The sequence below is a fragment of the Oncorhynchus nerka genome, linkage group LG11 (assembly GCF_034236695.1).
Source record: "Oncorhynchus nerka isolate Pitt River linkage group LG11, Oner_Uvic_2.0, whole genome shotgun sequence".
NCBI lineage: Eukaryota > Metazoa > Chordata > Actinopteri > Salmoniformes > Salmonidae > Oncorhynchus > Oncorhynchus nerka.
In genome coordinates, this window is record NC_088406.1 from 65974423 (window position 1) to 66044352 (window position 69930).

General features: G+C 44.0%; 2 protein-coding genes across 8 annotated transcripts; one reads left to right on the forward strand and one right to left on the reverse strand.

Annotated features, from left to right (window-relative positions):
• The first annotated feature begins 2845 nt into the window (after positions 1–2845).
• LOC115137364 (clathrin light chain A) lies at positions 2846–11342 on the forward strand. 3 transcript variants are annotated; one of them, XM_029673652.2, is made up of 7 exons: positions 2846–3152; positions 4232–4269; positions 4531–4648; positions 4965–5076; positions 6173–6226; positions 7586–7621; positions 9104–11342. In XM_029673652.2, exons 1-7 carry the CDS (start codon positions 2960–2962, stop codon positions 9273–9275), a joined length of 723 nt encoding a protein of 240 aa, XP_029529512.1. In that variant the 5' UTR covers positions 2846–2959; the 3' UTR covers positions 9276–11342. The 3 variants fall into 3 exon arrangements, with proteins under 3 accessions (XP_029529512.1, XP_029529513.1, XP_029529514.1); XM_029673653.2 differs by lacking the exon at positions 7586–7621 and having other exon boundaries at positions 2849–3152; XM_029673654.2 differs by lacking the exons at positions 6173–6226; positions 7586–7621 and having other exon boundaries at positions 2858–3152.
• Positions 11343–12933: 1591 nt separating this feature from the next.
• LOC115137365 (bifunctional UDP-N-acetylglucosamine 2-epimerase/N-acetylmannosamine kinase-like) lies at positions 12934–46490 on the reverse strand. Of its 5 annotated transcripts, none has more exons than XM_029673657.2 (13): positions 46106–46490; positions 33101–33312; positions 32279–32525; positions 31659–31866; positions 29411–29563; positions 28747–28959; positions 28301–28388; positions 26023–26236; positions 22922–23051; positions 22211–22432; positions 18680–18862; positions 18340–18459; positions 12934–14394 (listed from the first exon to the last, which is right to left on the reverse strand). In XM_029673657.2, the coding sequence occupies exons 2-13, from the start codon at positions 33292–33294 to the stop codon at positions 14159–14161; spliced, it is 2208 nt and encodes a 735-aa protein (XP_029529517.1). In that variant the 5' UTR covers positions 33295–33312; positions 46106–46490; the 3' UTR covers positions 12934–14158. The 5 variants fall into 5 exon arrangements, with proteins under 5 accessions (XP_029529517.1, XP_029529516.1, XP_029529515.1 ...); XM_029673656.2 differs by lacking the exon at positions 46106–46490 and adding an exon at positions 39368–39466; XM_029673655.2 differs by lacking the exon at positions 46106–46490 and adding an exon at positions 37792–37974.
• Positions 46491–69930: the final 23440 nt, after the last annotated feature.

A 69930-nucleotide genomic window follows, 5' to 3' on the forward strand; every position in this document is an offset into this window, starting at 1 on the left:
ACGACGACCTACCCCAGCCAAAGCCGGCTCGTTCGGCTCAGCTCACCAAAAAGAGCTGGCTCTTTTGGCTCCCAAACGGCTCTTTAAAAGAAAACTATGTTTTGTATTTTTTCAAGTAAAACAGTTTACGATAGTTTGACTACGATTGGTGTTAAAATAATTCTGAACAAATTATTAAATGAAATCATATTCTGCCTGAAAAATGCATTGGTTTGTTATGAAAAAGAATGCTATTAAACATTTGCATTTAAAGTCTAACTTTTTAATGTACACTGCTCAAAAAAATAAAGGGAACACTAAAATAACACATCCTAGATCTGAATGAATAAAATATTCTTATTAAATACTTTTTTCTTTACATAGTTGAATGTGCTGACATCAAAATCACACAAAAATTATCAATGGACATCAAATTTATCAACCCGTGGAGGTCTGGATTTGGAGTCACACTCAAAATTAAAGTGGAAAACCACACTACAGGCTGATCCAACTTTGATGTAATGTCCTTAAAACAAGTCAAAATGAGGCTCAGTAGTGTGTGTGGCCTCCACGTGCCTGTATGACCTCCCTACAACACCTGGGCATGCTCCTGATGAGGTGGCGGATGGTCTCCTGAGGGATCTCCTCCCAGACCTGGACTAAAGCATCCGCCAACTCCTGGACAGTCTGTGGTGCAACGTGGCGTTGGTGGATGGAGCGAGACATGATGTCCCAGATGTGCTCAATTGGATTCAGGTCTGGGGAATGGGCGGGCCAGTCCATAGCATCAATGCCTTCCTCTTGCAGGAACTGCTGACACACTCCAGCCACATGAGGTCTAGCATTGTCTTGCATTAGGAGGAACCCAGGGCCAACCGCACCAGCATATGGTCTCACAAGGGGTCTGAGGATCTCATCTCGGTACCTAATGGCAGTCAGGCTACCTCTGGCGAGCACATGGAAGGCTGTGCGGCCCCCCGAAGAAATGCCACCCCACACCATGACTGACCCACCGCCAAACCGGTCATGCTGGAGGATGTTGCAGGCAGTGGAACGTTCTCCACGGCGTCTCCAGACTCTGTCACATGTGCTCAGTGTGAACCTGCTTTCATCTGTGAAGAGCACAGGGCGCCAGTGGCGAATTTGCCAATCTTGGTGTTCTCTGGCAAATGCCAAACGTCCTGCTCGGTGTTGGGCTGTAAGCACAACCCCCACCTGTGGATGTCGGGCCCTCATACCACCCTCATGGAGTCTGTTTCTGACCGTTTGAGCAGACACATGCACATTTGTGGCCTGCTGGAGGTCATTTTGCAGGGCTCTGGCAGTGCTCCTCCTGCTCCTCATTGCACAAAGGTGGAGTTAGCGGTCCTGTTGCTGGGTTGTTGCCCTCCTATGGCCTCCTCCACATCTTCTGATGTACTGGCCTGTCTCCTGGTAGCGCCTCCAGGCTCTGGACACTAGCCTGACAGACATAGCAAACCTTCTTGCCACAGCTCGCATTGATGTTCCATCCTGGATGAGCTGCACTACCTGAGCCACTTGTGTGGGTTGTAGACTCTGTCTCATGCTACCACTAGAGTGAAAGCACCGTCAGCATTCAAAAGTGACCAAAACATCAGCCAGGAAGCATAGGCACTAAGAAGTGTCTGTGGTCACCCCCTATAGAACCACTCCTTTATTGGGGGTGTCTTGCTAATTGCCTATAATTTCCACCTGTTGTCTATTCCATTTGCACAACAGCATGTGAAATTTATTGTCAATCAGTGTTGCTTCCTAAGTGGCCAGTTTGATTTCACAGAAGTGTGATTGACTTGGAGTTACATTGTGTTGTTTAAGTGTTCCCTTTATTTTTTTGAGCAGTGTATATAAACAAAGTTCATATAAAACTAACCATTCAAAATGAATATAATCTGAACAGCATAATATAATATTTTACCATATCAAATGAAAAATAAATAATAATGTGCAAAACTGCAGCATCCCACTTAAAACATTAAACTGGTCCCTCTTTTCTGTCACAACTCTGTCACATGTCCTGTGGTTACATTTGCTTCTCTCTGGTGGCTGGCTGTGATTTGCTTCAGGCTCTAACTACCAGCCTATCGAATCCCCGAGCTGACAAGGTAAAAACCTGCCCCTGAGCAGGTAACTCACTGTTCCCCGGGCGCCGAAGACATGGATGTCAATTAAGGCAGCCCCACTTCTGAGCCTGGTCCCAGATCTGCCAACTCTATTCCTGTCTTTGTCAAGGCAAAAATCGTTGGCATGATAATGAGTGACAGAGTTGGCATAATGGTACAAACATACTGTCAGTAGTATATGATACCTGATGGTGTGGATCACTGTAACTAACTGAGAAATGCATTTGGAATGTAATACAGTATAGGCCGACAGTGGCCCATCACTGCTATAATAGAGACCAAATATCAAATATACCACTTGAGTGAAATTAGAAGTCTATCAAATTGCGTATAGATATCAGAGACATCCCATATCCCATTGACTCTAAATCTTCGATTAACCTCAGGAGAGTTGAAAATTATGATTAAAGACAAGCCAGTATTGTTCACAGTATAATTCACGTGTCTTTGCACTTAAAATATGTTTGTTTTTCTTTGAACCAATCGTTGCTTTACTCATTTTTTTAGTGCAGAAAATATGATGCACATACCCTGCATATAGATGGCTATAAATTAAATGACTAATATTCTAATTCCTAATTCTATTGTACCCTTGAGATTCAAGATTGGCAAACGCACGCTGTAGATCATGGGACCCTTACGTATCAGGTGTAATCATATTCCTTTTGTGGTTGGTGCACAGCACAGTCAATAACAATTCCTCGTTTCTGACTGGCCCTGCTAGCGTTTCCGCTTTTTCATTCTCTCCTCCCTTAACTCTCGAGTTCATCCACTGATCTATTCCCGGTTAGATACTGTAACGTTATCGAGAGGTAGTCACCATCATCAAATAGCTAGATATGGACGATTTTGACATGCTCAGCGCACCACAGGCTGCGGCCGGCAATGGGACGGACGAAGACCCCGCTGCCGCATTCTTGGCCCAGCAAGAAAGCGAGATCGCGGGGATTGAGAACGACGAAGGATTCAGCATCCTGGACAGCGGAGAGGTTCCAACGTCGCTAGACAACAATCTGACAGGCGACGCAAACGGTAACTGTGTTCCCTGAACTCTTAATGTATCAAGTTACAGTAACTAGCTCGTTCGTATAATTTTGTGGAGTCAAAGCCTAGCAAATTGGCAATTATTACCTAGCAATGTACTAGCCAGTTACACAGTTAGCTAGCTGAAGTTAGCCATCTTACTTAGGAAACTAGCCAGCCAACGAGATACCTTACCTAAGTTAGCTAACTTACATCGACTGTCTGCGGGGGACTTGAATGAAAGAGATCGTGAGAAAAACAAGTTACGTCAATTTAGCTGGCTGGATCCAATATTTTAGGCCATCTATTTTAAAATGTTAGGGAAACTATCTCGTAATGCGCAAGGTAACGCTAGTTACCCCATTTTGTAAACTCCCTAACGGCGCTAGTTAGTAGCTACATTACAGGTATATATGCTAGCTAATTTACGCGCAACTTTACTTATTGACATTGATGTTTTGTGAAGTGTCGTGAATCAACTAACAGAAAATATCGTGTCTTTGAATGACAGGTTAGCTAGTTGTAACGTCTATTTCCTGGCTAGCTTGCTAACGTAAGCCTGTCGTTGATTGATCCCACTGCACCAACATACTGGCCACTTACTGCAATTTGATATATGGCTCAATGACCATTGGACTTTCATACAAAACTGTTGCCTTCAGGAAGTGAGATTATTGAACGATTAGTTAGCTACATTGGTCTGAAACATTTCATGTTATGCAACTCTTTAAGGAAGGGATGTAGCTAGCTAGTTACAATGAATGAATCGCTGATCGTAAAGATAATGCCCAACCAAGCGTTTATGCACCAATGCACTAGACTAGAACAAACCTACGTGTAACGTTAGTATTTATCAAATTTACAATGACAAATAATCTGAATTTGATAATTGTGAAAGCTGGCTAATTTGTGATGGGTCGTGGTGGTTTTCAAAGAAAATGCAAGCATCCTATCTGTCTTATTCCTGAATGTAAGACGCATAGACAAGTCTGATGCACAGCCGCTCTGTCATGTTAATTGATGATGTAGGCCATTCCCTTGTCTTCGATGTGGCTTTGTTCATGATAAATGCTTAATTTATTTTGCAGATGCAGTGGATGGTGCTGTTAATGGGGACATTCATGAGGTAATATCTTAAGTTTTCCATTTTGTCATACAGCAGAGATTGTGATTATATTGACTCAAGGAAAACATTAGAATTACTTAATCATGCATGTTTGTTTGAACATAGCCGAATGAATAGTAAATGCCATGGTTGTGTCATTATTGACCATGGTTGTGTTCAGTATGCACAAAACGGGGGGGGCTGCTATCGACTTGTCCAATGAGAAACGTTTTAATTTTGCTACAGTGTGCCCGGTTGAACACCACCCATGTGTTTTGTTAGGAGAGCAACGGCCCGTCTGATGCATACTCAGCCATCTCCAGTGCCGACCGGCTGCAGGCTGAGCCAGAGAGCCTGCGTAAATGGAGGGAGGAGCAGAGAGAGAGGCTCGAGGTCCTAGGTAAGGATAGGCCCCTGGTATATCCTGGCTAGAGGACCATAGCAGCGTGCAGCATAACAATAGAATAGAAGGAATCCAAAGTGCTGAACGCCCCTTTAAAACACCACAACCATTGGAAAATGTATGTCCCTGACTTGCAATGCAAGAAAAACACTGAGCACATTTTGAAACGCCACTAAAATCTGGTTAACTCACCCCTGATGTTGAAATCGCCCCTGGTTTTAGAAGGCTTCTTTTTGTGATCTTACTTTTCAAGAGAATTGCCTGTATTGTGTGAATCATTAGACTTCCTTCTTCCTAATTTCCCCTTCCCCAGATGCTAACTCTCGTAAGCAGGAGTCTGAGTGGAAGGACAAAGCCAAGGTAGAGCTGGAGGAGTGGCACACTAGACAGGACGAGCAGCTGGAGAAGACTAAAGTGAACAACAGGTAAAAATGCATAGAAAGAGTCTAGTCATTGTATTTCAATGTAAAAACAGCCCCAGGTTGAGCCAGGACTAAAACCCACTGGACTCCAAGGGAACCTTTTGTTCACTGACTCACTTTTTCTCTACAGGAGCCGTGGAAAGGAAACCCTGTCCATTTTGAGTATAAATAACATGCTCTCCTGCTGAAATGCCCGTGCAGAATAGTTAGTTATTGTGCTGCAATGGTTGCTATTGGTCCCTCTATGTTCTCTACTACCTGTTACGTGTTTCAAGGTTCATATAGACCTAAACTAAGACGTAAGCTAGCTGTGTGCAGTCTATGGTAGAACAGTGGAAAGATCAGGACAGTATGTTCCCGGAATGAATAATAATCATGTATATTCATTCACAGGTTCATTTATTTCTGATAATGACCTGGAGCGGCAATCCCAAGTTATGCACGGTGTTGCTAAGAGGTGAAACGCTGTTGCAAAAATGACGAGACTCCAGAATTGACCCTTGAACTACAAGACATTTGAGCACAGAATATTCCGAAATATCTGGTTGAGATCAGGAATTATAATCTCAATTGGTGTTAATATCTATCGAAAGGTAACAGGACGGCCCCAGCAGCAAACAGAAATGTAGGATGTAAAAAAAAAAAAAGTGTATATATATTTCAGTTTGATAAGTCTTAGGATAAGGGTCTTGGAACTCCTTGCCGTTCTTCAAGTGATCTACAGTGTTCAAGACAGTGAGAACCTAGACTTTATACTAACTTGAGCGTCTGTAACCCAAGCCCTCCCTCTGCTCTGAATAATATATCAGCCAATGTTCCAGTCTCTGTCAAATGTCTAGCTACCTCTAACCTGCCTCTGTTATGTTGTTTTTTTTTGTCTTTGTAACTCGCGTCCCAAATGGCACCCTATTCCATATGTAGTCTCCCCGTGCTCTGGTCAAAAGTAGTGCACTAGGTAGGGAATAGGGTGCCATTTTGGGCACGTGTGTGTGAGCTCTGGGCTGGGTTTGTTCTGTCGTTTGTTCTCCTTTTTACCGATCTCTCTCTCTCTCTCTTTCCTGCTTGCTGCTTTCCTCTGGGACATCCCCTGTGTCTCCAGGGTGCTGGATGAGGATTTCTACAAACAACCCTTCTCTGACCTGATTGGTTATGTGTATGTTGCTAAACTAACATTGTTTCTTTTTTTCGCGTCAATTGCCTGCCTCATCTTCCATTTTAAAACACATTTTTACGTTCGGCTTCCCCCTTCCATTTTTTTTGTTGGTGTTGACGTTATTTTTTAAAGAAGTAGACTTATTTATCTTGAGTGTGCGTGACTGTTTTTACGAATATAAACCCACCCGGTGTCTAAAAAAAAAAAAAAAAAAATGTATGCAGTGAATATTTGTAGGCTGAATGTCATTGCATCAGCCTTAATGCTCCATTACCCAGTTTCCATATAAATTCTGTTCCCATAACTGTAGTGTAGTACATCGAGTGGCCATTTTGTTTTAGTTTGGTTTTGTTGAATTCCATCGTCCATGATCCATCTATATGTCCCTTCATTTTATCATGCCATTTGCAAATGTTCTGTATTCTTAGATCCCTGTATATCTATACCTGTACTATTCATATGTGCACATGGAGAACTAGAATTTGACGCTACGTAGGGAACATTGGTTAGGTGTGTCACTTGGGGATGTATTACTCTAAATGTATCGCTGAAAACCGTATAGCTGCTACCTCAGCTGCGTGTTGATGCCATGTGGTGGTAAGGCCCTGCAATAGACAAGCGTCCTGTCCAGGGAGGTGCACGCCACAGAAACAGGAGATGAGCTCCTGTTCCTATGAGCCTTTCCGGCTAGCACAATCCAAGGCTCGTAAAGAGGCGACTTAAGACAGAATCCAACAGTTGGAAGTCTGTTTTTCAGGAGCCTATATAGCCCGGTGCTGTCGGGCAGAGCCCTGGATGTAGACCGTCAACTGTTGTGGTGGTGTTGCTTTGTACGTCTGCATTTCTAAACTGAAGGCAACCTTGGATACCATCGCTGTTTTAAACATCTGTAAATGTGATCTGTTTAGACTCTTAGTGCCTACGAGCAAAGCCACTGTCTACAGTAGAATGACACGCTTACTGTTGTTGCCTACCTCGCCCTCTTAGTATTGCAGCCCTTGTATCTCTCTGCCACCTTTTTTAAATCATTTGATCGCTGAAGAGCAAACGTTCCCGTATATAATCCGGCGTCTCCGCCACAGCAAAGACCCACAGCTAGAGGCAGAGAGGGCATGTGTTGTTGCCTCACGCCAACCAACCCAATGGCACAGCAGATGAAGGCTGCAAGCTAAGCACACTTCTTAGAGCACCAACAACAAAAAGCCCCCCCCCCCCCTGAAAATGACAGTTAAAAAAATTTTCTCTCTGGGAAAATGCATGCTGGCTTCTGTCATCTGCATAAAGCTCATTAACTTTTCATTTCTATATATCTGACTTGTGATCTGTTTCTCCTTGTTTCTTTTCCTATGCACCTTTAAGCACACACATTAACCATCCTTGCTACCGCCTAGACCAGTTAAGTAAAAAAAAAAAAAAAAAAACTAAGACAATATCCTAGTAGGGAGAAGTAAATTAGCCTAGAAAAATGGCAAAACGATATTCAATAGTAGTGCACAATTAGACTAGACTGTCGTCAGGGCTCTCCAACCCTAATCTAGCGCACCTGATTTTGATCCTTCGCCGGTTCATAAGGTGAATCAGGTTAGGTACAACTGGGGTTGGAGTCAACCAACAGGAGGGTAGCTCTCCAGGAACAGGATTGGAGAGCCCTGCTGTAGACCAATACGAATCCACTGCCAATTACATGTATTTTAGAAGCTGGGTGTCCCTCCTCCTGTGATGCGTTGGTCCACTGGTCCTGTGCGTATCTGTAGTTTCGTTTGTGACAGTGAATTTTCATTGGCTTCTCATCCCCATTTTGCTTTGTGTATTTGTGTTCCAGTTTATAGAGGGGTTCTTTTCATTTGGTTAAGTCCTCCTTGGCAGTGGAAGTGGGTGGGATTTGGGTTTTGCTATGCCCTCTGGCTTACGTTTCAGAATGTCTTGTGATTGTGGCACGGTACCATTTTTAATTTATTTCATTTCAGGTGTTATGTATTGTACGCCTTCTAGTGGAATTAGATTCCCTTTTTTGGGTTTGGTTATTGGGAGTAAAGATAAGTTATCAGTGACGATCGTGACATGTATTTGCTGTATTGCAAATGACCTGCTTTCCAACCACAGCAAAAAATGCAAATGCATGGCAAAGTCTCAGGTTTGGGTTGTTAAAAAAAAACTAACTTTGCCACAAAGCGCTCTCATCAAGCACAAGTATAAAGGACATAAAGCGAGACATATTCCTAACGCTATACTTGGGATCTTGAGAGAATATTTGAACGTAACCAAAAGGCAAGTTAGGGGCGTCGTCCCGCCCAGTTCTGTGACGAACTGCATTTTTAACCAACCAAACTGCGTTTGTATAGCCGTTCCAAAACCCCTTGGTTAGACTGACAGGGAAAAGCAGGTGACTAACTAGCTGTATGACTGGGGTTATAGGGAGCATGCTATGTGCTCTTATCCAACTCTGTTCTCTTCATCTGTTTTTGATGTGGCCACCCGGAGAATGTTTCTTTTTGGATGTATTGTAATGTAGTTGGGCCTCCGCTGCTGTCTACTCGACACTTCCTCCTCAAGCAAAGGTTTAGATTCAGACCTCACTAAAACGGTGAAAAAGCCATGCTAAAATGGCACCATTTTGATAATGAATCCTTACATTTTTTATAAAATTAAAAAAAAAAAAATGTTATTGGCAACTCACTAAATTATGTCATACTGAAGGGATCTGAACTACCTGCATGTATTTCTATGGGGATTCCCCATGTCTATCCCTGAAGTGTTGCAGAGGAGGTGGTGTGTTAGCAGGAAGCAGTAAGGCCCTCTGTAAAGCTCTGCTGATCTCTGGGGCCCAGGCCTGCTCCCTCTCTAAAGCTCTGTTCCCCTCCTGTGTTGCCTTTGCAGAGCGGCCGAGGAGGCCATGCTGTCGGACATGGACGAGAACAACCCGGGCACCGAGTGGGAGCGCGTGGCGCGCCTCTGCGACTTCAACCCAAAGTCCAGCAAGCAGGCCAAAGACGTGTCCCGCATGCGCTCTGTCCTCATCTCCCTCAAGCAGGCCCCTCTGGTCCGCTAACCCCAACCCTCTTCTCTCTCTGTTAGACGTCTCAATTCAGTCCCTAACCCCTCCCCCTTGGCACTAACCATTCAGTGTTTGAATATCTGAAGGCTCTGAATACGTACTGTATAAGCAGTGTAGTGGTGGAGCTTCTTACAATCCACCATGTTGCTTTCACCTTACAGATCTGTTAACATTGAGGGGAAGGGAGTGAATTGAGACGGCTGTATCTCTACCCTTTGCTAACCCTCTCTGGACCCAGATTGCAACCAAACTCTCATAGGGAAATGTATCATCCCACCTACCTGACCTGGGGTCGTTCCCAGCCAACCCACCTACCTGACCTGGGGTCGTTCCCAGCCAACCCACCTACCTGGGGTAATTTCCCACTTACCCAACCCACCTACCTGACCTGAGGTCATTTCCCACCCAACCCACCTACCTGACCTGGGGTCATTTCCCTCCCAACCCACCTACCTGACCTGGGGTCATTTCCCTCCCAACCCACCTACCTGACCTGGGGTCATTTCCCTCCCAACCCACCTACCTGACCTGGGGTCATTTCCCTCCCAACCCACCTACCTGACCTGGGGTCATTTTCTTCCCTCCCAACCCACCTACCTGACCTGGGGTCATTTTCTTCCCTCCCAACCCACCTACCTGACCTGGGGTCATTTTCTTCCCTCCCAACCCACCTACCTGACCTGGGGTCATTTTCTTCCCTCCCAACCCACCTACCTGACCTGGGGTCATTTTCTTCCCTCCCAACCCACCTACCTGACCTGGGGTCATTTTCTTCCCTCCCAACCCACCTACCTGACCTGGGGTCATTTTCTTCCCTCCCAACCCACCTACCTGACCTGGGGTCATTTTCTTCCCTCCCAACCCACCTACCTGACCTGGGGTCATTTTCTTCCCTCCCAACCCACCTACCTGACCTGGGGTCATTTTCTTCCCTCCCAACCCACCTACCTGACCTGGGGTCATTTTCTTCCCTCCCAACCCACCTACCTGACCTGGGGTCATTTTCTTCCCTCCCAACCCACCTACCTGACCTGGGGTCATTTTCTTCCCTCCCAACCCACCTACCTGACCTGGGGTCATTTTCTTCCCTCCCAACCCACCTACCTGACCTGGGGTCATTTTCTTCCCTCCCAACCCACCTACCTGACCTGGGGTCATTTTCTTCCCTCCCAACCCACCTACCTGACCTGGGGTCATTTTCTTCCCTCCCAACTGACCTGGGGTCATTTTCCACCCACCTAACTGACCTGGGGTCATTTTCCACCCACCTAACTGACCTGGGGTCATTTTCCACCCACCTAACTGACCTGGGGTCATTTTCCACCCACCTAACTGACCTGGGGTCATTTTCCACCCACCTAACTGACCTGGGGTCATTTTCCACCCACCTAACTGACCTGGGGTCATTTTCCACCCACCTAACTGACCTGGGGTTCATTTCCCACTTACCCAACCCACCTACCTGACCTGGGGTCGTTGTTGTACATGGATTGATGATATTCCTCTCTTCCATCTTCCTTTCCGTCATTAAAGAACAAAATAAGTATACTTATTTTTTGTTTCTATTCTTTTAAGGACCAAACTCTGTTTATTAAGTGTGTTGTTGGAAACTATTTTAGAACCAGCTTGTGGCATTTATTGTGACTATTTCAATCTATGCATTTTTTCCCATTTGAACCGTGAATCAAGCACCGGTAAATATACGTGATCTATATGTGTGTGTAAGCATCAAGGTTGGGGTCAAATCCATTTGAAATTCCAGTTAATTCAGAAAGTACACAATTCCACATAAAATTTTTGATAGTTGAAAAGCATTGAAGAGAATTGGAATTTCAGTGTACTTCCTGAACTGACTGGAATTTAAATGGAATTGCCCCCAACCCTGGTAAACATCATGTGGTGTATCATGTACTCTATATGTGTGTACATATACAGGCAATATACAAAACGTTAATGTCATAAACAGAGTAGAATTGTGGTTTAAAGATTAACTGTAGCACCAAGTGTTGCTTTTAATGTTCACTGTCCATCGATTTCAATATCAGTAAAACATGAATTGAACTTTTGTCGTCAGGATCGTTATTGAAGTGTTGTCCGTGACATTCAAATGATGGTTGCACCTTATTGGTGGAAGTAACATTTCAGGTGAGACAAAACATTTTCTACTGCATTTTCAATGAAATTGTTTAGTGCCCCTAGTGGTGGAGGACCTAATGCTGTTTGACCTTGGGTTCAAATGAATCTCTGGCAAAAATGGCAGAGGTGAAGTGAGGGGGTTTACTCCTGTTAATCTGTCCTCAACATATGCAGTATCGCAAATGTTTTTTTTGTTTTTTTAAACCTTTAACTAGGCAAGTCAGTTAATAAATTCTTATTTACAATGAAGGCCTTGGAACAGTGGGTTTAACTGCCTTGTTCAGGGGCAGAACGACAGATTTTTACCTTGTCAGCTTGGGGATTCGATCTAGCAATCTTTGTCACTGGCCCAACACTAACCACTAGGCTTACTGCCAACCTTTGATCAAAGCCACGCTGTTGGTTGGGTGGTGGCCAGTCAAAACGTGACATCTGAGCTTGAATCTGTTCAAATTAATGGCTTCATTAGTTATGTTCATATGTTGTGTAGCAACAAGCTATTGTGGATTTTAGAAATGCAACCTAATTTGGGACGTCTATCAGGAGTATTCAACTTTTTAAAGCCAACTTCTGCTTGATATGAAAATGTGGTCGGAGGGTGTGACACAATGGCAGAATTGAGCTCCATACGCATTGACGAGCGTTGCAAAATAAATGTAGAAATCTGTTATTCAATTATTGCGACACTGCTCGCGTGATTATCTGCTTTGCCAAAATAGAAATCAGTTCTATTTCTGACGCAGATCGCGCTGCAAGTCTTGCCTCTCCCATCTCCTCATTGGTTTATAGAACCAGGTACCCACTGAAAGACTAACTTGGTCAGTGGCGGTAATGCACCTAATTTATGAAAGTTGCCAATCGCAATATAAAGTCAAGCGAAGAAAGGGAAATGATTCGGTTGACCGTTTTATGCATAGATTATTTGGTTGAGTAGAGGACCGTGTGCATCTCAGGTAAAATAACAACTCAATGTTTATATCCCATGACAAATTGGCTAGCAAATGCAAGTTAACTAGCCATAAATGTTTAATGCTTTTTGACCTGTCCCCAAATTAATATAATTGGTTGAGTTTGTTTTGAGATTTTAACCTGCGTGTCGTGATCGCGTTTGGTGTAGGGGGACAAAATACATTTATGCACGATGGCGCACGCATGCAGACAGTTTGGGTTCCGTGTTACAACAAAGGCATACATATTGTAAATAAGGTGTTTTTTTCTTTACCAAGTAGATACCTGGTCATTTCTGTACAATAAACGAGTAACTTTTGTGAACCTGATGTGATTCTAGAAAATCACACGACTACTGTGACCAAACAACTGGTGGCAGATCCTGTTTGCCAACTGGAGCTGAAGCGCATGGGAAGAATTCAGTCATTCTGGTTTGCGGCGTCTCAATCACACCATCGCCTGATTGTACGGAGGTTCTCTGTAGCACAGTTGGTTGGTGGAACTTGGAGCTGGGAACCCCCATATGTAATAGTGGCTGGTATTATACATGTGACGTTGACAAGAGGTGTGTATGACATGGGAATGTGTTTGTTTAATATACAGTGTTTATTTTTCCCTCAGGGACATTAAAGTTAAATCCTATGATCGCACAAACAGGCTGGCATTCCACCAAGCCCTGCGGTGTGTTTATAATGTGGCCTAGTTCAGCCACACCTAAAAACGATGAATAGCATCGAATGAATCATCTATTATTCCACCCCAAACCATTTTCTAGTGTGTTTTTTTTTAATGTGTAAAAATGACCATTGCAATTGATAGAGGTCACAAAAGTACAATCAAATAAACTTCTATCCGTGACATGATCAAAAACAGGAATAAAACAAAACGGGATTATCACATGGTTGATTTGCATACCGTAATCTCTTGAAATATGACGAGGCATAAAAAAAAGGTGTGCATAAAACAAAAGAATGATAACGAAGACACGTGATCTGGCAGCACAGTCAAGACAACTATGCCGTACATGGCCTTGGCGCTACATGAGGGTAGGTCGTCACGGTGGTCCTAGAGAGGGTAGGCCTTGGGTCAGTCACGCAGGGTTGCAGAACTGGTTCAAAATCAGATTGGAGGCACAAAGATCTAACAGCTCGGTAAGATAAAATACATATATTGTTAATTGTTAAAAACCTTGTACGTTTAGAATTAAGAAGTAACAAAAAAAACCATGGAATTATGAGTACAAGCATAATTGAATGCGAATGATCATTTGGTCACATCTTTTGTCTGGACACACCCAGCCATTCACTGGTACGGTGGCTGTACTCATGACTGTATCGGCTGTTATATGTATTCAGACACACACTATTTCAGTACTGTAGTTAACAGTACTACTATTTCAGCACTCATTTATGGTACTATCATTTAAGTACTGTATTAGGCATTTCATCCGCTGAAGATATCTTTGGAAAATACACATAACTTGTCATTGTCTGACTGAAATAAATTATCGCCAATGGTTCGTCCAATAGAAGGTGCGATAGCTTGAAGAGCATGTCAGATTGTCCCATCTGGGAAAGTAGTATAGATGTCGGTCCTATTAGGCGGCTCTATCTGTAGATCCTACCTTCTAATCTTAGCCGTTTCTATTTGCTAATAGTAAGTTCATCTTTCTACACCAGGGAACTGCAAGATATGGCCCTCCTTTGGGGACCAATGAAATAAACTAGAACTTGGCAACTGACCAACGTTCTTAATAGATGCGCCTGGTTGTGTAGTCCAGCACCGTAATGTTGTTAATAGATGCGCCTGGTTGTGTAGTCCAGCACCATGCTAGCGGCCCCCAGCAGGGCGGGATCTTCGAGGTCGGATGTCAGGACCTGAATGCTCTGGGCGGAGGTGAGGGCTCTCTGACCTATGACCTGCTGGACAGGAGCCTGGTAGTGGGCGGCCAGCACCCCCGATAGGATGACCAGGGAGGGGTTGACCATGTGGAGGATGTTGATGATGCCCACTCCAAGGGCCATGCCAGCTGAGGAGGAAACGGGGAGAGGGGTTAGCTATAAAATACAGGATGGCTTTCATAGAGAGATGGCACAATGATTCGAACTGGGTCTAAACTATGATCTCAATGTCACATTTGGTAACATTTGATACCTTGTTGTGTCACGCATTATAATTCGGCTAGTAAATTAAAACGATGGTGGGAGGAAAGTGGTTTATCAAATGTATTTGACCAGGTCAGGCGCTTAACACCACGGCAGTCCTACAATCTAAGCTAGATGCCCTCAATCTCACACAAATCATCAAGGAACCCACCAGGTACAACCCTAAATCTGTAAACAAGGGCACCCTCATAGATGTCATCCTGACCAACTGGCCCTCCAAATACACCTCCGTTGTCTTCAACCAGGATCTCAGCGATCATTGCCTGTATCCGCTACGGAGCCGCAGTCAAACGACCACCCCTCATCACTGTCAAACGCTCCCTAAAACACTTCTGTGAGCAGGCCTTTCTAATCGACCTGGCCCGGGTATCCTGGAAGGACATTGACCTCATCCCGTCAGTTGAGGATGCCTGGTCATTCTTTAAAAGTAACCTCCTCACCATTTTAGATAAGCATGCTCTGTTCAAAAAATGCAGAACTAAGAACAGATATAGCCCTTGGTTCACTCCAGACCTGACTGCCCTCGACCAGCACAAAAACATCCTGTGGCGGACTGCAATAGCATCGAATAGTCCCCGCGATATGCAACTGTTCAGGGAAGTCAGGAACCAATACACGCAGACAGTCAGGAAAGCTAAGGCCAGCTTCTTCAGGCAGAAGTTTGCATCCTGTAGCTCCAACTCCAAAAAGTTCTGGGACACTGAAGTCCATGGAGAACAAGAGCACCTCCTCCCAGCTGCCCACTGCACTGAGGCTAGGTAACACGGTCACCACCGATAAACCCATGAGTATCGAAAACTTCAACAAGCATTTCTCAACGGCTGGCCATGCCTTCCTCCTGGCTACTCCAACCTCGGCCAACAGCTCCGCCCCCCCCGCAGCTACTCGCCCAAGCCTCTCCAGGTTCTCCTTTACCCAAATCCAGATAGCAGATGTTCTGAAAGAGCTGCAAAACCTGGAGCCGTACAAATCAGCTGGGCTTGACAATCTGGACCCTCTATTTCTGAAACTATCCGCCACCATTGTCGCAACCCCTATTACCAGCCTGTTCAACCTCTCTTTCATATTGTCTGAGATCCCCAAGGATTGGAAAGCTGACGCAGTCATCCCCCTCTTCAAAGGGGGAGACACCCTGGACCCAAACTGTTACAGACCTATATCCATCCTGCCCTGCCTATCTAAGGTCTTCGAAAGCCAAGTCAACAAACAGGTCACTGACCATCTCGAATCCCACCGTACCTTCTCCGCTGTGCAATCTGGTTTCCGAGCCGGTCACGGGTGCACCTCAGCCACGCTCAAGGTACTAAACGATATCATAACCGCCATCGATAAAAGACAGTACTGTGCAGCCGTCTTCATCGACCTTGCCAAGGCTTTCGACTCTGTCAATCACCATATTTTTATCGGCAGACTCAGTAGCCTCGGTTTTTCGGATGACTGCCTTGCCTAGTTCACCAATTACTTTGCAGACAGAGGGCATGCTGTCCGGTCCTCTGGCAGTCTCTATGGGGGTGCCACAGGGTTCAATTCTCGGGCCGACTCTTTTCTCCTCCCGTGGCCTCCAACTGCTCTTAAACGCTAGTAAAACCAAATGCATGCTTTTCAACCGTTCGCTGCCTGCACCCGCACGCCTGACCAGCATCACCCTGGATGGTTCCGACCTTGAATATGTGGACATCTATAAGTACCTAGGTGTCTGGCTAGACTGCAAATTCTCCTTCCAGACCCATATCAAACATCTCCAATCGAAAATCAAATCAAGAGTCTGCTTTCTATTCCGCAACAAAGCCTCCTTCACTCACGCCGCCAAACTTACCCTAGTAAAACTGACTATCCTACCGATCCTCGACTTCGGCGATGTCATCTACAAAATTGCTTCCAACACTCAACTCAGCAAACTGGATGCAGTTTATCACAGTGCCATCCGTTTTGTCACTAAAGCACCTTATTCCACCCACCACTGCGACCTGTATGCTCTAGTCGGCTGGCCCTCGCTACATATTCGTCGCCAGACCCACTGGCTCCATGCTAGGTAAAGCTCCGCCTTATCTCAGTTCACTGGTCACGATGGCAACACCCACCCGTAACACGCGCTCCAGCAGGTGTATCTCACTGATCATCCCTAAAGCCAACACCTCATTTGGCCGCCTTTCGTTCCAGTTCTCTGCTGCCTGTGACTGGAACGAATTGCAAAAATCGCTGAAGTTGGAGTCCCTCACAAACTTCAAACATCTGCAATCTGAGCAGCAAACCGATCGCTGCCGCTGTACATAGTCTATCGGTAAATAGCCCACCCATTTTTACCTACCTCATCCCCATACTGTTTTTATTTATTTTATTTTATGCTCTTTTGCACACCAATATCTCTACCTGTACATGACCATCTGATCATTTATCACGCCAGTGTTAATCTGCAAAATTGTAATTATTCGCCTACCTCCTCATGCCTTTTGCACACAATGTATATAGACTCTCCTTTTTTTCTACTGTATTATTGACTTGTTAATTGTTTACTCCATGTGTAACTCTGTGTTGTCTGTTCACACTGCTATGCTTTATCTTGGCCAGGTCGCAGTTGCAAATGAGAACTTGTTCTCAACTAGCCTACCTGGTTAAATAAAGGTGAAATAAATAAAAAAAAATTGAGGAAACATAAAATGGACAATACCTAGAGAGTCTACACCCCCTTGAACTCTTCACATTTTGTTGCGTTGCAAAGTGGGATTGAATTGTCATTTCTGGTCATTGATCTATAGAAAATACTCCATAATGTCAAAGTGAAAAAAAAATGAAAAAAAAAAGTCTACACATTTTTACAAATGAATAACAATTTAAATAACTAAAAGTAATTGCACAAGTATTCACTCCCTTTGTTTAGGCAAGCCTAAATGAGTTCAGAAGTTACATGGACTAACAGTGTGACATAATAAGGCTTGACATGATTTCTGGATGACTACCTCTCTCCCCCATACATACAACATCTAAGGTCCTTCAGTCAACAAGGTACTAAAGTAATACTGCAACAAACAAACAAATAAATGCAAAGCTTTATATGTTTGGGGCAAATCCAACAACACATCACTGAGTAACCGCCTCCTTATTCTCAAGCATGGTGGTGGCTGCATCATGGTATGGGTATGCTTGACATCGGCAAATACTCTGCAGTTTTTCAGGGTGAAAAGAAACAGGATGGAGATAGGCGCAGCCAACATTCTAGAGGAAAACCTGATTCAGTGTGCGTTACATTAGACACTGGGAGAGGAATTCACCTTTCAGCAGGACAATGACCTACAATGGGGTTGCTTACAAAGAACACAGTGAACGCTCCTGAGTGGCCAAGTTGCAATTGACTTAAAAATCTGTTTGAAAATCTATAGCAAGACTTGAAAATGGCTGTCTAGCGATGATCCCAAAAAAACCTTGGCAGAGCTTGAAGAATTCTGAAAAATATAAAATGGCCAAATATTGCACAATTTAGGTGTGCAAAGCTCTTAGGAGACTTACCCAAGAACACTCACAGCTGTAATCACAGCCAAAAGTGTCCTTAACATGTATTGACTACTTCTAATCAAGGTATATTAGTGCTTTATGTTTAATTCATCTTTTTTTTAGGATATAATTTTTCCACTTTAAGAGTATTTTTTTGTAGATCATTGACAACATAAAATGTAATACTACTTTGTAACAATAAAATGTGAATAAATCCAAGGGGGGTGTAGACTTTCTATGGGCAAAGTATTACTTTAACTTATGAAGGAGTAGGTCTGATTTAAGGTGATGCTCAACCAACATAAGGAGTGTGGACCCACCTGTTCTGAGGACGGCTTCAGCCTTGTGGTTGCCCAGGCGGGCTGCGTTGATGAGGTGGATGGCGCTGACGGACTCAGCCTTCTTCAGATCCACCATCCCTTCCACCTCCAGCAGTTCCTCTGGAGAACCAAACAGACACGGGCCAGGGGTCAAATCAACATCTCTTTTTCACAAGACATGTTGCTTTAAGCTTTGCTTCCCTCCCTGGTGAAGACTGACACCCAATGTGTTCCAATGAACAAGTGCCTGGTTCAATGCATTATAACCACCATGCAATGTGCCTCTTGGTTTTAAGTAAAGGATTAGAAAACAATCTAATCAAGAAGTGTTTTAACTAACCGTCATGGAGCCTCTTGGCTTCTTTCTGCAGGGCCATGCCTGAGGCGTAGGCCTCGATGCAGCCACGGCTGCCACACATGCACTCCGGCCCGTCCAGAGACACCATAATGTGGCCCAGCTCAGCCGCGCAGAACGTACTGCCGTGGATCAGCTCGTTGTGCTGGATGATGCCCCCGCCGATGCCTGTTCACAAAACAAACAGAATGGTTAGTGGTGCCACCGCCGATGTCGGTGTGGCTTCCCGATCAGCACAACTACCTTATTCTTTTGGGGTCCTTTGTTAGCAAGGTTAACTGGGGGGATTGGAAGGGAAGGGACTGGGGGAGGAAGGGATTGAGGGGAGGGGAAGGGACTGGGGGGGGCCTGGAAGGGACTGGGGGAGGTGACTTCCGTATAGTTGGAGACGGTGTCTGAGCTAAAAGGAGGGAGTTCAGTTTTTGTGCCCGACAAGCAAGACCCGGAGCCCAGAATACGGTATCCCGGAGAGGGTCTCATGGGGGAGACCTATCCTTTTCTTTGATTTATTATTTAAATAAACACCCTTGAAACCGAGCTTATCCTACTCTGTCCGTGTCTGATCTGGGTAAACGTCTTGACCAAACCCCTTGGTCTGCCACAGTATCTACACTGGCATGAACGAGCAAGCCTTATGTTGTGACTCACAGAAACTAACATGTGGTGCATTCTGTTGTGCACCAGCTTGATGATGGCTAACATTAGCTAGCTGAGCAAGCTAATTGTTATGTTCTTTTCCTTGAGCAATGACAAACCGGGGCGTAGGTTTAACATTTCATAATTAGATACTTCAGCTAGCAATACAATGGTAGTGCAACGTAGCAATCAAAACAACTTAATTTGTCATTATGGGCGACGGAATTTTGCTAAGAACGGATCCTGTGCAAAGCAGGAAGAGCCATGCTCATTGGGTCGCTACACATAACGGTTAAGTCTAGCGACATATTTAGAGAGAGAGTGCGGTCAGATTTTTAGAACAGATGCCACGTTGTCTTCATTCTCTACATCTTGGAGATGTAACACGAGAGCTCCTCCGACAATTCCCTCTATGAAATGCCCAGCTGTAAACATGCCGAAACGGAGGGAATTGACCTTTTTATTGATTAACGTGTGTATCCAAGTCTGTCATGTGTTGTGGTGTCAACAAATTGCATCAGCTTTCACTGGACATATTCATTCGTTTTCCATTCCTACCAGAAATAAACAGCACGGAAAAGTCAATTATAACCTAGCAGCGGCTATGGAGGAGAAAGTGGTGCTCTCCGGGAACGTTCAGACAGAAACCACATTGGCCGAACTCTAGATATGACTGGTTAAGTGCAAGTAATTAAAATTACCAATATTTGTATGTATTTTGTATGTATTAGTAAAAAAAAAAAAAGTTCCATTGCTCCTCAAGCAAACGGGGAGGCCGACGACATCACGGAAAGCCATCAGACCAATTCCTCGAATGCCCTACTCTGAGGTTTGCAGTGGTCTGAAACACACTATTTTGCTCAAAATGTATTGTTTTACCCTTTAGTGTGTATACATAACTGCATTTATACTTGGGATATCGCTATGTTTCTGCAAAAAAGTCAAAAGTTTACAGTCATCATCCAGGGTTTGAAATGTACAGATATGCCACATTTCCTGTCAATGTGCCAAGGACCAACCATAATGTGGAACTTGACTATAGAAAACCATACTATAGTTGTCTGACATGAAAGAAGATAGAGGCATGGAAAGAACGTCACCATGCAGGTTTGCAGACAGTAGAAACGTTTCAAACCCCAAACAATTATGCGCAAAAAAAACCCACTCAGATGTGAAGTAAACAGAAAATAGTTGACACGGGTGAGTTATTTTTTTGTCAGTGAAATAGATTATCCGACAAATGGCGATTCAGGGTTTACCCCCTAGGACTTACCCTACAGGTACCAACCTGTTCCGGTTTACCTCCCGGGACTTACCATCTACCACAAAGCTACGACCGGTCGTAACACAATGGGCCTACCGAATTAAACTCAGGCTCTCCAGGTCCGTATCCTAGAATGCTCAGCCTACGATTCTCATCTCCCTGAGATGTCAAAATGAGTGGAAACAGATATAGGAACTAGCCTACCTTGTTTGTTGCCAGCTCTGCTCCACTGATCTGGACTCTTTGGTTTGACTAGAAATCGTGGTGAACCCTGCTCGCAGCGCCATCTGTTAGGTTCTAAAGTAAATAACTCACGGACACTAGAGAAGCTTTAACCAAGTTTAATTCTTCCCAAAGGGTCGACACAGCTGTATTCAGACAAAGACATGTATCCACCACTACAAGTATATTCTATATACTCCACTTTAGACACTCCTCCTTCTCTCCAATCCTTACATCTTATGGTTCCACAGGAAGAGGGTAATATGATAATGAACCATACTTTCTCCCTTCTGGGGATCTGACCTGACACCAACCCCTCCTTCGCCTAATCCACAGATGTCCATCCGCTTCCCCTCTAGCAATCCTGTGATCTCCTCCTGTCCACCCAACACATTCCAAAGCCATCTGTTTTTCTACAGAGAACCATTAACCTCAAAAAAAAAAAAAAGTATCTTCCACTTCTTTATATACTATTCTTATGCGTATAACAATGTTCAAATTTCACCCAGAATCCAACATCTTTTTGGCATGTATATGTAACCGGTGTGAAATGGCTAGCTAGTTAGCGGGGTGTGCGCTAATAGTGTTTCAATCGGTGACGTCACTTTGCTCTGAGACCTTGAAGTAGCGGTTTCCCTTGCTTTTGTTGAGCGATAGGTAACGATGCTTCTTGGGAGGCAGTTTTGTGCATAGGGTCCCTGGTTCGAGGCCAGGTAGGGACGAGGAAAGGGAAAATACAGCCTATTGATAAAATAACCAGGTGTCTCAACTTTAAGCTTTAATTAAGCTGTCATTAACCTATGATTTACACATCAGCACTGCCTTAAGAGATTATATACAAGCATGTGCTTTCATCTTTGCAATCGTTTCCAATGCCTCATGCCATGTAGATTAAAATGCCATTGTCCTCAGGAAAAGTTCTTAAGTGAACCAATTAGACATCTTAATAGTATCAGTAGCATTGTCAAAACATGGTTACGGTGAGGTCTTTTCTTTTAGTCTCTCACTTTTGTAAAACTCAAATGGTTTGCAAATGCCTCAACAACAGTCCCTCATTCAATAGGGGTAGCCGTGGAGGACTGTTTCAGGACACAAATCCAAATTTTCAATACCTATTCAATCCACGCAAAATCAAAAAGCTACTGACTGACATCTGATTGCCTCGTTTCGATTGGCCTGTTATGCACTCGATCCACCCATACTGTCATTGTTTACTATCCAGCCCATCTCACGCCATTATGGGTGTGGAATGCATTCTCAACCTTTACTTACCATAACCTTTTAACTTTTTTTTATTTTTTTACAATGACAGTCATGTATATTTCATAGAAATACAATGAACAGATACTTAATGACCAGAGTGAATCATTCTAATTCTATGGTGGCAATATTACCTGTTCCAGTGATGATGGTGACAAAGTTCTCCACTCCTTTACCGTGGCCAAACTTCTTCTCTGCCAGGGCGGCACAGTTGCCGTCGTTATCGACCCAGACGGGCAGGTGGAGGGCGTCAGAGATGGGGGTGCGGATGTCGATGGAGCTCCACTCCTGGATCAGCTTGGTGGAGTGGAGGATCACACCCTCCTGGGGGTTCACTCTGCCTCCTGTCGACACACCTGAGGGAGGGAGGTGGGGCGATTGCAAGAGAATCAGATCCTGTCAAACTAGGGGTATTTTCCTACTAGCTACTGACCACTTCTTTATTGAGGAAAAAATGTACTTACTAAAACTGTGATACGTGGTTGTCTCACCTAGCTACCATAAGATGAATCCATTAAGTCGCTCTGGATAAGATTGTCTGTCTGCGAAATTACTAAAACGTTAAAATGATTATATAGTGAGAACTAGGGTCTATGCAGACTTTGAAGCGTATTTATTGTCGTTGAGCACAAATTATTGGGGCAAGAGGATTGTGACGTTTACACATTTATAAACATTGAATAAAGTTCAGTTATTTGACGCTCAAGTACAATGAAATGGTTCAATTGCAAGCCCCACCCTACAATGTGCTTCTTGACAGATTCGCATAAGTAAATGTTGCCTTATTCAAAGTGCAAATCAAAACATAAAAAGGGACATTTCATGAAGGAGAGAAAGCCACATACCCACTCCCAGAATCCGGCAGTTGAGATGGACAGCGTCACTGACGGCCTCCGTACACATCTTCAGTATCAGCTCCATCCTCGTCTCGTAGGTTTTGGGGTTCGCCTGGGTGTACTTCTTCACTATCTTACCCTACAATTAAAAATATGTATAAAAATCAGACCAATTACAATAATATTTCAAATAAAATGTTCTTTAAATATGAAATGTTATTTAATTGTTGCCCATATATAAAATAAAATATTTGCCATTTAGGAGATGATTTTATCCGAAGCGACTTAGTCACCCATGTATGCATCACTATTGGTGGCCCCAGCAGAGCTCGAACCCACAACCATACAAGTGCCTTGCTCTACCAACTGAGCCACAGAGAACCAAAGTTTTAAATAGTGGCCCACAAATATATTTCATGCAGATCAATCCACTTGTTCAACACAATCAACCCATACCTACATTTGGTATATTATTTGATAAGGAAGGCCACACAAGCAGTGTGGTTGACAAGTCAGTGCTTGTCTGTCGTCAGCGATTTAATTAAATATCAGCGTCTCAGAAGAATGCTATAACTGACAGCCGCTTTCATCTGAGCCGGCAGATGCTCATGGTGGTTCTCACGTAAAGTCAAATCCTAAATCAAAATGGGGCCTAATCAAATAGAAAAAGTGTGCGTTTAAGATGACTTCCATTAGGCTAAAGAATGGTCGGTTGACGGTTGACATTCTAATCTCCGACTTCAGAACTAATGGTTAGAAGGTGACTTCTCACTGTTGACGTTTGTGTTCAACTCCAACTTACTCACTGACGAAAATACGTTTTAGACAATACGCATGCCCGTGACAAATAATAAAATGACATTTCTATAGCGCTTTTCATCACCTGAAAGCACTTCAAAAAATAAAACAAGCAATGCATCACGAGTAGCCTAGCTGTAGATAGGTCAACCAATAGCGGCCAAGTCTTTGAAAGCGGCATCCTCCAAAGATGGAGAGGGACAGTTCATGGCTTGATCAGAGGAAGGTTGGTCAGGCTAAAAAAAGGCTAGAAATGGTACAGGCCTCGGGCTTATTCCATGAGAAGTGCAACATCACAAAATATGCGTAGGCCTAGAACAGATTGTACATCACGCCACCTTGGTATGGTACAGTTGAAGTCCGAAGTTTACATACACCTTAGCCAAATACATTTAAACTCAAGTTTCTCACAATTCCTGACATTTAATCCTGGTAAACATTCCCGGTCTTAGGTCAGTTAGGATCACCACTTTATTTTAAGAATGTGAAATGTAGAATGATTTATTTCAGCTTTTACTTCTTTCATCACATTCCCAGTGGGTCAGACGTTTACATACACTCAATTAGTATTTGGTAGCACTGCCTTAAACAATTTCAACTTGAGTCAAACGTTTCGGGTAGCCTTCTACAAGCTTCCCACAATAAGTTGGGAGCATTTTGGCCCATTCCTCCTAACAGAGCTGGAGTAAGTGAGTCAGGTTTCTATGCCTCCTTGCTCACACACGCCTTTTCAGTTCTGCCCACACATTTTCTATAGGTTTGAGGTCAGGGCTTTGTGATGGCCACTCCAATACCTTGACTTTGTTGTCCTTAAGCCATTTTGCCAAAACTTTGGAAGTATGCTTGGGGTCATTATCTATTTGGAAGACCCATTTGCGACCAAGCTTTAACTTCCTGACTGATGTCTTAAGATGTTGCTTCAATATATCCACATAATTTCTCTTTCTCATGATGCCATCTATTTTGTGAAGTGCACCAGTCCCTCCTGCAGCAAAGCACCGCCACAACATGATGCTGCCACCCCCGTGCTTCTCAGTTGGGATGGTGTACTTTGGCTTGCAAGCATCCCCGTTTTTCCTCCAAACATAACAATGGTCATTATGGCCAAACAGTTCTGTTTTTGTTTCATCAGACCAGAGAACATTTCTCCAAAAAGTACGATCTTTGTCCCCATGTGCAGTTGCAAACCGTAGTCTGGCATTTTTATGGCGGTTTTGGAGCAGTGGCTTCTTCCTTGCTGAGCGGCCTTTCAGATTATGACGATTTTGTACTCGTTTTACTGTGGATATAGATACTTTGTACCGGTTTCCTCCAGAATCTTCACAAGGTCCTTTGCTGTTGTTCTGGGATTGATTTGCACTTTTCACACCAAAGTACGTTAATCTCTAGGAGACAGAACACATCGCCTTCCTGAGCGGTATGACGGCTGCGTGGTCCCATGGTGTTTATACTTGCATACTATTGTTTGTACAGACATACTATTGTTTGTACAGACATCAGGCATTTGGAAATTGCTCCCAAGGACGAACCAGACTTGTGGAGGTCTACAATTTTTTTCCCGAGGTCTTGGCTGATTTATGTTGATTTTCCCATGATGTCAAGCAAAGAGGTACTGAGTTTGAAGGTAGGCCTTGAAATACATCCACAGGTACACCTCCAATTGACTCAAATGATGTCAATTAGCCTATCAGAAGCTTCTAAAGCCATGACATTTTCTGGAATTTTCCAAGCTGTTTAAAGGCACAGTGAACTTAGTGTATGTAAACTTCTGACCCACTGGAATTGCGATACAGTGACTTAAGTGAAATAATCTGTCTGTAAACAATTGTTGAAAAAATTACTTGTGTCATGCACAAAGTAATGTCCTAATCGACTTGCCAAAACTATAGTTTGTTAACAAGAAATTTGTGGTGGTTGAAAAACGAGTTTTAATGACTCCAACCTTAGTGCATGTAAACTTCCGACTTCAACTGTACATCATCTTTTTATCTGCAACTTTTCTAGTTCCATCTTTGGTGGTTATGGGTATATATCAATACCCATCACCATTACAAACCTGAACTAGTTGGGTGTAGAGGGATAATGAACACACATGGATGGTTAGATAGAAATCTTGGAAGCACACGGCAGTGTGAGGAGATGGATAGTGTAATGTACTGTATGTTCATTTTGCTGATGGACGACCAGGAAGATGATTTATGGTTTTAACCAATCACGACTAATAAGATAATAATAATATAAATCTAACATGCGGTGTAACCCTCACCTCACGCACCCCCCTCTCCAACCCCCCCTCACCCCTACCACCGTACCCTCATGCAGACGATGGCCACGCGGAGGTTGGTCCCCCCCAGGTCGACGGCTAGGGCGCTCTGAGTCTCCAGGATGTGGTCGATGTCCTGGGAGATGTCCCACTCCTTGACGGGGGGGAAGCAGAAGGTCTTCTGCAGCGGCTCATCGAGGTCAATGGTCCGCAGGAACTTCAGGATGCGAGGCACCGCGTTCCCGTCGCCGTAGATCTTCGAGCTGAGGGGGGTCACACAGGATGAAGAAGGGGGGGGGAAATGGGGAAATCACACAAGATGAAGAGGGGAATTTTGGTGAGATTTCCGTTCTATGAAAAATTGCAATTGGATGGTTACTATGAAAATAGAGGATTTTAGCTTGTAGACCAAATCTCAGTTATAAGAAACACTGAAAGAGCCAATGCTGCCGCAAATAAATACATATGTTTTATTTTGATTAAAAAAGGTATAAGTAGATGACTTAAAGGGTGACTGCACTGATTTGGACTCGTTTTGAAGATTGCTCATTAAGAAATGCTAGAAGCCATGACTGAAGCCAAATGAGTTGTGGTTTGATGTGGGTGTGTAATGTTTTCATATTATAAACTGGTTGGTTCGAGCTTCGAATTGGCTGACAGCTGTGGTATATAAGATCATATACCACGGATATGACAAAACATGGATTTTTACTGCTCTAATTATGTTGGTAACCAGTTTATAATAGCAAAAAGGCACCTCATGGGTTTGTGGTATATGGCCAATATACCACGGCTAAGGGCTGTATCCAGACACTCGGCGTTGCGTCGTGCATAAGAACAGCCTTTAGCCGTGGTATATTGGCCATATACCGCACCCCCTCCGGCCATATTGCTTAATTGTACCGTGGCAGGTACTGTTGTTTGTCCCTCCCGAGGTAACCGTAGCAACAACATAGCCACTTCCTCAAAATATTTAAATAGTTGGAATTAATCTGTAATTTATTTAGAAGTTTTTGCAGAGAAGGTCTTAGTCGCTCAAGTTGACATCTAGCTAAAAGGTGTTTGGTGCAGTATTTATCAAGTAAACAAAATGTGCATGATCGGTTCTCTGCTGGGCACTGACTAGTTTATCGAGTGGCTACGCGCTCGGGACTGACTTCTGAGAACAACAACGTGTCTACAACTTCATCATCTGCAAGCTGTCAAACTATGGTAAATAAAGCACAAGCTACACGCTGTTTATCAGTGCCTTAAAAATCACTTGCTAGCTAGCAATCAGCTTATCAAGTCACTGGCGAGGTTTTGCTTTTTACAACTTTCCCACCATTACCAGAGTGTGCCTGTCTGGCAGTGTTTAATAGGGAATGATGTTACAAAACAGGCTGTGGGGGGACACTATGTTCCAGTTGGGATACAAGTGCACTCTGATCGTCTCAATTCTCATTTTGGTCAAATAAGTGGCAGACTCAAGTGATTGACACTAAGAAACACATCAGCAAGTGGCCACTCTATAAAAAGGGCTTAGGGCCCAGGCTTATTTCAACATAACATTGGCGACATGTTCTCTTACGTAAACAAGTCTGAGGTGCTGAGTAATGGGCAGGCCCGTCTCACTGTCTGGGAGGTTCTGGCTGCTACGATTGGATAGAGCACAATCAGCACTGCTGTTTCTCTTATGTTAGAGTGTACTGGGCAAGATCGTAATCCATCCCCAACTCTCCAGTATGTCGCGACAAACTCCTTTTTGGACGAGACGGACTTTGACCAAAATTATCCTATTTTGCACTTTGTAATCAATTTTGACACTAGAATGAATGTTTGATTCGTATCAATGCCACATAGGCCATTTAAAACCAAATATGTTGGTTCTAAGGGGTAGTTGACCTTTAAGTTCAGTTCAGAGGTTCTGTAATACACACTTTCCAGTGTTCTGATTGTGATACTCAAGGTGCAGGTTGATGGTCACTAGACTCGATACTGAACGTTATGGATTATTGTCATATCTGTTGATGGTGGTTGACGCCAGACTGGATGTACAAGGACCGAGGTCACACGGATTATTTCACTGTTGTATTGTATTGATGACATTCCGTTGACAAGGATTCTGTAGCAGCTGAAAAATTCACTTTTGTTTTGTCTTTCAACAAGCCTCTCGGCCTGGTGTTTCCAGAACATTTGGTGCTGTCTGATTAGGATATAAAAGGCCCTGTCTCCAAGAGGCCAGTTAGACATTTTCTCTGCTTCTGTGCTGGGTGATGTCTCCGTGTTGCAACTTGTTATAACCCTGTAATAACCCCTTTTTCTAGAGGTTATGCGATGATGCTTACCAGGGGTATCTCTTCCCAAACTGCAGCTCCAGGGCATGGTAGATCTTATTCTGAGTGTCTGCGTCTCGGACATGGAGGACATTTTCACCTGGGAATAGAAAATACAGCTCAACATCCTATAAGCATTCGTAATGGGACGACTGGAAGAATGAGAACAAAGCAAATCGCCAAACACTCATACTGTACTGGCAAAGCCGTCAATGAAGAACTATACCATGAAATATATCATGAAAAGGTAACACTGGTAACCACAAGTAGGCCCCCTAGTCTGCTCCAAATGGAGGCCACGCTTGTCTCCATAATGGCACACCATTTCTCCATTTAGTGCACTACTTTTGACCAGGGCCCATATTCAAGGACTTAAGGGAATAGGGTGCCATTTTGGACGAAACCCATGATTCTAGACCACCTGGTAAATGGTCATGGACTTCAGTAGACCCACCCACCAGTCTCTCTCCCAGTCTGCCTGGACCCCAGGTTGATGACGGGGGTCCCGAAGGCCCCGGCCTCTCTGACGCCACAGCTGCTGTTGCCGATCATGGCCCCAGCGTGACACACCAGCTGGATGAACTGCTCGAACGGCACGTGCTTCACCGCCCGGAAGTTAGGGTGCTGCTCCACGCCCTTCTTCCTCATCACGCGCACCATCTCCTTACTTCCTGTTGGGGTCATCACGGAGACGGGACAGGGGTTGTCAGGGGTTACAAGACAGAACGGAGAAGACTGCGGGATGTCTAATTTAACCGACTCCTACACAGTCTACAGTCGGAGATTCAACTCTAGCCATGTCATGTTTTGCAGTAGTGTTTTGTTGGATTTTAAGTACTGGTCACTTGGTTTCTTATTCTTTCTGAGGAAGTTCTACGCCCTTCAAACCAGTCCTAGCCCTAATCATGAGACAGACTGAAGGATTGCAGCTGAACTAGATAAGCAAATACCTTCAACAGAGCAGCCTTCTCACACTATTGACCAAGGGAGGGCTGACACTGTACCTCCAGCTCCACAATCTGTGTGTGTGTGTGTGTGTGTGATTGCGTAATATGGCAAAGAGGAGAGAAATAAGGAAAGGGAGACGGGGGGGGAGAAAAAAAGAAAACAATCACCACTGACCTGCGTCTATGTTGGGGAAGAGGATGAGTGTTTTCTTGTTGAAGGAGATGAGGGCGTCCAACATCAGCTCGTAGATCTTGATGGAGTTCTTGATGTCGGTGGTGACCGGGTGCTGCAGGGCCACGATGTAGTCGTGCTCCTTCACATTGTCTCCTGTGGATGTCATTTAGAAGAGTCTCAGCATTCTAGTACTTTCTGAACAGAGGGAAGTCAACAGTCTACTGCTACCACTGATCTTTCTGCCCCGTAGGGACTAGCGAAAAGCCCCAAAAATCTATGAACTGATTTAACAACATTCTTATAACACATTTTCCACATCTTTCCATGCCGAAGGTACTAGCTTACTGTACCAAATCACTGTACTATATAGTGGTATATGTACTAGAGGTCGACCGATTCATCGGAATGGCCGATTAATTAAGGCCGATTTCAAGTTTCATAACAATCGGAAATCGGTATTTTTGGGCGCCGATTTGCAGATAAAAAAATAATTAATAATTATACCTTTATTTAACTAGGCAAGTCAGTTAGAACACATTCTTATTTTTCAATGACGGCCTAGGAACGGTGGGTTAACTGCCTCGTTCAGGGGCAGAACGACAGATTTTCATCTTGTCAGCTCGGGGGATCCAATCTTGCAAACTCACAGTTAACTAGTCCAACACAATAACGACCTGCCTCTATCTTGTTGCACTCCACAAGGAGACTGTCTGTTACGCGAATGCAGTAAGCCAAGGTAAGTTGCTAGCTAGCATTAAACTTATCTTATAAAAAACAATCAATCATAATCACTAGTTAACTACACATGGTTGATGATATTACTATATATTATCTAGCGTGTCCAGCGTTGCATATAATCTGACTGAGCATACAAGCATACAAGTATCTGACTGAGCGGTGGTAGGCAGAAGCAGGCGCTTAAAGATTCATTCAAACAGCACTTTTGTGCGTTTTGCCAGCAGCTCTTCGTTGTGTGTCAAGCATTGCGCTGTTTATGACTTCAAGCCTATCAACTCCCGAGATGAGGCTGGTGCAACCGAAGTGAAATGGCTAGCTAGTTAGCGCGTGCTAACTAGAGGGACGGAAGCTATACAGTTACACTGGCAATACTAAAGTGCCTATAAGAACATCCAATAGGCAAAGGTTAATGAAATACAAATGGTATAGAGGAAAATAGTCCTATAATAACTACAACCTAAAACTTCTTACCTGGGAATATTGAAGACTCGTGTTAAAAGGAACCACCAGCTTTCATATGTTCTCATGTTCTGAGCAAGGAACTGAAACGTTAGCTTTCTTACATAGTAAATGTGCAATATGTGCTTTCTTCTCCAACACATTTAAACCAAATTGAACATGTTTCATTATTTACTTGAGGCTAAATTGATTTTATTGATGTATTATATTAAGTTAAATTAAGTGTTCATTCAGTATTGTTGTAATTGTCATTATTACAAATCTTTTAATTTTTTTATATTTTAAATCGACCGATTAAATCGGTATCGGCGGTGAAAAATCATAAAACGGTCAACCTCTAATATGTACTATACCACTGTCCTAAAGGTTGTAATAAAAAGCCTGGCCCTTTCAACCCGATTGGCCTGCAGCCTTGTCAATCACCCTTTTACTCAAGCCTCCACCTCATTCCAACCAATCAGGTCAAATGGACGCACTCCAGGGCACCGCCTACTCACGCTCCCTTTTAGGGTGCGTTACCAGTATCTCGAGAAGACAAGTTGTTGGGATGCTGACTGACTTTTCAAATGCCATTTCTGAAGTGTTGTGCGTCATTTGACGAGTGCGTGTTTGAAATGCTAGTGGGTTCATGTTGGGTGTAACGTCAGCCAACGTTAGTTATAGCTGTATGACAAAGACACAGCGACCTTGTCACCATGGCGATATAAAGGCAGGCCATGAAACCTAAAACAAAAACGCCATCACTGTCCTCAGTCCAAGTAACTGTAGCGGACTAGGCCATCAAGGTCAGTACTATTTCCGACCAAGAGATCTCTGCATATTCAAATAGGAGTTCAAAGCTGGTGCTGTGCAGAAACTGTAGCTGTTTTAGTTTGGTTGCATGATGCAGGACACTGACAGCAGAGGTTGTTATTCCCTGCCTGACCAGGAAAAACTCTGGGCCCTGGAACCTGGCTATTAGTCTGGTATGCCGCATTGAACTGCGTTCCCCGCTGAAAAAGTTGGAACGCCACTGACTTAGGGGTGAAGGATAGGTTACTACTACACGTACCGAGCCAGTTCCTGATGATGTCCATGTAGTCGTCACGGTGATGGGCGGCCAGCAGCTTGTCGTAGGAGGGGCAGCCGGCCAACAGGATGCGAGTGTGGTCCTCACACATGGCGATGAGGTGCTGTTCGGCGGTGCGGGTGCAGCAGGCGTGGTAGTGGGCCAGCTTGGAGATGGCGTGGCGGATGGAGTCGTCGATGGTGCCACTCACCTGGGAAAGGATCAGACATCAGGGTAAAAGTCTGTTTATTGTCTCTGTGACGGTTCGTTGTCTGAAGCACTGCTATTTAGTGTCTGAAGCACTGCTATTTCCCGTAGGGAACAAATAGTTGTTTTTATTGAACCAAGACCATCATTATCTCTGTTATGTTGCCTTCTTTGGTTTCCAGGACTTCTGTGTATTTTTGGTAGCCCCGTTATTTTTTTTATGGTAATAACTCAGTAAATAGTAACTAAAATACACAAAACGACAGTTCAAAAACGTCCTATATCAAATACCAGGTAACTACAAGTGGAGGGAGCCAACCAATAATTTAATTAGTTATATTCAGCTCCCAACACAGATATACCTTACATCCTGAAAAACCTTGAGATACATGACATCACTTCCTCCATCCCCTCACCTCTCCTCCCTCCAGGTGCAGGATGCGAATGTTCATCAGGGCGGCAGCCGTTGCCAGGGCGAGGGCATCGAAGCGGTCTCCGTGGACGACCAGAATGTCGGGGCGGAGGCGGTGGAGGACATCTGGCAGCTTGACCAGCGCCAGACCCACTGACTCCACCATGGCGGCCTCGTCCTCCCCACGCACGATGGTGTGCAGCTTGGAGCCGATGTCAAAGTCATCCTGCTCGATCATCCGGAACGTGTTGCTAAAGGAGGACAGGTGGTCAAACCAATCATTTCATTCATGAAAGAACACATTTTAGACAAATTAAAAACACATCAAGTTGATTCCACTAAGTGAAATGAACAAACACGAAATATAGTCACGGCTAAAAACACAAATTCAGACTCATTTCCATTATGGTCCTCATGAAGGACAGGAGTTTTTCCTGGTCAGATCAAGCAATCAGAAAAAAACTTGACATGATTACTCAATTAACACTTTTTCCTCAGAGTGCAAATAAACAATGACTGTCATTGTAAAAACATTTGCAAATAGTTGTGATTTCAGTGGATCGGGAAAAACTAGTTCCTGCACCACCACCTTCAGCTCAAACTCACCTATAATCATCAATGAGATGGGCTCCCAGCACCACCACCTTCAGCTCAAACTCACCCATAATCATCAATGAGATGGGCTCCCAGCACCACCACCTTCAGCTCAAACTCACCCATAATCATCAATGAGATGGGCTCCCAGCACCACCACCTCCAGCTCAAACTCACCCATAATCATCAATGAGATGGGCTCCCAGCACCACCACCTTCAGCTCAAACTCACCCATAATCATCAATGAGATGGGATCCCAGCACCACCACCTCCAGCTCAAACTCATCCGGGTTGGCCTTGATGCCAAACATGATGGGCGCCAGCTTGGAGTAGTCCGCCCGGTTACACGTCGCCACGCACACCCGCAGCTTCCTCGTGGCTTTGTTCTCCTCCATCTTGTCAGTCTTCTCTCTCATCCTCTGCATTCTCAGATAGTACAGTTCCTGGCGAGCAGAGAAAGAGCGATGGTGTTCAGAGTTGAGATGCTGGAATGTCAGGCAAAAAGAAGCTGTGCTGAAAACAATGAGGTCCGATGCTCCTCGTCCTGTTGTGGCATGGTGGATATATGTTAAAGCTAGAATCTGCAGTTGCAACATCTGTTTTTGGACTTCGCAATTAATGATATATACCCATTGATTCTTGAAGAACATAACTTGTAAAATGCCTCATGAGCTAAGTTCAACTGTCGTACCTCATCAGAGCCCAGAATATAAGCTCGTTTTACTCTGTTTGTAAACACTGGATTTACCAAGTGAGTGCAGCAGGATTTATATTATTTGCAACTGGTAAAATGTTCCATTTTGTGAGGAAAGAGCATTCTTTGTTTTTCGTTTTTAAAAATTATGGCAATTCGCACTGACACTTAATGTTAGCTTGATGGCTATTCATAATACCAATGCATGGCGCAAAATGTCAGATTTAATTTACAATTGGTAAAAAAAAAAAAAATGTTTTTACCTGCATTGTGCAAAGGACTGTTTTATTTGTAACTGGCAAGAACGTTTCATTTTGTGAGAACCCGTTTCATGTGAACACTCCCGAGTGGCGCAGCGGTCTGAGGCACTGCATCTCAGTGCTAGAGGCGTCACTACAGACCCTGGTTCGATTCCAGGCTGTATCACAACCGGCCGTGATCGGGAGTCCCATAGGGCGGCGCACAATTGGCCCAGCGTCGTCTGGGTTAGGGTTTGCCGAGGTAGGCGGTCATCGTAAATAAAAACGTATCTTAACTGACCTGCCTAGTTAAATAAAAGGTGAAAAACATGTAGTCACTGTAATAGTCTTTTTCCCAGTGGAATTTGTCATATTTTGAAAAGGAAGTCTTTATTTTTGCATTGTAAAAGGTAAGTGCCGACTTATTTAATTCAAGAAACTCATGCCTGTTCCACAGATACAGGGTTATGGAAGCGTCAATGGGTTAATGATATTTGGCTTTCATTTAGTACCAGTCGGTCAGCAGGTGTCATTATAATTTTTTTTTTTAAACTTTAAAAGGATCATATACTGTGACGAAGCAGACAACACAGGGACATGGATTATGTGATTGGTAGATGTCAACCACATTCAATTCATTGTGGTGAATACTTTGTGCTACCAATTACAAGTCTAGTATCTATTTTTATTTAGAGACAATGAGAGGACAATAAGTAAAATTGTCAACATTTCCGCTGGTCAAAGTAATATGAGGGTGGAGATTTTAATGCCGCCAAGACATGATAGTCTAGATAGATGGCCTCCTAAGGATAGCAACTCTGATTGTGAGATAAGGAATTATGCTTAAGGTTAAGGGTTTGAGATATTTGGAGACATAAGAACCCATAGAAGAAGATGTTTACATAGAGTACTAAAGACTTATCTATACAGTCCCGTATTGATTTATGATATCTGGAGAGAAGGTTGATGCAGTCTCAATTTGAACCATCGATTTCAATAGATTATAAAGGGATTTCATAACGATAATTATGCATGGTTTGTCAGCAACAAAAAAAAAGTGAAAGGTTACTGGAAACGGAATAAGACTAAGGAAAATATTTTCTTAGTGAATGTAGTAGTGAAGTAAAAGTAGTTAAAAGTATAAAAATAGTAATAATAGTCGGAATACTTCCCGAACGCAACTGTATATAAATATGCTTCTGTGTGTTTTGTTTGTAAGCTCAAAAATGGACAGTGACGTCCAATGGGCTTTTGAAAAACAAAATACTTCCTCTGTTATCATAGAATTATGGGGTCATCCTGCAGCTGGTTTCTGAAACTAATTCAGTCTGTGTATGAATCCATTATGTTTAAGTTGGGGAGCGTTTCCTCCAAAAGGTCGAGAGAGAAGGCCCTGCTGGACACTCCCGTCGCTAACAAACTACCTGTACATGTGGTCTCATGTCAACACTGAAGTCATGGTTAAGTAGGTCACCTGGAAGCTTAGCCAGAAATGGTCTACTGGTTTATTGAAACTCTACACTCAAAACTGTTGTGATATGTTTCATTTGATTACTGTAACCATTTTTCTTTCAGGCACAACAAAAACAGGTATTAAAAAGAGATTTGAGAAAATGTACTTCAGATGTCTAGTACTTTTCTCCCGGGTGCCCCGTCATGGCCGCCTGCTTTGACGCCTGTCATGTCTCTGCTCGTCTTTGTCAATAAAACATTTCATACTGTGTAAGCCGTCCTGACTGCAGAATGTTTCTGAACATGTTATGAATCTACTTCAGTGGTACCTCAATTAAGAAAAGTCTTGATATAGCCTACTCTAGGCTATGCTGTGTATTCAAGATTGGTCAAACGCTAAAATCAAATTAAACAGAAGCCCCCCCCCCCCCCCCCCAAAAAAAGGTAAAGAGTAGAGGACAGAGGAGCCTCTTAAAGAAGTTACAGGTCTGTGAGAACCAGAAATCGTGCTTGTTTGTAGGTGACCAAATACTTATTTTCCACCATAATTTGCAAATAAATTCATTAAAAATCCTACAATGTGATTTTCTGGATTTTTTCCCCTCATCTTGTCTGTCATAGTTGAAGTGTACATATGACGAAAATTACAGGCCTCTCTCATCATTTTAAGTGGGAGAACTTGCACAATTGGTGGCTGACTAAATACTTTTTTGCTCCACTGTATTTACATGTACATATTCTTATTCCATTCCTTTACTTTGATGCATGTGTATTAGGTAGTTGTGGAATTGTTGGATTACTTGTTAGCTATTGCTGCACTGTCGGAAATAGAAGCACAAGCATTTCGCTACTCGCAATAACATCTGCTAACCATGTGTATGTGACCACTAAAATTGGTTTCGATTTGTATTGTTACAAACTAAATCACCCCTTCAATAGAACTAAGACTAGAGAACATTGAGAGGTCTTCCACTAGCTGTAAAGTAATAATTAACTAGCAGCAGAGAGGCAGTGTACAAACGCAGCTCTACCAACGCCCTGGAAAACAGACTCCTAAAACAACTGCTGCCAAAAGAACAAGACTAAAAGTGAGTTAACTACGGGCTAATATTGACAGAGGAGTCAACAAATAACCCAGCCTGGACCTTCCTGGAGGTGGTTGACAACCAGACTTGGTCCTGAAGTAGGTCAACTTTGGAGCAGATGATAATAAATCAATGTAAACTGAGATTTATGTTCGGGTTTCCTCAGACCCACGATTAAGCCTTCTCCACTGAAAATGATTTTAAAACTCTAGGACAGGCAAAAAAAAACAAACAAGGCTGCTCACCACAGTATAGTTTTGAGGCTTCTCATAAAAGCTTGCAATGACACCCGGTTTAAACAAAATAACTAATGTAGTACAGGATCAAGACAGTGGGCCTACATTCAGGCACCGTCACTGCATCCCAAACGACCACAAATACTCGAGACACCTAGCTGACCTTTTCCCAATACACCTGGGATATCAAGGTATAGCCCCCGTGAACCGCTCTGACCATCATAAAAATAAAAATAAAATTTCGCTAGTGACCCGAATGTTGTGACATTCTTAACATAAGGAGTCAAACGTTTGGCCTCGTCAATGCATTAGCCTACAACCGAACATTGCGGTATGTAATCTTGGAGACAAACACATTCTTATTCAATGACACGTGGAGTGATGAAAGACACGGTGGCTCCGTTGAACATGTCGCATTCACATGTCGCATTCGCATTCACATGTCGCATTCACATGTCGCATTCACATGTCGCATTCACATGTTCTCAAAGCCATTTAAGAAGTATTCAGAATGATTAGGCTACACAGACAACCGGAAGAGAAACCGTCACATTTTATCAATGAAAAAACATTGGCCAACTACCCACACATTCATACAAGAGCCATGGGAATATCCCAGTCAACTGCAACATGAAATTAAATCTTTATCCTTTGGTTTGTTGAATAACAACAGAGACAAATTGGTCAGTCCAGGCATTTAAACAGATAGTCCATGCATTCATCACAACAATCCATCCACTCCTTGGTCTCTCATCAGCTCCTCCATTCTCTGCATCTCTCTCCCTCTGTCACACACACTACATTTCTTCACAGACACATATATCTGGCCTAGTCTACAGGCTGTCTCATTGAAAAGCTAACATACCAGCCAGGCATTTTCCTCCCTGCACTGGGTTGGTTCATAGGCTGCGCTTACATCGGCAGCCCAATTCTGATCGTCTTTTCACAAATTGGTCTAATGACCAAACAGATCAGCTTTGAAAAAGATCCAACGTGAAAAGAGCTAACGCGATTGGTCATAAGAAACTAATATAGCATCAGAATGAGTCTGCCTGTCTAAAACGCAGCCTTCCGAGCCAGAATCCCCCCCTCTGACACACACTGCCCTTGTTTCCAATGAAGTGTCACAAGACCAGGGCTGCTTCCTAGCGATGAGGGGAGCAGCAGCAGGCAAGGAGGGGGGAAAAAAAATAGGATAAAAGCCACCTTGACTCACATGAGGGTTTCTGGCTATAGGCCCTGGACGCATGGTCAGCCCACTCCGTGATCCACTCCTCTCCCTCTCTCTATCCTTCTCCCCCACTTTATTTAGTCTCTTCCCTTCCCTTCGGATCATTTGAAAGGCTCACTGTAAAAAGGATAGCTGGTCTTCCTCCTAGCCCGACAAAGGAGCAGCAGCCTGTCGAGAGAGAGAGAGAGAGTGTAGAGGGGAGGAGGAGCTTCCCTCATCCGACTCAAGAGAGCCCTGATTGGCTGCTGGGTGAGAGGGAACGGTTGAAGCTTCCTGCATCGATGCCTCTTACAGCCAGGGCCCGACATATCACAGACCGACTATGATCTCAACCCAGATAAATCAATGATTCATAGGAAATGTAAGGCCTATAACCATATATTGATAATGAAGCGACGTTTTTTCACCCTAATGTTACAAACCCCAGCTTTCTGTTGTCACCCCCAAGCTAAAAGGCCCATCACACAATCATTTTAAAACAGCAGGTTTTTAAGGACAATAGAGTTCAGTCGTGTGCTTTGTTGTCATGGAAACTCAAGCATCATGCTTCGTGGTGTTGCAATACTGGTACCGTGACAACCATAGGTCTGGGAATCAATGACCATCATCCCCCCCCTCCTAATCAATAAGTATGTCAGTATCAACACATCAGCAGTGAATTATAGACCAACGGGTTTCTTGACAACACTGCAAGAGCCCATCTCTTTAATGATGGTGGATGATAGATGAACTCTCAAACCATTTCTCAAACACTTCTTCCTACTGCTTTTCATTGTGACGGGTGAAAAGCAGGCATTGATTGGCATCATTTGTCAGCCTTTCCAGTTCCTTGGAGTGGCAGACACAGTATTTGTCTTAGATAACCACCTGATCAGCCATCCTTTGAAGTAGTAGACCTAGCTTAGCGCTGGGCGAGATGGACAAATCTATGGGCGATTCACGACATACACTTACTGGGTGTGAACTGCTCACCGATATATCGTGCGACCCTACTAAAAACATGTTGGCTCACTATTTAAAAAGATGGGGAACAAGTTACAGGATGAATACTGGATTTTTGGTACAGGTACAGCCAACCAGAGCTAGCAAAGGCTACCTAGCAACAACAAATATTTTTTACAATTTGAGTCAAAGTAACGACATAATATCGTCCAAAATAACATTGCGATTACGTAGCTATGAATTCCCCCCCATCACTACTACCGTAGATAAGCCTGAAGTCCTAAACACTTGCTGTAGCCTGCGCCTCTCTACACATGCACGTACACACATGCCGAATTCTCTCGTGCCAAAAAGCCTCCTCTGTGCTGAATCAAGTTTCCATTGTTGTTCAAAAAGGACGGACAACGCCTAGGCCAATGAAGTAACACAAAAATAGATCCGGTCAAGCAAGTGAAGAATTGACCAGTACTTGATGACATTTTCTTCATCCCAGACGCATGACATAATAACCCTGCCAGGAATACTACTAGACATATAAAAGACAATACTATAACCCAACCTTTCTATAACCCCATAAAGCAGTAGACCAAATAGAATAACAAAAAAAATATCAACTCACAGTGCAGTCTTCCCCTCTAAAAAAAACAGTGCAGTAGAAAGACAGAGAAACTAAACTAAAAGCAGGTAACATCAACCTAGCCTGGACTCTGGACCTAGCCTGGTCCTAGCCTGGGACCCATAGTCCACTTCTAGCTAGTTATTGTACCACGTGGTCTGTCACCCCAGGCTAGTAGTACTAACAAATATGTTTTATTAGCCTTGTTCCAAGAACAGCATAGGTCAGTCACAGATAATTAGGCTAATAATTGTAATAAGGTAAACAATAGAGATGGTTACTAATCGTTGTACGGTGAGATACTTCACAATAGACAGATACTTAGTAATAACAGTTGAGTTCCAGGCGTGACATAGGACTTAATTCAACATGGGCTATTGACACACCGGGTGTGGATTGATACACCCAAATGGATCCAGCCAACAAGAACCATGTTAGCTCTAAGCACACAGTGTGAAATGTGGTCCAGAATGATTCATCTAGGCCTATCCTGTGTCAGAAACGATTCGCAAAATAGGCTACACCCGCAAAAGGAAATGACTAGGTTAGTTGTAGCGAGCACCAGAATGTTTATGGATACTTTTCTGATGCAACGTCATGATACTTGAGAAAGAGGCTAGATTTCACCTCATGCTGCGTTAGTCCTAGCTCTACTACTCCCATCCATTGTTCCATTGTCCAAATTGTTCCTTCCACGCCCAATATCTTTTTATTTTATTTTTTTAAATACATTTGAGTTGAAATAACTACTCCCTGCACTGGCACTTCCAAAACATCACTTGAGAAATAGAAATAGATGTAGCTCAGGGCTGAATCAGGTTCCACAACTGGGGTTGGAGCAAAAACAAACAGGATGATACCAGAAACAGGGCTGTCATCAGAGTTTAACTGCTGCTTTCCGGAACCCATTTGCCAGAACAATCATTTTCGCTTAGCAATTAAAGATAAAAAATGTTTTAAATGAAGAGTTAAATCAGGTTGACTGCCCCCCCTTAAAGCCACAACAAATAAACAAGTGAAATCTGTGAACAATCATATTAACATGTTTTCACAACTAAACATTTCACTGTTGACAGCCCCTCTCTTTGCACACTCAAGAAAGGAATGAAGGAGAGCAAGAGGTGGCGATGGAAAGCACAGTGGTGAAATATTCAGTAGATAAAAAAGGTCATGTCAGCCTATTAATTATAAAAATATATACATTTACTATTGAAAAATCTAATAAAAATGCACTATATATTGTAAGCTAACTATTCTGTAAGCTGCCCTGCACAATCAATGTTTGAAGCGTAGCATAAAAGAACCAGTTCATACAGTATGCATAATAATACTGTCCACACTCAAAGCCGATTACTAGAGTTTGTTTCATTTTGCAGTAGACAGTGCATTCGGAGAGTAGTCGGACCCCTTGACTTTTCCCACTGTTACTTTCAGCCTTATTCTAAAATATATATATTTTTTTATTATATCTAAATTTACACACATTACCCCATAATATGAAAGTGAAAACTTGTTGAGACATTTGTTCAAATTTATAAAAAATAAAACAGAAATACCTTAAGTGTTTAGACCCTTTGCTAGGAGACTCGAAATTGGGCTCAGGTGCATCCTGTTTCCATTGATCATCCTAGAGATTTTTCTACAACTTGGACACCACCAGTGGTAAATCCAATTGATTGGATATGATTTGGAAAGGAAAACACCTGTCTATATAAGGTTCCACAGTTGACAGTGCATAACAGAGTAAAAACTATGCCACGACGTCGAAGGAACAGTCTGTCGAGCTCCGAGACAGGACTGTCTTGAGGCACAGATCTGGGGAAGGGTACCAAAAAATGTCTGCAGCATTGAAGGTCCCCAAGAACACAGTGGCCTTCATCATTCTTAAACTGTAAAAAGTTTGAAACCAAGGCTCTTAATAGAGCTGGCCGCACAGCCAAACTGAGCAAACAGGGGAGAAGGGCCTTTGTCAGGGAGGTAACTAAGAACCTGATGGTCACTGAAAGACCTCCAGAGTTCCTTTGTTGAGATGGGAGAACCTTCCAGAAGGACAACCATCTCTGCAGCACTCCACCAATCAGATCTTTATGGTAGACGGAAGCCACTCCTCAGTAAAAAAGCACATGACAGACCGTTTGGAGTTTGCCAAAAGGCACCTAAAGACTCTCAGACCATGAGAAACAAGATTCTCTGGTCTGATGAAACCAAGATAGAACTCTTTGGCCTGAATGCCAAGCGTTACATCTGGAGGAAACCTGGCACCATTCCTACGTTGAAGCATGGTGGTGGCCGCATCCTGCTGTGGGGATGTTTTTCAGCGGCAGGGACTGGGAGACTAGTCCGGAATGAGGCAAAGATGAACAGAGAAAAATACAGAGAGATCCTTGATGGAAACATGCTCCAGAGTGCTCAGTACCTCAGACTAGGGCAAAGTTTCACCTTCCAACAGGACAACGACCCTAAGCCCACAGCCAAGACAACGCAGGAGTGGCCAAGGGACAAGCCTCTGAATGTCCTTGAGTGGCCCAGCCAGAGCCCGGACTTGAACCCGATCTAACATTTCTAGATAGACCTGCAAATAGCTGTGCAGCGACGCTCCCCATCCAACCTGACAGAGCTTGAGAGGATCTGCAGAGAAGAATGGGAGAAACTCCCCAAATACAGGTGTGCCAAGCTTGTAGCGTCATACCCAAGAAGACGCAAGTCATTAATTGCTGCCAAAGGTGCTTCAACAAAGTACTGAGAAAGGGTCTGAATACTTATGTAAATGTAATTTCATTTGATAGAATTTTTAGCAAATCTAAACCTGTTTTTGCATTGTCATTATGGGGTATGTGTGTAGATTGGAGGGGGAAAAACAATTTAATCCATTTTAGAATAAGGCTGTTACGTAACAAAATGTGGAAAAATTCAAGGGGTCTGAATACTTTCCGAATGCACTGTATGTACCAAAATACTTTTTTAAATGTAGTTCTGCCGTGTGTAATATGCGGTAGTCTACTGCACCACAGTACCCACTTGATTTGTCTACTGCACCACAGTACCCACTTGATTTATCTACTGCACCACAGTACCCACTTGATTTGCCTACTGCACCAGTACCCACTTGATTTGCCTGCTGCACCACAGTACCCACTTGATTTGTCTACTGCACCACAGTACCCACTTGATTTATCTACTGCACCACAGTACCCATTTGATTTGCCTACTGCACCAGTACCCACTTGATTTGCCTGCTGCACCACAGTACCCACTTGATTTGCCTGCTGCACCACAGTACCCACTTGATTTGCCTGCTGCACCACAGTACCCACTTGATTTGCCTACTGCACCACAGTACCCACTTGATTTGCCTGCTGCACCACAGTACCCACTTGATTTGCCTGCTGCACCACAGTACCCACTTGATTTGTCTACTGCACCACAGTACCCACTTGATTTGTCTACTGCACCACAGTACCCACTTGATTTGTCTACTGCACCACAGTACCCACTTGATTTGTCTACTGCACCACAGTACCCATTTGATTTGCCTGCTGCACCACAGTACCCACTTGATTTGCCTGCTGCACCACAGTACCCACTTGATTTGCCTGCTGCACCACAGTACCCACTTGATTTGCCTGCTGCACCACAGTACCCATTTGATTTGCCTACTGCACCACAGTACCCATTTGATTTGTCTACTGCACCACAGTACCCATTTGATTTGCCTGCTGCACCACAGTACCCATTTGATTTGCCTACTGCACCACAGTACCCATTTGATTTGCCTACTGCACCACAGTACCCATTTGATTTGTCTACCTACTACTAATGTTATTATAAATCTTACTGATAAAAGAACACATATAAAAACTTTAGCTCCTCTCCAACTCCTCCAAGATGTACCATCTGCAGGGTGTCTTTCGATTGGTCCTCATTTGTTTAGGCTTAAATCCAGAGTCCTTGGCCTTCTTTCGTGTAATTATCATAGTCCAGATGGGAAGCTGCCACGTCTGATAAAGGAGATTTATTCCCCTCCCCCCAAAGTGTTTTTTGAAATGATTATTTTTAACCCTTATTTTACCAGGTTTGAGGGAATGGTTGGAATGGCGCAATGATACAACCTGAGGGGTATGTTACAAACAGGATCAATGAGTTAACCAGCAATCTTTGATAAACAACCAGAAAATAAAATAGATTTTTGGACCCATTCACCTGAGGTCTGTTTGCAGAGACACCGCCATTCTCCATCTATATAGTGAGAACATTGCTTGCATAGGATATTAATAATCACAGATGGCCTAGCCCAAACATAGAGGACGATTAGGCAAGGTATAGATGTGTTTGAGATGTGTTACAGTAAGCTCCAAAAGTATTGGGACAGTGACCCATTTGTTGTTTTGGCTCTGTACTCCAGTACGTTGGATTTGACATTAGTAAATGACTATGGAGGTTAAAGTGCAGACTGTCAGCTTTAATTTGAGTGTATTATCATCCATATCGGGTGAACCGTTTAGAAATTACAGCACTTTTTGTACATAGCCCCTCCCATTTAAGGGGTCCAAAAGTATTGGGCAAAATTCACTTATGTGTATTAAAGTAGTCAAATGTTTAGTATTTTGTCCCGTATTCCTTGCATGCAATGATTACATCAAGCGTGTGACTCTGCAAACTTGTTGGATGCATTTGCTGTTTGTTTTGGTTGTGTTTCAGATGAATTGTGGCCCAATAGAAATAATGTGTTGTCATTAAGAAGTCCATTATATTGTATATAGGAATATAATGTTTCTAAACACTTCTACATTAATGTAGATGCTACATTGGTTACGGAGAGTCCTGAATGAATTGTTGGGGGGGGGGGGGGGGGGGTAGAGAGATGTTAATCAGTTAGGTCGGCAAGACTACATTTTACCAGACATGTTTATCGGTCTATAGGTCAATTTGCATACATTTTGAAATTCAATTGGCTTGTGTGTATTTATGTTAGTCGTCATGCATCTTAAATATCACAGCATACAGAGACTATAGCCTACCTACCACCTGTCAGGCAGCGCAACAGTAGCTCCTCAAAAAGCCTGTAGACTATGGAGAGAAACCTGCTTTTGTAAACTCAGTCATTGCGCAACAAATAACATTTCTAAATAGAATCGCATTAAAAAAAAAAAGAAGTTGTGGCCATGATTTAAAAAGGACCTATTTTTATCTCTCAATCTCAACTCGTAAAGCGCGCCTCCCATTCAGATGCATAGTCTATAGCCTGCCTGCCTGCCTACCGTTGACTAACAGCACATCACCCATCACTTCGTAATGTGACCTTGAGGCAGCATAATTGTTTGAAACCTGATTTCCAGTGTTTTTGATACTCAAGGTGCGGGTTGATGGTCACTAGACTTGATACTCAATGTTATGGATTATTCTTATATGTTGATGGTGGTTGACGCCAGACTGGATGTATAAAAGGACCGAGGACACACTGATTATTCACTGTTGTATTGTACACATCCTGTGAACTCTGATTCTGTAGCAGCTGACAGTCATTGCCTTTTTGTTTGGACTTCCTACTAGACTCTCAGTCAGGTGTTTTCAGAACATTTGGTCTGATTAGGATATAAAAAGGGCATGTCTCCAAGGTTGTGGAGTCTAGACATAGGCCTGCATAACACGTTTATTTCGTACCTAATCAAAGACAGATCCTAGTCAAGTTATATTATACTGTACATCTGTATTATATTCACTGTCAAATCCAAAGGCAGTTTATGAAAATAACGTGTTGCTGATAGTGAAATTGCGCCACCCACTGGTAAATAGAGGGATACTAGGAATGTACATTGATGTACAATAGGTGGTGGTAGGACAACATATTTGATTCCACACCTGAAGCAACAAACACAAATCTACTGTATTCTCTAATAGCCAGTCCACAGGCCTCCATCTATAAATTCACGGAACAAATGTACATTAAATAATAGTGTAATGGGCATTGCTGAACTCAGAAGTAGGTAAAGATAATTAGCCAGTTTCAACTAACTTTATATTTCTCATGAAAGAGCGAAATATTCTAGCTATTTACAATGTAGCTAGTTCGATGATACAGTATGTTAGCTAGCTAGAATAAACTTGCTAGGAAATACATTTTAGGCTAACTGTTCATTTTTAGTTTGAATATACATTTTTGTAGTCAGCCTTGCCATATCAATGTCAGTTTCAATTGATAAAAGTAGCTAACGTTATCACGCTACATACCTATTAGCTTAAAAAGTTCGCCTAAATCAGCAAGTGATGGTGGCCCGGTTCTGTTGCTAACAAGCTATTAGCAGTTAGCTATCTAACTGTTGCTTGTAACGTCGTTAGCGGGATAGCTAGTTAGCTCAACCTGTTTTTATTCACACGGATTAGTTAGCAAACAATTACACATTTAACGTTTGCTAAGTTGGACAGTTGGCTTCTAGTAACGTTATCTATGTATGATAGGATGATTAGCTCACGTGTGCTAACTTCAGCTAACTTTCAACTAGGCTAGCTAGCTTTGTGATTCATAGTGAAAATGCGCATATTACATTAACTAAATAGCGAAGTTTGTTATAACGGAGGACAATGTTTGTCTTGTCCAACTTGCGTTAGCTAGCTAGCTAGATAACTTCTAGCCGAAAGTGTAGTTCCACAAACGTTAGCTAGCTATGTAGCTAGATCAAAGTTAGCTAGCGCTGGCATGACTACTCTGAAGCGTGAACGTTGCACTAAATTCACTTTACTTACCTTTATTCAAGCAGATCCTCTTAATCTCATGCAATGTCTCTCATCATGTCTCTTTCAGATGTAGGCTTGCGTGAAAGTGAAATGGTCCCGGGTACTTATGAGTCAGAGGCTAGGATTAGCTACTCAAACCAATTGAACATTACTGGTGCATATATTGCGCTTGTGCGCGAAATCTTAAAAAACATACTTCAAGCACTTGCCTTCGATAACGGAACAGGGCGAAAAAATTGCGCTCTCGGAGAAGGACACTGTTTACTGGTTATTAGTACAGCAGGCGGGAGTCTTGTTGGCGACACTGTGTGTTAGCTAGCAATCAATCATTCAAATGTATTTATAAAGCCCTTTTCACATCAGCAAATGTCACAAAGTGTTATACAGAAACCCAGCCTAAAAACCAAAACAGCAATCAATGCAGATGTAGAAGCACGGTGGCTAGGAAAAACTCTAGAAAGGCAGGAACCGAGGAAGAATCAAATCAAATCAAATGTATTTGTCACATACACATGGTTAGCAGATGTTAATGCAAGTGTAGCGAAATGCTTGTGCTTCTAGTTCCGACAATGCAGTAATAACCAACAAGTAATCTAACCTAACAATTCCAAAACTACTACCTTATACACACAAGTGTAAAGGGATAAATAATATGTACATAAAGATATATGAATGAGTGATGGTACAGAACGGCATAGGCAAGATGCAGTAGATGGTATAGGTAAGAACCTAGGAAGAACCATAGAGAGGTACCAGGCTCTGAGGGGTGGCCAGTCCTCTTCTGGCTGTGCAGGATTGAAATTATAACAGTACATGGCCACAATGTTCAAACGTTCATTGATGACCAGCAGGGTCAAATAAAAATAATCACAGTGGTTGTAGAGGCTGCAAAAGTTCAGCGCCTCAGGAGTAAATGTCAGTTGGCTTTTCATAGCTGAGCATTCAGAAGACAGAGACAGCAGATCCGGGACAGGTAGCATGTCCGGTGAACAGGTCAGGGTTCCATAGCTGCAGGCAGAACAGTTGAAACTGGAGCAGCAGCACAACCACGTGGACTGGGGACAGCAAGGAGTCATCAGGCTAGGTAGTCCTGCGGCATGGTCCTAGGGCTCAGGTACCTTGGGAGGGGAGAGGGAGACAGAGAATTTGAAAGAGCATACTGAAATTCACATAGGACAGGGGATAAGACAGGAGAAATACTCCAGATATTTTTTTTATTTTTTATTTCACCTTTATTTAACCAGGTAGGCTAGTTGAGAACAGGTTCTCATTTGCAACTGCGACCTGGCCAAGATAAAGCATAGCAGAGTGAACAGACAACACAGAGTTACACATGGAGTAAACAATTAACAAGTCAATAACACAGTAGAGAAAAAAAAGGGGGGTCTATATACAATGTGTGCAAAAGGCATGAGGAGGTAGGCGAATAATTACAATATTGCAGATTAACACTGGAGTAATAAATGATCAGATGATCATGTACAGGTAGAGATATTTGTGTGCAAAAGAGCAGAAAAGTAAATAAATAAAAACTGTGGGGATGAGGTAGGTGAAAATGGGTGGGCTATTTACCAATAGATTATGTACAGCTGCAGCGATCGGTTAGCTGCTCAGATAGCTGATGTTTGAAGTTGGTGAGGGAGATAAAAGTCTCCAACTTCAGCGATTTTTTGCAATTCGTTCCAGTCACAGGCAGCAGAGTACTGGAACGAAAGGCGGCCGAATGAGGTGTTGGCTTTGGGGATGCTCAATGAGATACACCTGCTGGAGCGCGTGCTACGGATGGGTGTTGCCATCGTGACCAGTGAGCTGAGATAAGGCGGAGCTTTGCCTAGCATGGCCTTGTAGATGACCTGGAGCCAGTGGGTCTGGCGACGAATATGTAGCGAGGGCCAGCCGACTAGAGCATACAAGTCGCAGTGGTGGGTAGTATAAGGTGCTTTAGTGACAAAACGGATGGCACTGTGATAAACTGCATCCAGTTTGCTGAGAAGAGTGTTGGAAGCCATTTTGTAGATGACATCGCCGAAGTCGAGGATCGGTAGGATAGTCAGTTTTACTAGGGTAAGCTTGGCAGCGTGAGTGAAGGAGGCTTTGTTGCGGAATAGAAAGCCACCTCTTGATTTGATTTTCGATTGGAGATGTTTGATATGGGTCTGGAAGGAGAATTTGCAGTCTAGCCAGACACCTAGGTACTTATAGGTGTCCACATATTCAAGGTCGGAACCATCCAGTGTGGTGATGCTAGTCGGGCAAGCGGGTGCAGGCAGCGATCGGTTGAAAAGCATGCATTTGGTTTTACTAGCGTTTAAGAGCAGTTGGAGGCCACGGAAGGAGTGTTGTATGGCATTGAAGCTCGATTGGAGGTTAGATAGCACAGTGTCCAATGACGGGCCAAAAGTCTATAGAATGGTGTCGTCTGCGTAGAGGTGGATCAGGGAATCGCCCGCAGCAAGAGCAACATCATTGATATACACAGAGAAAAGAGTCGGCCCGAGAATTGAACCCTGTGGCACCCCCATAGAGACTGCCAGAGGACCGGACAACATGCCCTCCGATTTGACACACTGAACTCTGTCTGCAAAGTAATTGGTGAACCAGGCAAGGCAGTCATCCGAAAAGCCGAGGCTACTGAGTCTGCCGATAAGAATATGGTGATTGACAGAGTCGAAAGCCTTGGCAAGGTCGATGAAGACGGCTGCACAGTACTGTCTTTTATCGATGGCGGTTATGATGTCGTTTAGTACCTTGAGTGTGGCTGAGGTGCACCCGTGACTGGCTCGGAAACCAGATTGCATAGCGGAGAAGGTACGGTGGGATTCGAGATGGTCAATGACCTGTTTGTTGACTTGGCTTTCGAAGACCTTAGATAGGCAGGGCAGAATGGATATAGGTCTGTAACAGTTTGGGTCCAGGGTGTCTCCCCTTTGAAGAGGGGGATGACTGCGGCAGCTTTCAATCCTTGGGGATCTCAGACGATATGAAAGAGAGGTTGAACAGGCTGGTAATAGGGGTTGCGACAATGGCGGCGGATAGTTTCAGAAATAGAGGGTCCAGATTGTCAAGCCCAGCTGATTTATACGGGTCCAGGTTTTGCAGCTCTTTCAGAACATCTGCTATCTGGATTTGGGTAAAGGAGAACCTGGAGAGGCTTGGGCGAGGAGCTGCGGGGGCCGGAGCTGTTGGCCGAGGTAGGAGTAGCCAGGCGGAAGGCATGGCCAGCCGTTGAGAAATGCTTGTTGAAGTTTTCGATAATCATGGATTTGTCGGTGGTGACCGTGTTCCCTAGCCTCAGTGCAGTGGGCAGCTGGGAGGAGGTGCTCTTGTTCTCCATGGACTTCACAGTGTCCCAGAACTTTTGGAGTTGGAGCTACAGGATGCAAACTTCTGCCTGAAGAAGCTGGCCTTAGCTTTCCTGACTGACTGCGTGTATTGGTTCCTGACTTCCCTGAACAGTTGCATATCGCGGGGACTGTTCGATGCTATTGCAGTCCGCCACAGGATGTTTTTGTGCTGGTCGAGGGCAGTCAGGTCTGGAGTGAACCAAGGGCTGTATCTGTTCTTAGTTCTGCATTTTTTGAACGGAGCATGCTTATCTAATATGGTGAGGAAGTTACTCTTAAAGAATGACCAGGCATCCTCAACTGACGGGATGAGGTCAATGTCCTTCCAGGATACCCGGGCCAGGTCGATTAGAAAGGCCTGCTCACAGAAGTGTTTTAGGGAGCGTTTGACAGTGATGAGGGGTGGTCGTTTGACTGCGGAACCGTAGCGGATACAGGCAATGAGGCAGTGGTCGCTGAGATCCTGGTTGAAGACAGCGGAGGTGTATTTGGAGGGCCAGTTGGTCAGGATGACATCTATGAGGGTGCCCTTGCTTACAGAGTTAGGGTTGTACCTGGTGGGTTCCTTGATGATTTGTGTGAGATTGAGGGCATCTAGCTTAGATTGTAGGACTGCCGGGGTGTTAAGCATATCCCAGTTTAGGTCACCTAACAGAACAAACTCAGAAGCTAGATGGGGGGCAATCAATTCACAAATGGTGTCCAGGGCACAGCTGGGAGCTGAGGTGGGTCGGTAGCAGGCGGCAACAGTGAGAGACTTATTTCTGGAGAGAGTAATTTTCAGAATTAGTAGCTCGAACTGTTTGGGTATGGACCTGGAAAGTATGACATTACTTTGCAGGCTATATAACAGACTGACCCTAGCCCCCCGACACACAAACTATTGCAGCATAAATACTGGAGGCTGAGACTGGAGGGGTCGGGAGACACTGTGGCCCCGTCCGGCAATACCCCCAGACATGGCCAACCAGGCAGGATATAACCCCACCCACTTTGCCAAAGCACAGCCCCCACACCACTAGAGGGAGATCTTCAAACCACCAACTTACTACCCTAAGACAAGACTGAGTTTAGCCCATGAGGATCTCCCCCACGGCACAAACCCGAGGAGGGCACCAAACCCGGACAGGAAGATCACGTCAGTGACTCAACCCACTCAAGTGACGCACCCCTCCTAGGAACGGGATGGAAGAGTACCAGTAAGCCAGTGACTCAGCCCCCGTAATAGCGTTCCCCGTTCTCCTGGCGGAGAGAGGGCAACCGGCCAGGCAGACAGCAAGGGTGGTTCGTCGCTCCAGTGCCTTTCCGTTCACCTTCACACCCCTGGGCCAGACTACACTCAATCATAGGACCAAAAATCTCAAATTTCGACTCCAGCCCAAAGGACACATTTCCACCGGTCTAATGTCCGTTGCTCGTGTTTGTTGGCCCAAGAATTGTCTCCTTCTTATTGGTGTCCTTTAGTAGTGGTTTCTTTGCAGCAATTTGACCATGAAGGCCTGATTCACGCAGTCTCATCTGAACAGTTGATGTTGAGATGTGTCTGTTACTTGAACTCTGAAGCATTTATTTGAACTGCAATTTCTGATGCTGGTAACTAATGAACTTATCCTCTGCAGCAGAAGCAACTCGGGGTCTTCCATTCCTGTGGCGGTCCTCATGAGAGCCAGTTTCATCATTGCGCTTGATGGTTTTTGCGACTGCACTTGTAGAAAAAAAGTTCTTGAAATGCTTCGTATTGACTGACCTTCATGTCTTAAAGTAATTTCTCTTTTCTTATTTGAGCTTTTCTTGTCGTACTATAGACTTGGTATTTTTACCAAATAGGGCTATCTTCTGTGTACCCCCCCCCCCTACATTGTCACAACACAACTGATTGTCTCAAACACATTAAGAAGGAAAGAAATTCCACAAATGTACTTTTAACAAGGCTCACCTGTTAATTGAAATCCATTCCGGGTGACTACCTCATGAAGCTGGTTGAGAGAACGCCAAGAGTGTGCAAAGCTGTCATCAAGGCAAAGGGTAGCTACTTTGAAGAATCTCAAATATAAAATATATTTTGATTTGTTCAACACTTTTTTTGGTTACTACATGATTCCATATGTGTTATTTCATAGTTTTGATGTCTTCACTGTTATTCTACAACGTAGAAAATAGTCCAAATAAAGAAAGAGCCTTGAATTAGTAGGTGCTCTAAAACCTTTGACCGGTAGTGTATGTATAGCTTGACAATGACAGCAGTGGAGTTGGCAAAAGCACAAACAGATCTGGGACCAGGCTAGCTCTAATCTAGACCAATACTTACAACTCATCTAACTAGACCATATACACTGTATCTAAAACATGCAGTAAAAGCTGAAGCAAGAACACATATATTTTCTTCAGAAAATGTACCTTTTCTAGTTTCTGAAGGATTCTCATTGCCAGTTGATGGAGCTATTTCTCTGAAATGTTTCTTTAATCAATGACTACCCCTGGCCTGGATGAGTTTCATTGAACAGGCTGTGTATCAAATGTTGGTCCTTACCGGTCTATGGTTGTCACTCAACTCATACTATCCCGCTAAGCTAAAGTCTAAGTGTTATCTCTATGAGCTTCAGGTCTCAGGCAAGGTTACCCGTCAGGCAAATGAGAGCATGTAACTCAGCGAACTAACTACCAGGCAACCTCTGCTACGACACCTTTCAAGTTATTTTGGTCCTCTTAGGGTAAGATATCCAATCAAATGTCTGATCAACTCTTTCTCCACTATGCAGTTTCTTAATTATGCAAATCTGCATGCTTGCATACAGTCATCAAAGGCAGCAATGAATTGGCCTTCAGGAAAACTGAAGATTTGAAAAATATGGTTATTTCTCAAGGACTTTCTTCTCTTGAGTGTTCAATCTCCCCTCTTTGAACACAGCTACTGGGTGCTGAGCCTCGCTCTCTCGCTCGCTGCCACTTCACTGAGCACATCTCTCAGCCCCCATCCTGAGCACATCTCTCAGCCCCCCATCCTCAGCACATCTCTCAGCCCCCCATCCCGAGCACAACCCAGCAGCAGCAGTGCGGCTTGCTATTTTATAACTGTGCTGCATTGCAGGGCTATTTCCACAAATGAGGGCTGGATTATATAAGAGCTGACTGGTGTTAAGCCTTGAGAGCTGCAAAGTGAGAGAGAGAAGAGGGGAGAGAGAGAGGTAGGGGAGGTGATGGAGGGGGCGGGTTGTGTGACGCAGTAGGACGTGCATAGAGACCAGAATGCAGACACTCCTTCCAACCCCCCCCAACCACTCAACCCCAGACATCATGAAAGAACAGCGCTGCCCCGGGGACTTGTCCAGGTAAGTGTTGAATGAACCAAAGGCTGTCACACTGCTGCAATGGGCTCCTTGGAACCGACTCTGATTTCAGCTGGCACCCTATTTCATGCATTTTACACATGCAAGCAGCACACATTTGTCTTTTTTGCACGCTTAGATTAAATTAGGTATTTGCAAACACCTCTTTCAATGGGCGTTAGGTAAACAACGCAAACTGCTAGTCCCCAGGTTGACTCACCTAACAGTCGCCTTGTGAAGTATGTCCAGTATCTGGCTGACTATAAGGTTGTCCGTTAAAAGTCTTATAATTAGACCTTTACTTCACTTGTCTGCTTCACAACACAACCCCATTACATTTGCACTGTCCACACGGGGCAGGTGATCTGGTATTCCCTCTCTTATCCAGCTCCACTGCTCATGGGTTCCCCCACAACACTGGGTTTCCTCTCCAGCCCCCCCCCCCCACCACCACCACTATTGAACAACCAAGCCAAAAGATCATTTTCCTGTCCACTTTGAACTCAGGTTTGCTAACGGGACAGTACAGGAAGCACTTATCACAGTGCTCTGTGTTATAGGAGGACTTATCTTTAAGAAAAAAAGACGAGGTAAATATCCAAATAGATAGAAAATACATACATTGTCGATGTAGCCTATTATATTTCTCACTTCATTTGGTACAACACACACACAAAAAAAAATAAGCTCTGCTCTGTTATGCTCAGGAGCCAGGGCATCTCCGTTTGATTTGGATTATGTTTCAAATGTCGGTTGACTAACTGACATGACCATTTGGATAGTGTTTGCCCTTAAAAGCAATTTTAAGTGTAGGGTAAACACTATATAAGTTACAGGGTTGCAGCTAGGAAAGCATCCAATTCACCCCTTTAAAAGCAGTTTATCATTTGAATAATGAATTAAGTAATTACAGCAGAAAGGAAGCTGTTTGAACAACCCAGACGGTTTGTGTGGACCAACAATTCAGGCGTACGACTGCCACCCTCGATCCACCCCTGCAATTTAAACGCCGGTGTGATCACTGCTCGTCTGATTCGGGTGCAGTTCCCTGGTTTGGTCAGAGGAGGGAGGTAGAGCGAATACAGTAAGAGAGAGTGCATTTCATCATCCCTGCAATGCTAGTGAAGGTCTCTCAAGGGCAACCCATTATATCTGCAAAGTCATACATACACACTTGGAGGTATTTCTGTGTGGACCACACAACGCATGTCAATTATGGCACAGTTTATGTACTGCATATGCTATCATCATTTGAAGTGGATAATTTTTTTAAAGGAAAACTATGTCCTGAAATATCTTTAGAAGATTCTGATATATCTGGTCACTCACTGTTTTCACCCTAGCCGACCCTTTAAAGCTGTAAAATATGCATGACCCCTTGAATGTATTACTAAATGTATGCATGGACCTACACAGCAATTGAAAGACCAGCATTAGCAGTTTGTGTGTGATTTGTGTGCGCACCAGCCCTTGTATGCATGTGTCGTGTGTGTGTGTGTCAAAGCTGGAAATCATGTCATCAATACACCAACACACGGTCTGTGTGGAGTTGTCAGGAGACAGCAGCATAGAACAGAACAGAACAAAACAAATCTCTCTTCAAAATGATTGTGAAAATGCAAACTGATTTCGAGCCACCTTTACCACCCACACAACTCCTATTCAACCACTGAATGTTATACACAAATGTTTACACAGATATGTTAATATCATTGTTGTAACAAAATATGATCAAATATCCGTTTGACTGTACTTCTCTTTTCAATACTTGACTCACAGTCGATGAGGGACACAGTAACGGCAAAGCACTACTCAAACACTACAGACTAAAAGCTCACTGTTCTACGAGGACACAGAGAGAGAACAAACAAAGCCCTTAGTAAACAATGAACACAATATCAAATGCTCCCTCTGCCACTGAACTCCAGAGGATGTTAGGAGGCTGAACTGAAGACACGCCCCCGCACCCCCTGCCTGTCTCTCTGGTCTGCCTCCTCCAGCCTTCCTGTCCTGCCTCCCTCCCTGCCTGCCTGCCTGTCTGGTCTGCCTCCTCCAGCCTTCCTGTCCTGCCTCCCTCTCTGCCTATACTTCCCTGCCTGCCTGCCTGTCTGGTCTGTCTCCCCCTGCCTACTTGGTCTCCCTGACTGGTCTGTTTCCCCCAGCCTGCCTTTCCTGTCTGCCTCCCCCTGCCTGGCCCCTAGCCAGAGCCTGTAAAGAGTGCTGGGTCAGCAGAGGGTGAGGGGGAACATAAAACAAAGTGGGAACGGCATGACTGCCCCTCATAAAACTACTAACCATCAACCGTGCAGTATCGATCAACAGCCTTTAATCAATACAGGGCATATACTGTGGCCCCGAGATTTGTCTCTTTCTGCAGAGTTAGCGAGTCTAGAACCACGTTATTCAATGCTCATTGGGGGGGAAAAAACTAAGATGGCGGATGGGCCTTTTGTGATGATGGATATTTTTGCTTTGCGTGACGGAGGCCTTTGGGTATGGATTTAGAGGGTTCCGATGACCAGTGATGAATATCACAAAGGGTTAAAAGGCATTTGGACTGGATCTGTGTTGTAACAGAGTACAATAGGCCTTTTGTCAGAGCAATGCAGGGCGAGGCGACGGCATAGACAGTTCAGAAACACTCTTAACAAAATGGGGGGAGGAGTACAGCTGCAGTCTCTCTGAGGTATTACTTCGCAAGCCATCACAGGATTCTTGCTTAATCAAACCAGCATTGACGAGCATGCAAAGATCAAAATTTAACAGCATGAGCATACACAGAGAACGCAAAAAACCTGAACAGTGTCCCACTAGTTTACTTAAGTATGATTTTGTGAGGGCATTTTCCCTATGCACAGTAGCAAGGAGCGGAAGCCAGTTGGGTTTCACATCGGTGCTAATATTCACATTTGGCACCAAGACTTTCTGTGTCACACACAGAGTACTCTCTCTACTAATTGAGTTAACATTGCTTTCAGCCAAATATCCCTCACTGCACTAATTAGAAGAACCCAAAACCCTTCAGGAGCAACACACATCCAGCGTCATGCACAAACGCTTTCTCTTAAAAAGCCGGAGTGAAAGGGGGTGTGTAATGTGTGAAAGAGAGAGGAGGGTGGGGGACATCTAGGAACGGGAGTCGGGTAGCAATCTACAGAACATCCCCAGCTCTCTGTACTGGGTGCAACACTTTGGACACTTTCCAGCTCCCTCCCTGTTGTCTGGGCTGTTTCCTTCGCCCAGCTCCCTCCCTGTTGTCTGGGATGTTTCCTTCACCCAGCTCCCTCCCTGTTGTCTGGGCTGTTTCCTTCGCCCAGCTCCCTCCCTGTTGTCTGGGCTGTTTCCTTTGCCCAGCTCCCTCCCTGTTGTCTGGGCTGTTTCCTTTGCCCAGCTCCCTCCCTGTTGTCTGGGCTGTTTCCTTCGTCCAGCTCCCTCCCTGTTGTCTGGGCTGTTTCCTTCGTCCATCTCCCTCCCTGTTGTCTGGGCTGTTTCCTTTTCCCAGCTCCCTCCCTGTTGCCTGGGCTGTTTCCTTTTCCCAGCTCCCTCCCTGTGGCCTGGGCTGTTTCCTTCGTCCAGCTCCATCCCTGTTGTCTGGGCTGTTTCCTTCGTCCAGCTCCCTCCCTGTTGCCTGGGCTGTTTCCTTCGTCCAGCTCCCTCCCTGTTGTCTGGGCTGTTTCCTTTGCCCAGCTCCCTCCCTGTTGTCTGGGCTGTTTCCTTTGCCCAGCTCCCTCCCTGTTGTCTGGGCTGTTTCCTTCGCCCAGCTCCCTCCCTGTTGTCTGGGCTGTTTCCTTTGCCCAGCTCCCTCCCTGTTGTCTGGGCTGTTTCCTTCGCCTAAGCTCCCTCCCTGTTGTCTGGGCTGTATGCAAATAGTCCAGTTAGCCATTTGATTACCTGTTCAGGAGTCTTATGGCTTGGGGGTAAAAACTGTTGAGAAGCCTTTTTGTCCTAGACTTGGCACTCCGGTACAGCTTGTCATGCGGTAGTAGAGAGAACAGTCTATGACTGGGGTGGCTGGGGTCTTTGACAATTTTTAGGGCCTTCCTCTGACACCGCCTGGTGTAGAGGTCCTGGATGGCAGGCAGCTTAGCCCCATCTACCCTCTGTAGTGCCTTGCGGATAGAGGCCGAGCAATTGCCGTACCAGGGCAGTGATGCAACCATGCTCTCTATGTTGCAGCTGTAGAACCTTTTGAGTATCTCGGGACCCATGCCAAATATTTTTAGTTTCCTGAGGGGGAATAGGCTTTGTCGTACCCTCTTCACGACTGTCTTGGTGTGTTTGGACCATTCTAGTTTGTTGTTGATGTGGACACCAAGGAACTTGAAGCTCTCAACCTGCTCCACTACAGCCCCATCGATGGGAATGGGGGCGTGCTCGGTGCTCCTTTTCCTGTAGTCAACAATCATCTCCTTAGTCTTGGTTACGTTGAGGGATAGGTTGTTATTCTGGCACCACCCGGCCAGGTCTCTGACTTCCTCCCTATAGACTGTCTCGTCGTTGTCGGTGATCAGGCCTACCACTGTTGTGTTGTCTGCAATGCGAGTGTAGGGAAATACTTGTGCTTCTAGTTCTGACAGTGCAGTAATATATTTTTTTAACCAGGTAGGCAAGTTGAGAACAAGTTCTCATTTACAATTGCGACCTGGCCAAGATAAAGCAAAGCAGTTCCACACATACAACAACACAGAGTTACACATGGAGTAAAACAAACATACAGTCAATAATACAGTAGAAAAATAAGTCTATATACAATGTGAGCAAGTGAGGTGAGATAAGGGAGGTAAAGGCAAAAAAGGCCATGGTGGCGAAGTAAATACAATATAGCAAGTAAAACACTGGAATGGTTGATTTGCAGTGGAAGAATGTGCAAAGTAGAGATAGAAATAATGGGGTGCAAAGGAGCAAAATAAATAAATAAATACATTAGGGAAAGAGGTAGTTGTTTGGGCTAAATTATAGATGGGCTGTGTACAGGTGCAGTAATCTGTGAGCTGCTCTGACAGCTGTTGCTTAAAGCTAGTGAGGGAGATAAGTGTTACCAGTTTCAGAGATTTTTGTAGTTCGTTCCAGTCATTGGCACCAGAGAACTGGAAGGAGAGGCGGCCAAAGGAAGAATTGGTTTTGGGGGTGACCAGAGAGATATACCTGCTGGAGCGCGTGCTACAGGTGGGTGATGCTATGGTGACCAGCGAGCTGAGATAAGGGGGGACTTTAGATTACCTTGTAGATTACCTGAAGCCAGTGGGTTTGACGACGAGTATGAAGTGAGGGACAGCCAACAAAAGCGTACAGGTCGCAGTGGTGGGTGGTATATGGGGCTTTGGTGACAAAACGGATGGCACTGTGATAGACTGCATCCAATTTATTGAGTAGGGTATTGGAGGCTATTTTGTAAATGACATCACCGACGTCGAGGATTGGTAGGATGGTCAGTTTTACAAGGGTATGTTTGGCAGCATGAGTGAAGGATACTTTGTTGCGAAATAGGAAGACAATTCTAGATTTAACTTTGGATTGGAGATGTTTGATGTGAGTCTGGAAGGAGAGTTTACAGTCTAACCAGACACCTAGGTATTTGTAGTTGTCCACATATTCTAAGTCAGAGCCGTCCAGAGTAGTGATGTTGGACAGGCGGGCAGGTGCAGGCAGCGATCGGTTGAAGAGCATGCATTTAGTTTTACTTGTATTTAAGAGCAATTGGAGGCCACGGAAGGAGAGTTGTATGGCATTGAAGCTTGCCTAGAGGCTTGTTAACACAGTGTCCAAAGGGACAGAAGTATACAGAATGGTGTTGTTTGCGTAGAGGTGGATCACGTGCTTTTACACCTGCATTGTTTGCTGTTTGGGGTTTTAGGCTGGGTTTCTGTACAGCACTTTGAGATATCAGCTGATGTACGAAGGGCTATATAAATAAATTTGATTTGATTTGATTTGATTTGATCAGAGACTCACCAGCAGCAAGAGCGACATCATTGATGTATACAGAGAAGAGAGTCGGTCCAAGAATTGAACCCTGTGGCACCCCCATAGAGACTGCCAGAGGCCCGGACAACAGACCCTCTGATTTGACACACTGAACTCTATCAGAGAAGTAGTTGGTGAACCAGGCGAGGCAATCATTTGAGAAACCAAGGCTGTCGAGTCTGCCGGTGAGGATGTGGTGATTGACAGAGTCGAAAGCCTTGGCCAGGTCAATGAATACGGCTGCACAGTATTGTTTCTTATCGATGGTGGTTAAGATATTGTTTAGGACCTTGAGCGTGGCTGAGGTGCACCCATTACCAGCTCTGAGACCAGATTGCATATCGTAGAAGGTATGGTGGGATTCTAAATGGTCGGTAATCTGTTTGTTGACTTGGCTTTCGAAGACCTTAGATAGGCAGAGTAGGATAGATATAGGTCTGTAGCAGTTTGGGTCAAGAGTGTCCCCCCATTTGAAGAGGGGGATGACCGCAGCTGCTTTCCAATCTTTGGGAATCTCAGACGACACGAATGAGAGGTTGAACAGGCTAGTAATAGGGGTGGCAACAATTTTGGCAGATAATTTTTAGAAAGAAAGGGTCCAGATTGTCTAGCCCGGCTGATTTGTAGGGGTCCAGATTTTGCCGCTCTTTCAGAACATCAGCTGACTGGATTTGGGAGAAGGAAAAATGGGGAAGGTTTGTGCGAGTTGCTGTGGGGGGTGCAGTGCTGTTGACCGGGGTAGGGGTAGCCAGATGGAAAGCATGGCCAGCCATAGAAAAATGCTTATTGAAATTCTCAATTATAGTGGATCTATCAGTGGTGACAGTGTTTCCTATCTTCAGTGCAGTGGGCAGCTGGGAGGTGTTCTTATTCTCCATGGACTTTACAGTGTCCCAGAACTTTTTTGAGTTTGTGTTGCAGGAAGCAAATTTCTGCTTGAAAAATCTAGCCTTGGCTTTTCTAACTGCCTGTGTATATTGGTTTCTAGCTTCCCTGAAAAGTTGCATATCACGGGGGCTGTCCGATTCTAATGCAGAACGCCATAGGATGTTTTTGTGTTGGTTAAGGGCAGTCAGGTCTGGAGAGAACCAAGGGCTATATCTGTTCCTGGTTCTAAATTTCTTGAATGGGGCATGCTTATTTAAGATGGTGAGGAAGGCTTTTTTTTCAAATAACCAGGCATCCTCCACTGACGGGATGAGATCAATATCCTTCCAGGATACCCCGGCCAGGTCGATTAGAAAGGCCTGCTCGCTGAAGTGTTTCAAGGGAGCGTTTGACAGTGATGAGTGGAGGTCGTTTGACCGCTGACCCATTACGGATGCAGGCAATGAGGCAGTGATCGCTAAGATCTTGGTTGAAAACAGCAGAGGTGTATTTAGAGGGCAAGTTGGTTAGGATGATATCTATGAGGGTGACCATGTTTACGGCTTTGGGGTGGTACCTGGTAGGTTCATTGATAATTTGTGTGAGATTGAGGGCATCAAGCTTAGATTGTAGGTCGGCTGGGGTGTTAAGCATGTTCCAGTTTAGGTCGCCTAGCAGCACGAGCTCTGAAGATAGATGGGGGGCAATCAGTTCACATATGGTGTCCAGAGCACAGCTGGGGGCAGAGGGTGGTCTATAGTAGGCGGCAACGTTGAGAGACTTGTTTTTAGAGAGGTGGATTTTTAAAAGTAGAAGTTCAAATTGTTTGGGTACAGACCTGGATAGTAGGACAGAACTCTGCAGGCTATCTGTGCAGTAGATTGCAACACCGCCCCCTTTGGCCATTCTATCTTGTCTGAAAATGTTGTAGTTAGGGATGAACATTTCAGAATTTTTGGTGGTCTCCTATAATATCTAACAAGTAATACAACAATTCCACAACAACTACCTAATACACACAAATCTAAAGGGATGGAATAAGAATATGTTCATATAAATATATGGATGGGCCATGACTGAGCAGCATAGGCAAGATGCAATAGATGGTATAAAATACAGTATATATACATATGAAATGAGTATGTAAGATATGTAAACATTATTTAAGTGGCATTATTTAAAGTGACTAGTGATCCATTTATTAAAGTGGCCAATGATTTTGAGTCTGTATGTAGGCAGCAGCCTCTCTGTGTTAGTGATGGCTGTTTAACAGTCTGATGGCCTTGAGATAGAAGCTGTTTTTCACTCTATCGGTCCCAGCTTTGATGCACCTGTACTGACCTCGCCTTCTGGATGGTAGCAGGGTGAACAGGCAGTGGCTCGGGTGGTTGTTGTCCTTGATGATCTTTTTGGCCTTGAGCATGCACCCTTGTGGGGCCCCGTTGTCGAGAATCAGCAAAGTGGAGATATTGTTTCCTACCTTCACCACCTGGGGGCGGCCGGTCAGAAAGTCCAGGACCCAATTGCATAGGGTGTGGTTGAGACCCAGGGTCTCAAGCTTAATGATGAGCTTGGAGGGTACTATGGTGTTGAATGCTGAGCTGTAGTCAATTAACAGCATTCTCATATAAGTTTTTATCTTGTCTAGATGGGTTAGGGCAGTGTGCAGTGTGATGGCGATTGCATCGTCTGTGGACCTATTGGGGCAGTATGCAAATTGAAGTGGGTCTAGGGTGGCAGGTAAGGTGGAGGTGATATGATCCTTGACTAGTCTCTCAAAGCACTTCATGACGACAGAAGTGAGTGCTACGGGGTGATAGTCATTTAGTTCAGTTATCTTTGCCTTCTTGGGTACAGGAACAATGGTGAACGGAAAGGCACTGGAGCAACGAACTGCACTTGCTGTCTCTTCCTGGTCGGTTCCCCTCTCTCCACTGGGATTCTCTGCCTCTAACCCTGTTACAGGGGCTGAGTCACTGGCTTACTGGCGCTCTTCCATGCCGTCCCTAGGAGGGGTGTGTCACTTGAGTGGGTTGAGTCACTGACGTGATTTTCCTGTCCGGGTTGGCACCCCCCCTTGGGTTGTGCCGTGGGGGAGATCTTCGTGGGCTATACTCGACATTGTCTCAGGATGGTAATTTGGTGGTGTGGGGGCTGTGCTTTGGCAAAGTGGGTGGGATTATATCCTGCCTGGGGGTATCGTCAGACGGGGCCACAGTGTCTCCCAACCCCTCCTGTCTCAGCCTCCAGTATTTATGCTGCAGTAGTTTATGTGTCGGGGGGCTGGGGTCAGTCTGTTATATCTGGAGTATTTATCCTGTCTTATCCGGTGTCTTGTGTGAATTTAAGTATGCTCTCTCTAATCCTCTCTTTTTTTCTTTCTCTCTTTCTTTCGATCTTTCTCTCTCTCGGAGGACCTGAGCCCTAGGACCATGCCTCAGGACTACCTGGCCTGATGACTCCTTGCTGTCCCCCGTCCACCTGGTCGTGCTGCTGTTCCAGTTTCAACTGTTCTGCCTGCGGTTATGGAACCCTGACCTGTTCACCGGACGTGCTACCTGTCCCGGACCTGCTGTTTTCAACTCTCTAGAGACAGCAGGAGCGGTAGAGATGCTCTTAATGATCGGCTATGAAAAGCCAACTGACATTTACTCCTGAGGTGCTGACCTCTTACACCCTCGACAACCACTGTGATTATTATTATTTGACCCTGCTGGTCATCTCTGAACATTTGATCATCTTGGCCATGTTCTGTTATAATCTCCACCCGGCACAGCCAGAGGAGGACTGGCCACCCCTCATAGCCTGGTTCCTCTCTAGGTTTCTTCCTAGGTTCTGGCCTTTCTAGGGAGTTTTTCCTAGCCACCGTGCTTCTACACCTGTATTGCTTGCTGTTTGGGGTTTTAGGCTGGGTTTCTGTACAGCACTTTGTGACATCAGCGTATGTAAGAAGGGCTTTTTAAATACATTTGATTGATTGATGGCCATCTTAAAGCATGTGGGGACAGCAGACTGGGATAGGGAGAGATTGAATATGTCCGTAAACACACCAGCCAGCTGGTCTGTGCATGCTCTGAGGACTCAGCTAGGGATGCCGTCTGGGCCGGCAGCCTTGCGAGGGTTAACACGTTTAAATGTCTCTCTCATCACAATAGCTGCAGGACGTCCGGCCGAGCTGGACCCGCCCTCGCTGGGGAGTGAACCCTTTACGCATTGCAGTGGAAGCCCAGCTAGGCAGACAGGCAGGCAGTCACACCTACTCCTGAGACCACAGAGTGCAGTTGATTGACACTAATATCAAAGCCAACGTGCCCTCCTCCTCGGCTCTGCTCTACTTCAGGAAAAGCACATAGAGTCAGAGAGAGAGGTGTCCTTCAGCTCTGCACAGATGAGGGGAATTGAACTAAGAATATCATAGGGAGTGTGATAGTACGAAAATGAATGCGTGCACTACTGTACGTTGCTATGGATAAGAGCATCTGCAAAATGACTAAAATGTATTTGTGAAATGTACAATTGATTGATATTTCTCAGAGTGCAATGATACTGAAAACACTACAGGCTCCCACAACATTTTCCCACAATGTCAAATATCCTTTACTGATAATCGGAGCTTTTTACACAGGACTAAAAGCAAAATTTCTCACATAGCCAACCTCTGTGTTAGCAGTCAATTAGTGAAATGGTTCAACCTCTTCCTCTCCTCCAACATTCTACAATACAGCTCAATGGAACTCCCAGAATTCTCCTCTCTGGTGTGAGTTCCGTAACGGAGGGATGTCATTTTTACAGCACACCAGGGTTCTATATAGAGAATGATGGATGTTTGTGTCAGTGTGCTTCTACCAGACACAGTCCCAATGTCTTGATGAATGAATGGATTCTTTGACAGCCCTTCTTCTAACCCTCTACTGTAGTCAGTTATTAGTATAGCTGCCTGGCTCCAAAGACTCACAGTGGGGCTTGGTATATAGGCACTAGCACTAGGCAGTGGGGCGCAGGCAGCATGTCAAGCACGCAAAGACGAAGTCACCCTTGCAGGGGCTGTTAAATAATGCAAATGTTGTTTCAGAGAGAGATGGAGAGGGGGGAGTGAAGAGGGGGAGATGGAAGAGATTGAAGGAGAAAGGGGGAGAGACCGAGAGATGGGGAGAGAATGAGAGTGAAAGAGATACAGAGAGAGGGAGGGGGGCATGGGGGGGTAGAAGGGGAGAGGCTGAGATAAGTGTGGCTAAGATAAGTGTGTGTGAGAGAGAGATTGAAAAGATAGATATAAAAATAAAAAGAGAGAGAAAGAGGGGGAGAGAGAGGAAGAGAGAGTGAGCAGAGATTGAGAGAGCAGATAGGAGCAGATAGGAGATTAATAGTTCATTCATACAGCAGCTTCTGGGCATGTGCAGTGTTTTAGGAAACCTGTTTCTCCTCTCTATAGGGTTATTTAGGAGACCTGATTCTCCTCTCTATATGGTTATTTAGGAGACCTGATTCTCCTCTCTATAGGGTTATTTAGGAGACCTGATTCTCCTCTCTATAGGGTTATTTAGGAGACCTGTTTCTCCTCTCTATAGGGTTATTTAGGAGACCTGATTCTCCTCTCTATGGGGTTATTTAGGAGACCTGATTCTCCTCTCTATAGGGTTATTTAGGAGACCTGTTTCTCCTCTCTATAGGGTTATTTAGGAGACCTGATTCTCCTCTCTATAGGGTTATTTAGGAGACCTGATTCTCCTCTCTATGGGGTTATTTAGGAGACCTGATTCTCCTCTCTATAGGGTTATTTAGGAGACCTGTTTCTCCTCTCTATAGGGTTATTTAGGAGACCTGATTCTCCTCTCTATAGGGTTATTTAGGAGACCTGTTTCTCCTCTCTATAGGGTTATTTAAGAGACCTGATTCTCCTCTCTATAGGGTTATTTAAGAGACCTGATTCTCCTCTCTATAGGGTTATTTAGGAGACCTGATTCTCCTCTCTATAGGGTTATTTAGGAGACCTGTTTCTCCTCTCTATAGGGTTATTTAGGAGACCTGATTCTCCTCTCTATAGGGTTATTTAGGAGACCTGTTTCTCCTCTCTATAGGGTTATTTAAGAGACCTGATTCTCCTCTCTATAGGGTTATTTAAGAGACCTGATTCTCCTCTCTATAGGGTTATTTAGGAGACCTGATTCACCTCTCTATAGGGTCATTTAAGAAACCTGATTCTCCTCTCTATATGGTTATTTAGGAGACCTGTTTCTCCTCTCTATAGGGTTATTTAGGAGACCTGTTTCTCCTCTCTATAGGGTTATTTAAGAGACCTGATTCTCCTCTCTATAGGGTTATTTAGGAGACCTGTTTCTCCTCTCTATAGGGTTATTTAGGAGACCTGTTTCTCCTCTCTATAGGGTTATTTAGGAGACCTGATTCACCTCTCTATATGGTTATTTAAGAGACCTGATTCTCCTCTCTATAGGGTTATTTAAGAGACCTGATTCTCCTCTCTATAGGGTTATTTAGGAGACCTGTTTCTCCTCTCTATAGGGTTATTTAGGAGACCCGATTCTCCTCTCTATAGGGTTATTTAGGAGACCCGATTCACCTCTCTATAGGGTTATTTAGGAGACCTGTTTCTCCTCTCTATAGGGTTATTTAGGAGACCTGATTCTCCTCTCTATAGGGTTATTTAGGAGACCTGTTTCTCCTCTCTATAGGGTTATTTAGGAGACCTGATTCTCCTCTCTATAGGGTTATTTAGGAGACCTGATTCTCCTCTCTATGGGGTTATTTAGGAGACCTGATTCTCCTCTCTATAGGGTTATTTAGGAGACCTGTTTCTCCTCTCTATAGGGTTATTTAGGAGACCTGATTCTCCTCTCTATAGGGTTATTTAGGAGACCTGTTTCTCCTCTCTATAGGGTTATTTAGGAGACCTGTTTCTCCTCTCTATAGGGTTATTTAGGAGACCTGTTTCTCCTCTCTATAGGGTTATTTAGGAGACCTGATTCTCCTCTCTATAGGGTTATTTAGAGACCTGTTTCTCCTCTCTATAGGGTTATTTAGGAGACCTGATTCTCCTCTCTATAGGGTTATTTAGGAGACCTGTTTCTCCTCTCTATAGGGTTATTTAAGAGACCTGATTCTCCTCTCTATAGGGTTATTTAAGAGACCTGATTCTCCTCTCTATAGGGTTATTTAGGAGACCTGATTCACCTCTCTATAGGGTCATTTAAGAGACCTGATTCTCCTCTCTATATGGTTATTTAGGAGACCTGTTTCTCCTCTCTATAGGGTTATTTAGGAGACCTGTTTCTCCTCTCTATAGGGTTATTTAAGAGACCTGATTCTCCTCTCTATAGGGTTATTTAGGAGACCTGTTTCTCCTCTCTATAGGGTTATTTAGGAGACCTGATTCTCCTCTCTATAGGGTTATTTAAGAGACCTGATTCTCCTCTCTATAGGGTTATTTAGGAGACCTGTTTCTCCTCTCTATAGGGTTATTTAGGAGACCTGATTCTCCTCTCTATAGGGTTATTTAGGAGACCTGATTCACCTCTCTATAGGGTTATTTAGGAGACCTATTTCTCCTCTCTATAGGGTTATTTAGGAGACCTGTTTCTCCTCTCTATAGGGTTATTTAGGAGACCTGATTCTCCTCTCTATAGGGTTATTTAGGAGACCTGATTCTCCTCTCTATAGGGTTATTTAGGAGACCTGTTTCTCCTCTCTATAGGGTTATTTAGGAGACCTGATTCTCCTCTCTATAGGGTTATTTAGGAGACCTGTTTCTCCTCTCTATAGGGTTATTTAGGAGACCTGATTCTCCTCTCTATAGGGTTATTTAGGAGACCTGTTTCTCCTCTCTATAGGGTTATTTAAGAGACCTGATTCTCCTCTCTATAGGGTTATTTAAGAGACCTGATTCTCCTCTCTATAGGGTTATTTAGGAGACCTGTTTCTCCTCTCTATAGGGTTATTTAGGAGACCTGTTTCTCCTCTCTATAGGGTTATTTAAGAGACCTGATTCTCCTCTCTATAGGGTTATTTAGGAGACCTGTTTCTCCTCTCTATAGGGTTATTTAGGAGACCTGATTCTCCTCTCTATAGGGTTATTTAAGAGACCTGATTCTCCTCTCTATAGGGTTATTTAGGAGACCTGTTTCTCCTCTCTATAGGGTTATTTAGGAGACCTGATTCTCCTCTCTATAGGGTTATTTAGGAGACCTGATTCACCTCTCTATAGGGTTATTTAGGAGACCTATTTCTCCTCTCTATAGGGTTATTTAGGAGACCTGATTCTCCTCTCTATAGGGTTATTTAGGAGAGCTGATTCTCCTCTCTATAGGGTTATTTAGGAGACCTGATTCACCTCTCTATAGGGTTATTTAAGAGACCTGATTCTCCTCTCTATAGGGTTATTTAGGAGACCTGTTTCTCCTCTCTATAGGGTTATTTAGGAGACCTGTTTCTCCTCTCTATAGGGTTATTTAGGAGACCTGTTTCTCCTCTCTATAGGGTTATTTAGGAGACCTGATTCTCCTCTCTGTAGGGTTATTTAAGAGACCTGATTCACCTCTCTATAGGGTTATTTAGGAGACCTGATTCACCTCTCTAGAGTTATTTAGGAGACCTGGTTCTCCCCTCTATAGGGTTATTTAGGAGACCTGTTTCTCCTCTCTATAGGGTTATTTAGGAGACCTGATTCTCCCCTCTATAGGGTTATTTAGGAGACCTGTTTCTCCTCTCTATAGGGTTATTTAGGAGACCTGATTCTCCTCTCTATAGGGTTATTTAGGAGACCTGATTCTCCTCTCTATAGGGTTATTTAGGAGACCTGATTCACCTCTCTATAGGGTTATTTAAGAGACCTGATTCTCCTCTCTATAGGGTTATTTAAGAGACCTGATTCTCCTCTCTATAGGGTTATTTAGGAGACCTGTTTCTCCTCTCTATAGGGTTATTTAGGAGACCTGATTCTCCTCTCTATAGGGTTATTTAGGAGACCTGATTCACCTCTCTATAGGGTTATTTAGGAGACCCGATTCTCCTCTCTATAGGGTTATTTAGGAGACCTGTTTCTCCTCTCTATAGGGTTATTTAGGAGACCTGTTTCTCCTCTCTATAGGGTTATTTAGGAGACCTGTTTCTCCTCTCTATAGGGTTATTTAGGAGACCTGATTCTCCTCTCTATAGGGTTATTTAGGAGACCTGTTTCTCCTCTCTACAGGGTTATTTAGGAGACCTGATTCTCCTCTCTATAGGGTTATTTAGGAGACCTGATTCTCCTCTCTATGGGGTTATTTAGGAGACCTGATTCTCCTCTCTATAGGGTTATTTAGGAGACCTGTTTCTCCTCTCTATAGGGTTATTTAGGAGACCTGATTCTCCTCTCTATAGGGTTATTTAGGAGACCTGTTTCTCCTCTCTATAGGGTTATTTAGGAGACCTGTTTCTCCTCTCTATAGGGTTATTTAGGAGACTTGATTCTCCTCTCTATATGGTTATTTAGGAGACCTGATTCTCCTCTCTATATGGTTATTTAGGAGACCTGATTCTCCTCTCTATGGGGTTATTTAGGAGACCTGATTCTCCTCTCTATAGGGTTATTTAGGAGACCTGTTTCTCCTCTCTATAGGGTTATTTAGGAGACCTGATTCTCCTCTCTATAGGGTTATTTAGGAGACCTGTTTCTCCTCTCTATAGGGTTATTTAGGAGACCTGTTTCTCCTCTCTATAGGGTTATTTAGGAGACCTGATTCTCCTCTCTATAGGGTTATTTAGGAGACCTGTTTCTCCTCTCTATAGGGTTATTTAGGAGACCTGATTCTCCTCTCTATAGGGTTATTTAGGAGACCTGTTTCTCCTCTCTATAGGGTTATTTAAGAGACCTGATTCTCCTCTCTATAGGGTTATTTAAGAGACCTGATTCTCCTCTCTATAGGGTTATTTAGGAGACCTGATTCACCTCTCTATAGGGTCATTTAAGAGACCTGATTCTCCTCTCTATAGGGTTATTTAGGAGACCTGTTTCTCCTCTCTATAGGGTTATTTAGGAGACCTGTTTCTCCTCTCTATAGGGTTATTTAGGAGACCTGATTATCCTCTCTATATGGTTATTTAGGAGAGCTGATTCACCTCTCTATAGGGTTATTTAAGAGACCTGATTCTCCTCTCTATAGGGTTATTTAAGAGACCTGATTCTCCTCTCTATAGGGTTATTTAGGAGACCTGTTTCTCCTCTCTATAGGGTTATTTAGGAGACCTGATTCTCCCCTCTATAGGGTTATTTAGGAGACCTGTTTCTCCTCTCTATAGGGTTATTTAGGAGACCTGTTTCTCCTCTCTATAGGGTTATTTAGGAGACCTGATTCTCCTCTCTATAGGGTTATTTAGGAGACCTGTTTCTCCTCTCTATAGGGTTATTTAAGAGACCTGATTCTCCTCTCTATAGGGTTATTTAGAGACCTGATTCTCCTCTCTATAGGGTTATTTAAGAGACCTGATTCTCCTCTCTATAGGGTTATTTAGAGACCTGTTTCTCCTCTCTATAGGGTTATTTAGGAGACCTGTTTCTCCTCTCTATAGGGTTATTTAGGAGACCTGTTTCTCCTCTCTATAGGGTTATTTAAGAGACCTGATTCTCCTCTCTATAGGGTTATTTAAGAGACCTGATTCTCCTCTCTATAGGGTTATTTAGGAGACCTGATTCTCCTCTCTAGAGTTATTTAGGAGACCTGGTTCTCCCCTCTATAGGGTTATTTAGGAGACCTGTTTCTCCTCTCTATAGGGTTATTTAGGAGACCTGATTCTCCCCTCTATAGGGTTATTTAGGAGACCTGTTTCTCCTCTCTATAGGGTTATTTAGGAGACCTGATTCTCCTCTCTATAGGGTTATTTAGGAGACCTGTTTCTCCTCTCTATAGGGTTATTTAGAGACCTGATTCTCCTCTCTATAGGGTTATTTAAGAGACCTGATTCTCCTCTCTATAGGGTTATTTAAGAGACCTGATTCTCCTCTCTATAGGGTTATTTAAGAGACCTGATTCTCCTCTCTATAGGGTTATTTAGGAGACCTGTTTCTCCTCTCTATAGGGTTATTTAGGAGACCTGATTCTCCTCTCTATAGGGTTATTTAGGAGACCTGATTCTCCTCTCTATAGGGTTATTTAGGAGACCTGATTCTCCTCTCTATAGGGTTATTTAGGAGACCTGTTTCTCCTCTCTATAGGGTTATTTAGGAGACCTGTTTCTCCTCTCTATAGGGTTATTTAGGAGACCTGTTTCTCCTCTCTATAGGGTTATTTAGAGACCTGATTCTCCTCTCTATAGGGTTATTTCTGTTTCCTCTCTATAGGGT

Bases quoted from the DNA above. Each gene is read 5' to 3' on its own strand.
- LOC115137364 (XM_029673652.2), top strand. From the start codon at position 2,960: ATGGACGATTTTGACATGCTCAGCGCACCACAGGCTGCGGCCGGCAAT. The intron at 4,270-4,530 runs GTAATATCTTAA...GTGTTTTGTTAG, and splicing joins TTAATGGGGACATTCATGAG to GAGAGCAACGGCCCGTCTGA. The intron at 4,649-4,964 runs GTAAGGATAGGC...CCCCTTCCCCAG, and splicing joins AGAGAGGCTCGAGGTCCTAG to ATGCTAACTCTCGTAAGCAG.
- LOC115137365 (XM_029673655.2), bottom strand. From the start codon at position 37,911: ATGATCCGAAGGGAAGGGAAGAGACTAAATAAAGTGGGGGAGAAGGAT. The intron at 31,867-32,278 runs GTGAGGGGATGG...ATCCTTTCCCAG, and splicing joins TGCACCTGGAGGGAGGAGAG to GTGAGTGGCACCATCGACGA. The intron at 26,237-28,300 runs GTAAGCATCATC...GACCCCCCTCAG, and splicing joins TTTGGGAAGAGATACCCCTG to CTCGAAGATCTACGGCGACG.